This window comes from Amaranthus tricolor, chromosome 4 (genome assembly GCF_026212465.1).
Source record: "Amaranthus tricolor cultivar Red isolate AtriRed21 chromosome 4, ASM2621246v1, whole genome shotgun sequence".
Taxonomy (NCBI): Eukaryota; Viridiplantae; Streptophyta; class Magnoliopsida; order Caryophyllales; family Amaranthaceae; genus Amaranthus; species Amaranthus tricolor.
Window position 1 is genome coordinate 8,384,356 of NC_080050.1, and position 66,143 is coordinate 8,450,498.

General features: G+C 34.8%; 4 protein-coding genes across 6 annotated transcripts in view; 1 reads left to right on the forward strand and 3 right to left on the reverse strand.

The window, feature by feature from the left end:
- The window catches only part of LOC130810646 (signal recognition particle 9 kDa protein), an 8,903-nt gene extending 4,069 nt beyond the window's left edge, over positions 1-4,834 (reverse strand). The window contains exons 1-3 of one of the 2 annotated variants that reach the window (XM_057676786.1): positions 4,629-4,834; positions 4,439-4,507; positions 1-63 (exon numbers count right to left, since the gene is read on the reverse strand). The exon at positions 1-63 is cut by the window's left edge and continues 936 nt beyond it. In XM_057676786.1, coding sequence (XP_057532769.1) covers positions 1-63; positions 4,439-4,507; positions 4,629-4,700 — 204 coding nt within the window. In that variant the 5' untranslated portion in view covers positions 4,701-4,834. The remainder of the gene's footprint in view (positions 64-4,438; positions 4,508-4,628) is intronic. The other variant, XM_057676787.1, reaches the window with a different exon arrangement.
- A 3,003-nt stretch (positions 4,835-7,837) lies between these two features.
- LOC130810647 (phragmoplastin DRP1E-like) lies at positions 7,838-19,950 on the reverse strand. The gene is made up of 15 exons (XM_057676788.1): positions 19,542-19,950; positions 19,389-19,452; positions 19,179-19,286; positions 14,457-14,558; positions 14,295-14,345; positions 14,138-14,199; positions 13,096-13,186; positions 12,948-13,012; positions 11,865-12,059; positions 11,645-11,764; positions 11,496-11,566; positions 10,525-10,750; positions 9,687-9,737; positions 9,210-9,608; positions 7,838-8,319 (listed from the first exon to the last, which is right to left on the reverse strand). Exons 1-15 carry the CDS (start codon positions 19,680-19,682, stop codon positions 8,188-8,190), a joined length of 1,878 nt encoding a protein of 625 aa, XP_057532771.1. The 5' UTR covers positions 19,683-19,950; the 3' UTR covers positions 7,838-8,187.
- A 9,764-nt stretch (positions 19,951-29,714) lies between these two features.
- LOC130810412 (NAD-dependent malic enzyme 65 kDa isoform, mitochondrial-like) lies at positions 29,715-60,275 on the reverse strand. Of its 2 annotated transcripts, XR_009041047.1 has the most exons (20): positions 59,895-60,275; positions 58,468-58,564; positions 56,860-56,978; positions 55,219-55,386; positions 54,513-54,641; positions 42,525-42,585; positions 40,897-41,000; positions 40,716-40,799; positions 38,492-38,598; positions 36,676-36,787; positions 35,578-35,691; positions 34,966-35,031; positions 32,710-32,782; positions 32,486-32,572; positions 31,322-31,376; positions 31,176-31,247; positions 30,564-30,626; positions 30,370-30,484; positions 29,990-30,145; positions 29,715-29,867 (listed from the first exon to the last, which is right to left on the reverse strand). XR_009041047.1 is itself a non-coding variant. In XM_057676463.1 (19 exons), exons 1-19 carry the CDS (start codon positions 60,063-60,065, stop codon positions 30,071-30,073), a joined length of 1,872 nt encoding a protein of 623 aa, XP_057532446.1. In that variant the 5' UTR covers positions 60,066-60,275; the 3' UTR covers positions 29,715-30,070. The 2 variants fall into 2 exon arrangements, 1 of the variants encoding a protein (XP_057532446.1); XM_057676463.1 differs by having other exon boundaries at positions 29,715-30,145.
- Positions 60,276-63,703: 3,428 nt separating this feature from the next.
- Positions 63,704-65,414, forward strand: LOC130810690 (uncharacterized). Its single transcript, XM_057676827.1, has 6 exons — positions 63,704-63,737; positions 63,949-64,072; positions 64,138-64,492; positions 64,693-64,863; positions 64,921-65,054; positions 65,117-65,414. The coding sequence occupies exons 1-6, from the start codon at positions 63,704-63,706 to the stop codon at positions 65,412-65,414; spliced, it is 1,116 nt and encodes a 371-aa protein (XP_057532810.1).
- Positions 65,415-66,143: the final 729 nt, after the last annotated feature.

The window sequence follows — 66,143 nt, forward strand, 5'->3', positions numbered from 1 at the left end:
CTTGAGGCTAGAGACACACACTCCATCATGATGTTGGTGAAATGAGAAGGGAAATTTAAGGCAACAAAGAGATCATGTATGGATTCCAAGGAGACAGAATCAGAAGCCTTTTGTATGTCCACATTCATTAGGCAGCTAGCTGAGGCATTACTTCTACCATAATGTTTACCATAATGTTTTACTAACTCCTGGCATAGAAAAATATTATGCAAGATGTTTCTCCCCTATACAAAGGATCCTTGAGTGGGGGAGATAAGATCATTCAAGTTAAGAGAAATTGTAGTGCACCTCAGCTTGGAAATGCATTTATAAAGCACATTGTAGCATGAAATAGGTCAATACTTAGTAGGGCCTTTGGGAGCTTTAACTTATGGAATTAAGGTAATGGTTGTTGCATTCCATTTCTTAAGGAGTTTCCTAGTTTTGTAGAGCTCCTTAATAGCAAAATAAACCTCAGTGCCAATAATATCTAAAGAGAATTTGAAGAACTTACTAGTGAACCCATCAATAATAAATCAGGAAGTGACCACATAACTGTTTTGATATCATCATCAGTACATTGTTGCAGGTTCAGAATGTTATGGTATTGAGTTGTGAGAATGATGCCTTATTGACAAAAAAATCACTTATAGATACCTTTCTGTCAAGCTTGAAGCATATCAAATCAGTAAAGAGTGTGAGAAAAGAGTCCCGCGCTCACAACTCTAATACTCCCTCCGTTCCACTTTACTTGCACAGTTGCACCAAACCAACTTATGCCCTATTCATCATTCTATTGTAATTTACATATTTCGGCTATTATACAAGAAAAAAACCTAGTCATGCGGGATCTTTTTTTATTCGTCTCGTCGTATATTTTCATAATACAAATTTTTGTAATTTTTAATTATGTACAACTCTAGATATAAACGATCCGATAAACAAATTGGATTGCACAAAAATGTGTTTGGTGCAAGTATTTTGGAACGGAGGAAGTATTATTTCTGTTGTCCCTGTTAGAGCTTTCATCATCATATTGGATCAAACCAAGTTTGACTTCAGACAAATAAAAGATTTGAAATCTTGCCCTAAAATGCATTTCCTAAGTGGCCAAGTCAGAATTATGAGGATATCATCAAGACAAGCTTGAGCACATAAAAGATTATTCTCTGTTCTAAGCATGAGATGTTCCAAATCAGGGCGGGAGGAATGCATAGTTTCGATATCCCTTTTAACAACCTTAAGCTTCTGGGTAAGAGTATAAGCATGGAAACCAACATAATTCAAATCCCAAGCTTTTTGAACAGTCTCTAAGAACCCTAATTTATGGCACCAAAGATTAAAGAAATGAAAGGGTTTGGCAATTTTCTGTAAGGGAAAAACTGAATTAAGGCTGGTTCGGTGTTATCAAAGAGACCTTTAGGGAAAAAGCTAGCAGTAGCTTAAGAGAGGGAATTCCTCCGCTTTGGTTACCAAGGACCCTATATATTTTAAATAGTGCACATTTTTTCCCTAATGCTTATTGGTCTAGGACTCCAGGTAAAGAAAAGGCCGATAATGGGTATATCCTCAAGAGAGGAGTTCATCATACAATCCCTAAAGGAAAGGAGATAAGATCACTATCTTCCACAATACTACCATGTCTTTCATCAATGTTAGGCATAAAATTAGAATTTTCAAGGACAATCCAAGCATCATAACAAAATTTAGAAAAACCATTCAAGTCATTCCAAAGAGAAACTCAAACTTTTTACTATCATTAAAAGCAAAAATGAAAGAACAAAAGAAGGGAATACTAGAGGAATTCTTGATCCAAGAGGGAATGACTTGGCTTCTACAAAAACAAATTTCAACTTGGTAATTTTATGACTTTTGGCTTATAATAATTCTTCCGCCTTTATGGTGTGCCAAACTGGAAGTAAAATACTAACCCTTACAAAGTTTTAGATACAAATTACCAAGGTTTTGGTTTTTCACCCTGGTTTCGAGAAGCCGAAAACATACTAACATCATGGGTAGCTAGGAATCTCCTAATTTTTGATTGTTTACTTAGATTGTTAAAGCCTCCCACATTCCATGCAAGGATGTTACTCATGGACACAGAGACAGATCACCCCTGCTATTCAAGAACACCCCTCATCTACATTTCTAGGTTCACTTTTGACTTCAGGGTCATCATGTTCTCGAGTATCCTTCGTCAAATTGCTACAACCTCAAAAGATTATCAGTAGTACTATTTGGTGTGGCTAGGAAACTTTCCTCATCACCAATTGGAATCTATCTTTATCAATTGGGTTTTTCGTAATTGGGTTTTTATCAACAAATATTTTGTCTTTTGGATGGCTTTGGTGGTATTGGAGGTTGGAATGGTTTTAGAAGGATTTCCGAGTTCACTGCCATGACATGTTTCCTTCATGTGGCCAAAGAGATTACAAGAATCCATGTAATGATGTATCAACCTTGAAATTTTCGCAAGGCACTTGTCACCCCAAAACTTCACATCTAGAAAAGGGGAAAAAAAAAAAACCCATATCAAGATGGTCTTAGTCCCTTCCTTCTTGACATCTAAATCAGCTTTCTATTGTTTAACAATAAGAGGTTTTTTGTCAAAGAACATACCATTCATGTTGGGGGAAAAGGAACAACATTCTTGAGTGAGAAATCTAACAGTATAGATACTTAGCCTATGAGACCCACTTTGTCAATCTGTAAATCACTCCACATTCGACAAACATAACCCTCCACCACAAAAAAAGGGATTGACTTCTAGAATATAGCAAACTATGTAGTTTTTCCAATAGTATACTTTGTTTGAAATATTACACATGCAACAAAGATCCCACATCAATAAAATAATGCGTTATGGACATGTATAAAGCTCGGTGGGTAATCCTCCTACTACCATATGGTTTTGGAAAAAAGCGAACCTTATCAAAGTGTATGCAAGTCAACACTCATTACCCGTGGTTTTATGGGCCAGATGACCCATTGGTGTGTCCACACGAGTAGGGCCATGGGTGATTATGTGACGAATTGTCACGGCCTAACTTGATATCCGAGCCAAAGGTGATTCTTGGATATGATGTAGCTCACATATGAGGGGGGTGGTTGGAAATATTACACATGTGAGAAAGATCCCACAACACTAAAATAATGGGTTATGGACTAGCATATAATGCTTCGTGGGTAATCTTCTTAACATCAATGGTTTTGGTAAAGAGTGGACCTCATCAAGTCTGTACGCAAGATTGCAAGTCAACGCTCATTACTCGTGGGTTTGTGGGCCTGGGTGCCTCGTGGGTTTGTCCACACGAGTGGGCCCATGGGGTGATTATATGACGAACTGTCACGACCTACCATTTCTTCCTAAATATCCTCCAATTCAATTTTCAAGAGTGCTATGGAACTGTAGACGTAGAACATTTTTTCTCATCCATTATGGAATAACACTTAATCATGGTTGTCCAATCCTTATAACAATGTTTCTCGTATTGGACTCTAGGTATTCAATAATATACGATTTATCTGACTATTCTTGATCAAGACTCAATGGTGAGTTACTTCCAGTCGTTGATCTTGTGCAAATGGATCTAGAAACCATTAGAAGTTTTCCTGATTGATCGAATTTTGTTGGGTTTATGCCTTTCTGTCATGGAGAGAACGGAAAAAAAAAACGAGAGGACAACCACACAAATTAAGAAAATATCTATCCCTTTTCACATTTATTTCCAAACATCCTATATTACCTTGGTGAAATCTCTAACCTTCATAATTGCTATGACACCATAAACCAACAAATTCCATCAACAAGATAATGTCCTTACACAAACAACCAAGTGATATTTTAACAAAAACCCATATTAAATTTCTATTCTTCTCCATATCTTTGATGCATCATTTGCACCATATATTACATCTACACTTGGATTAGAAGACCAAAATTATTTATCTACCCTAAACAACTTCACATCCAACATCCTCTTGATGCATCATTTCCACCATATTTTACATCCAAATTTGGATCAGAAAACCAAAATTATTTGTTTACATTCTAGTTTAATCAACTTCAGATCCAACATTCTCTGGATGCATCATTTTCACCATGATTTACATCAAAATTTGGATTAGAAAACCAAAATTATTGATCGACCCTGATCAGCTTTACATCCAACATTCTCTAGATACATTGCTCCACTTCCCACCATATTTTACATCCAAATTTAGATAAGAAATCAATTTTTTTTATCTACCCAAATAAACTTCACATCCAACACATTCAACAATTCAAATCCCCAAAGGGTATTTGACAATGATCATTCAAAAAAACCAATAGAAAACATACACACATTTCCATTACAAGAACTTTAGCATTCAATAAAGTCAACTAATTTGGAATCTAACACAACCAAAGCTAAAATTTTCAGCAACAAAAAGTATGCAGAAAGAACATGGATAATACCTCTTTGTTATCGGTAACTTTAAGAACCAATTTTCCATCACAGTGTCTGTATTTCATCGAATAACGAGTCTGTATTAAGCAGATAGTTAAATTCAAAAAGCCTAATTCAAAAATTCAATCAACAACTAAAAAATGTGAAAACAATGCGAGTAAGAAAATAAAAAATTGAAGTGAGAAAACAAAGACTTACAGATTCAGGATCGGCGCGAAATAATTGGACAGATCGCTCCACGAATTCATCCCACGAAGTTAGGTAAACCATGGGGAAGTTGAGAGAGAATTTGATGAGCTTATGTTTTCTTCGGAGTTTTTGAGCGTACAACTATTACTCCAATGACCAAGGAGTGTTTGTTCGATGCTTGGGTTTTTTTTGAGGTCTTTCAAAAGGAGTGTCAAAATGACCAAGGGGTAGCATTGTGGCTGATGCACCTAAAATACTTAACGTTTATTTTTTCACGCAGTCCAATGTACTAATTTAATCTTTACTATTTTTATTATGTAGATTAAAAAATTATAAAATTTGATATTAATGATCTTTGCAATTAGACAAATCAAATAAGATCTCACTTGACTATATTTTAACTTATAAGTTATATACTAATTACAAATTAAAGGTGATAAATGAATAATATTATTTTTCTAACGTTGCAACTAATTTAAAACAGAGGAAATATACTTCATATGGTTAATTTATTTAGAGGAGGAAGTACAATATGATTATGACATTTTTGATTTTATCTTATGTAAAATTAAACTTAACAAAATAATTTGTTTGATAGTAATTAGTGGTTTTAAGCAAGTTTTATTGGTTGGCGTTCGGTATTTTATATGTTGTAATAATACACGAAAATATAAGTTTAATAAAGGAAAATTTATCGAAAATAATTTAATCTTTGATTCATTTATTGCGAATAATTTCATTTTTGAATTATTATCGAATAATTTACCATTTGCTATATATTTGCTCCCATCATACCCGTTAAATATATGAACAGCCACAACCCTTACCTTTCCCTCCAAACCGAGTATGATGTGAGCAAATATATATTAAAGATGAGATTATTAGTAAATAATCAATATGTGAGATTATTTATAGTGGTTAAGCAAAAAAATTTAATTATTTTCAAAATCTTTTCCTTTAATAAATAATTTTAAGCCACATTGTAGGTTACCTTAATGGGTTTTATGTTGATGACCAATGAATAGCGAGTCTAATAACTTTATTTGTTAACTAAGTACTCAATACCTAATTTAATAAACAATACAAACAAACAATTCTATCATTATTTAAACGAACCAAGTATATTAGTAAAAACAGTTTATTTGTATTTTATTTCTTTTTGAAATAAAATTTATTTAGTAAAAATAATTTATTAGTAAAAATTTGTATTTTATTTCATTCTATCTTAAACAATAACTTAATCCCTCATTTTGATCACAAGCTCATTTTTTTATAATATTCATCAATCACTCTTATATTTAGTCTTAATTTAAGTTAGAACATAGTCAAATATAATAACGGTATTAAATGATGAGAATAGTAATAGAAAATTAGTATAATTGGTACTAAATGATTTAAACAAAGTGTGCTCAATCATGTAATTATTTTTTTATCAAGCATACAAATTTAACATTAGACTAAAACCCTAAAGACCTATTTGATAATTGGTACTAAATGATGAAAATATTAATAGAAAATTAATGTAATTTTGATAGAAATATCTGTTAACAAGTTTAATAGTCATGCTTATTATCCTTCATCAATATCATTTCCTTAACAAAATTCATTTCAATACATTTTCATTTGAAAACGTGGTATTATATGATAAATAGTGAACAATTTTTTTTTATGATTAAACTTTCATTATCATAAGAATGACATAACATATGAAAATTTACACTATAAATCATTCTCATTTTTACATTTTAGCATCGATTATCAAACAGTCTAAAAAGTAATGATCAAGTATACAAGCCAAGTCGAACTCAACTAATCTAAAATGACCGAAACAGATTGAATTAAATCTGAAAATTTGAAACAAATAAAAAAAAAATATACTAAAAAGTCGTATAATTAGCAACTTTTAAAAATATTTCCCAAATTAAGCACTTTTTTCCCATAGCACAGATTAGGGGTTGCTTGTTATTACTAACAGCGAACAAAGAAGCTTGGTCAAAAAGTCAAAGTCTTTGTTCGCTGTTAGTAACAGCGAACAAACATTTTAACCAAGCTTATTTGTTCGCTATTATTAACAGTGAACAAATACAACCCTAAAATTTTAATTGCTATTTTTTTGGGGTTCAAGCCTTTTGTAGGCTTTTAATTATGAACTTTCCTATTTTATTTCCTAAAAATTTAGGGTGATTTAAAGTTCCTAGTTATTTTAATTAAAACCTAAAATTAATTTTCCTATTTATTTCCTAAAAAACTGGAAAAGTTGGTAATAATAATGGATTAAGGGTGATTTTATTCAATTATAGAAAGTTAACGACCGTAGCTTTTTAATAATTAAAAGCCTAAAAAATTTTAAATTTTTAATTGCTAGTATTTTTTAATTAAAACCTAAAATTAATTTCCCTATTTTATTTCCTAAAAAATTGGAAAATTTGATAATAATGGGATTAAAGGTGATTTTATTCAATTATAGAAAGTTGATAACCATAAAAATAGGAAAGTTAATAATTAAAAGCCTATAAACTAGCCTTGTAAAATTGACGACCCAAAAAAATAGCAAGTGAAATTAAAGTTGTAATTGTTCGCTGTTAATAATAGCGAACAAAGAAGCTTGGTCAAAATATATGTTCGCTGTTACTAACAGCGAACAAAGACTTTGACTTTTTTGACCAACCTTCTTTGTTCGGTTAATAACAGCGAATAATTACAACTCTAATTTCACTTGCTATAGGAAAAAGTGCTTAATTTGAAAAACATTTTCAAAAGTTGCCTATTATGCGACTTTTTAATATTTTTTTGCTTATTTGTTTCAAATTTTCACTAAATCTAACAAAAAGCTGAATAAAAAATGTCGAAGTTATAAGAAGTAACATAATTCAATCATATTTAATCTCGAACCAATTGAATGAGTCGCGAGTAAGGGTGTTCAATGGGCCAGACCCCAATTTTGAGCCTTTATCCGGCCCGTTTTAGAAGGGCTTTGTATTGGCCAGGTCGAAAATGGGCCGGGTTGAAAACATGTTCTACTTTAATTAAAATGAAATGGGCTATAAAAGGGTTCAACAAGAATCGAAAACAGACCTTTGAAAATAATATAATGTATAATTTAATTATAAATGACAATGTCAATAGAGATTATTAATATTTTTTCAATTTAATTATTATATAGATAATTTAATTATTATATATTGATAAATGAGGATTAAAATAATTTTAGTAATAAAAATGGACCGGGTTAGGTTGGGCCAGACTTTTACAACCCGGACCATATTTACTTATGCCCGACACGGCCTTTATCCGGCCCATTAAAAACCCTAGTCTCGAGCATCACAGGGTGACCATAAAAACAGGGTAAGTTAAAAACTCACCTGGCAATATGATAATGACATTTACAAAGCATGTTCAGATCATGCTGTTGGTACAGTACACAAATCCAACAACCTGCTTCTGTGATGCAGGAAAAATGAATGCTCAAAATACAACATATATAAAACGAGATATATTTGACCTTAAATAAGCTAAATTGTATGACTATATAATACATCACAAACCAACACATCCAGTTAACTGCACACTATGATCGGCCCCATGAGACAGCCTCAATCTCAGCCCTTGCGGACTTGTATAATTCAAGCCGTTTGGCACATTGTAGTCTCCTGTCCATTAATTGTGGGTCTTCGTCAAGCATCTGCCCAAGCTGTTTTCCCTGAAAGCATAGAGAATCACATGCTCATCAGTTAGACATTGCTTGTAATATGAATCATACTAAAAGCGGAGGTGGGTGTTCAACTGTTCATGTCTATAGAAGCGTGAAACGCACAACTACAACACATGCCATGTATCAAATTGCTCAAACTGAAACAATATGAAAACGTGATTCGAAATACTGAATCTACATTTCTCGTTTCTTGTTTGCTTCAACTTGTCTTTTTTTTTTTTTTGATGTTTTGTTTTTAGTCATGTTCTACTTTCATGATACAAAACTTTGGATATATGATTAGTGTTATGGTAATATTTCCTCCTTATGATCGACATATTTGGACAACCATGGCCTATCTTAGCTTATTGGATATAATTTCATATCCTTATTTTCCAAATTTATCTCATTTCTTGTTTGTTTCCGTATCAAATCGAATTTTGTTTTGTGTAACAATGTTTAGTGTCAAATATGATATTTCAGTTTGGTCGGTATGGTTTTCGCGTGTGCCTTGAGGTGCCAATTTTACTTCGAGAGGTGTCAAAATCAAGTTCAGGTCGAATTACTGACCCACTTCTAGGCTCTAATGCCACTCAGCCAGCCAATGACTCGGTATCAGATGCCAAGACCACAAATGAATTTGCAGTTAACACCTCAAATAAATTTTTACAACAAACATTTCTGTTTGGTCCGTATGGTTTTCGTGTGTGCCTTGAGGTGCCACTGCCAGTTTTACTTAGAGAAGTGTCAAAATCATGTTCGGGTCAAATTACTGACCCACTTCTAGGCTCTACAGCCAGCCAATGACTCAGTAATCAGTATCAAATGCCGAGTCAACAAATGAATTTGCAGTGAACACTTCAAATTAATTTTTACAACAGGAGAGCGTGATTGATTACCTCTCTCTTGCCAACTTGCGTGTAAAAGAGATTGAGCAATGAATGTTTGGCTTCTCTTACTTGACAATGAACAGTTGCCTTTGGGATGGTGTTCTTAAGTGTGTCCGATGTCATACGTATATAAGATGAGACATTTGATGCTATTCTTCGGAAATGTCCATCATTGTATCGATCCAAATTTGCATTTGTATTTGCATTGGCATTTGCATTTGGACCACCTGGATTTGCAGATTTCTCCGCTTCCTGAGGAAGTCTTCTGAAGAATTCCACAGTCAAGTATGCAGCTTCCATTTCCACTAACCTGATAACCGTCTTCCTGCTTTCATCACGGAACCTCTCCAAGGACGCATAACAAGCTGCAGCTAGTTCAGCTTGCAAAGATGGGAAGCGCTTTAGTTCCTGTTTATTAAATGAAAAGAAGTTCACTAACTCAATAAGAGAAACTAGTAAGTTGACCATATTCTATCCAAATCTTACCTGAGTTTCCGCAATTGATTTCCTCACAAGTTCCTTTAATACAAAGTGAACCTATAAAATGAAAAAAAAATATTAAATGAAAGCAGAAGATAGCAAGCACCTAATTCTAATGTCACTGATGAGTGAATGTTGAAAAACAGCGAGTGTTCTTGCCAACAAATAATATGCTAATGATAGCATCAAAAATTTTGTAGACAGATATAAATCAAGCGGGAATGGATGCAATTTCATAAAAACCATCATCTGTAGTAAATTAAAACTTATTTTATGAAACCCCATTTTCATAAATTAAGCAGTTTAATTCTCAACTATTTGAAACGAGTAATCGAAATTCCCGCTTGCCCATCTATTTATATTGCTTATTTTAGTTTAATTTTGTGATAACATTCCAGACCTTATTTTTTATATTTGGTTACTTAGATAGACTCTAAATAAAATAAGAAATTATTCTAAAGCTTCATTGGATTAGACTCCTACTGTCTATAGTCATTATACTGCTCAAGTTAAGAATGTTTTAGCTAATTTGGTTACTTTTGATTATTAGATTTCTCTTTTTGTTATAGGGCCTTTAACGAAGTCGCTCATCACCTTGCCAAAGGGGCGTCTAGTAGTTCGTGTGACAAGGTTTGGGGCAATGGTGGTCCACCTAGGATCATCAATGTTGTTTTTGCTGATATTCGTGATTAAATATATAACAAGCCCACCTTTCATTTCGAAAAAAGTTAGACTATCTCTGTTAAAGTCCATCAACCAGCATCAACACTTAACCAGTTCTCATTTACCAAGCCTCTTAAACCAATGAAACAAAATGATAAAATTAACAGCAGATGGTGCTTACAGCATCAACAGAAGCTTCGGCAGGGCCTCTGAAATAATGTAAAGCACCTTCAATCAGACGGCGGTAACCTTGTTCAGGAGCTATGAGATGTGGTTGATAGCCATCAGCCTCGGAGACCACTTTCTTAACATTTTGTAAAGAAAGATATCGATCAAACGGGAGCTTTTTTAGTGCAGCAGGGAGCTGATTGTCAAAAACTCCATATATACGATCACCACCAGGACGCCTGAAAATGACAAATATCAAAAGCCTCAAATAATTGAATAACATATCTAAAGGCTAAAACTTCAAGAAAGACATGAACAAAGATCATATAAAATCCATGTTGTTCAGCAACTGAGCCTTGCGGAATTGAACCGGGGGGCGGGAGGGCTTAGCTCTCCACGGTCAACGCATTACCACATTAACATCAAGTGGCTTCCACCTATGAATGATTTCGGGGGATTGGATGAACGCAAAACTTTGTAGAAGTGATGAGGTTGTTTTTGATTGATCATTGACCCTTGATAGCAAAGAACATATAAAACTTTACAAAAATAAGAAGTGTACATGATTTCACAAGCCATTTACTATAGTTCATTACAGTGTACAAAGCCCAGAGAACAAAACTCAGAGGTCAATTCAAAGGAACATCACCAAACAATTAAATTAACCACCGGATCAATCTAACGACTAACATAGCTAAGATGACAATTTTGATTTCCAAAGTAATGAAGTCAAAATTCCATGAAGAGCCAAGAGGAGACCAGTATCATAAGCTACTAAAAAAACATTAAAGCATGAAAAAAGTCTGGTTGTGGAAATTATTAAGTTCATCACATAAAGTTGAAGAAAGCAGTGTTCACAGTGAAATAAAATAAGAATTACAAGCAGCAATAATAACTTATAAAAACTACCAAAATATAACTAACTGCTCATGCTTTGCAAAAGCAAACTGGCAATACACAATTGTTAATTAGTAAAGGAATTACCCTCCATCCAAATGCTCCTTGAAAATTTTGTCAAAAGCACGGCAAAGTTCCAAGATTGTGTATAGCTGAGCCTGAAATTCAGCATGAGTTACAAGTTAGAATGCCATGTGTTAGCATTGTGGAGTCGTAATGCTGAAAAACATGCTCACCCCTGCATCAACACCAATGGGCCTGCCAAGCCGATCCAATTCTGCTTCTAGTTCATCAATATTCTTATTTATCAATGAAATAATACTAGGGATTCGGGCCCTAATTACTGCCTCCAAATGCTGAAACAAGACAGAAAAATTAATACTATTAAAGGCAAAAAAACCAAGAAAACAATTCATTGTTACTTTATCAAGATAAAAATGGCCTAGAGAATTGCACCTTTGAAAGCATTTTTGCTAGATATTCTGATCCCATTCTGCTAGCTAAGTGTGAATAGTCGGGGCTAGTTGCAAAGTACTCACGCTCCTTGTGCCTTGCAGCAATCATATCCACATTTCTGTTGATTTCTGCTTGTGAACGATTCACTATTCCCACCCAGGGCTGTTGAAGTCGATAGGATCTTCCTTCAAGAACCTATAAAGAGAACTAGCTCCAGTTATGCATCACACAATAAACATGTATAAAATTAGAAATATATAAAGGCAAATGGAAAAGCTACAACTGAACACGACTAAAGAAACTAACACCTTGAATGTTGCAGTTTAACCCCTAAAAAGAAACTTAACACCACTAGGGATAAAGCTAGTTGCGGACATCGTATTTGTGTCATAGACCTTGAATAGTCATGTACGTCTATACCTATGCCACTTATACCTAGTTTATTGTCCAGCCCTTTATGGTTGCTTTTATATTTCTTTGGTCATGTTAATAACGTTGATATTATCTTGCATTGTCTTGTCATTTTATGGGTATGGTTTGCTGCCTTTCATCCCGCCCCAAACCCTAATAACAGCTTCTATGATCGGGATACATTGGGTACGATGATAAGGATGATGACTCCCTAAAAAGATAAGAAGTTTCAAACCACTAACTAATAGTTAACTCGGTCAAAAAAATGTGAATTAGTATGTTACAACTTTTTGATTGTGGATCCTAATACTTACAATATTCAAGATGTTGAACCTTTTAAAAACTATCCAAAATGGATAAACAAAGCTTCCACCTCTTTCATATTAATTTTCAACAACCATATACACGTACCTACTTAAAACGAAGAACAAAGGAACAAATTCAAACTCCACATAGGGGCCACGGCTAACCATTACTACAATGTTTCGAATAAGATTTTTCAAATTTAACACAAAAATGCAACAAAACTAGAATGGTTTACTAAAGAAGGTATATATCAACATAGCCAGATAGCACATTTAAAAAAATGTTGAAAGTTACCAGGAGTTGAAAATATTGAGATCCGAAGAAAGAAGGGAAATAAGAACAAAGAAAACGCTAAAAGTAAAATACCTCTAGTGCATTTGTCCCTTTGTCCATAAGATCTAATTTAGTAAGAACACCAAAGGTACGGTCACCTGAAAGAGTAACATCGAAATTTCTAGAAAAATTGTTTTTCGTTAATATTATGAAAGTAAGCACAAGAGCCTGATTCACGTACCATTGGGGTCTACTTCTTTGGCAAGTTTAATGGCATCTGATGTTGCAATATCTTGATTAGCTGGGGATATTGCTAGTATAATGCAATTGGGCTAGCAAAGCAAAGTGTTTAGCATTAGAATGACCAAAACTACTGGATTAAACATTTCCAAATGAAAGATCAAACCACTTTGACAGCAAATATAAATATACATTCAAACTTTGTCATTTATTGAAAGTAGATAGATAGCACGTAAAAGAAGAGTGTCACTATACAGTCATAGAAAATGCATCATCAACCAACAATAACTAAACAAATTCACACAGAAAAAAAAAATCAAGTTGGACTGTTGAAGGAAGGTACACTACTATTCCTCTCTACTTCTAAAAGTCATACCTAAAACATTATATTTGGCATATACTTCTAAAAGTCAAACCTCACACTTTTCCTCTCTCACTCCCTAGAGTTTCTTTTTCTCCCTTATCACCTTTCAACCTCCCATTAGTTTCCTCCCTCCCACCTCTCCCCTCCTAGCCAACCCACTTTTCCTCACTTCCCGTTCTAACACAAATCCTTGGAGATAAATATAATTTAAGAGACCTAAGGTAAAATCTATTTGTAGGGGTAGGTTGTAGACATGATCAATTAAAGTGAATCATTTTGTTTGACTTTGAGATTTTTGGTATATTGTGGAAGCGGTTGACAGCTGCGGAGAACATGAACGGGTGATGGCTAACAACAAACAAAGAGAAAGGACAAAGAGAAAAGATCGTGTCACTGAGGACATGAGTATGGGCCTAAGAAGTCGGTCAACTCGTGCTGGCGTGGTTGGTGATTAAATTCTGATTTAAGTTAGATCCTTTTTCAAGTAATTCACCCCTGCTAATATCAAGACCTTAGGGACTTTGCAGGTATAAAAATTTCCACCTTGCATGATAGCCAGCAGATTTCCAAACAAAGTAAAATAAAGATTGCAACTGTAGGGTGAGGCCAATAATTGATCATAATATTGAGATGAAATGAAGACCAATGAAAAATAGTTCATACTAGAATAGGTAATTACCTTCTCCACATACAAACGGACCATGTCTTCAATGTCCTTCACAATACTTTCAGGCTGTCCCTCTACGTTTATCAACAACAAAGACAAGACTTAGTTGAGCAACATGCTAGTAATGAAGTGGCTACTATACGCACTTATAAAAAGAAGGCAAGCTCACCTACAGCGACCTTAGTTAGACCCGGCAAATCAATAAGCGTCAAGTTGACAACTGACAAAGGAGAGAAATAATCAGAAGAAAGTCCAACAACACTAGGAAACATAAGCAAGAGACAGACTGTGCTCGGGACAAAAACTATCATGCAAGCAATCAAAAGTTTACCATGTGGTGAGTAAATGCTAAGGTGAATCGGAACAGGCGATATCATTTTGGACTTCCCAGTAACTCGATCAGTTTCATCTTGAATTTCCTTGCGGACCAAGGCTGACAATGAAAAAAGAAATAAATCATTCAACACAGCACCTTTGCTTGGACCAAAGTGTTAGCATTGGTTGGACTTAGAATGATAACAAAATATAATAGGAAACCCATTGATCCTAACAACTAAACAAAGTAACTATATTCATGAGTATGCTAAACTTCTAAAATTTCAAAAAGTTCAAACTAGACTTGGTGAGGCAAAATAACATGGGAGCTGCATAGTAGTAGATAAGATGGTCACCGGGCAGGTTCTCGGTGAAAAGCGGCCACCCTTGATTCAACTCAAAAAAAATAAGCCCCAACCAAGGAGTTCGGCTAAGAAACCAAGTAGAATTACGTTCAACTTTAAAAATATAAAAATTGATTGTTTAGATTCAACTTTTCAAAATTGACCAATCCCAACCTTAACATCGACACCAAATTATGTCAAGAAACCAAGTAGGTTTATGGGTCCAACTTTTCAAAATTGACCCATCATCAACCAACAATGACTCGCCAATGAAAAAAATTTTGACCCAAACTCCCTGATACTCTAAATCCAAAACCCTAAAGCTCATCCATATACCCTTAATCCTAATTCCTAACCCTAATAAAATTGTAGAAATATTATTTTGTACAAGCATATACTCCCTTCATCCTTTGAATTTTTTACACTTTCCTTTTTTAGGTTGTCCATTTGGTTTTACAAAATTTTTGCATAATCGAAAAGGCCACTTGAATTTTATTCAAAACATTTTTTCTCTCCATTAATACCATCCGCACAATTTAAACTTGTGTTTTGTTCTCCCAATAGTTACAGTAGTCTTAAATATAGCAATTACAAAGAGACGAAAATAGTAAGTTGTTAGTTTTTAACTCATGGAATAGAAAGCATGAAAGTTATTTGGTGAGTTCAAGAAATAAAGTGAATGCTACCAAAATTCATTACTTCTTGAATGTATAAATAATAGGATAACGACCTAGAATATAAGGTCATACTAGTCGAATATGTAGTCACTACAACCTAAAACTCCTAAATCACAATATCCTTATGCAATTAAGCTTGTTTAAGAACGAAATCAATGAACAATGATGAATTAGAGGGTGGAACCTTAAAGTACGGACCATTAAAATAATTTTGCTCATACGATTGTTGAAGAAGTTGACTGGACAATCAAGGCGAATGCCAAATGCAGAGACAAAGATAAACAATTGTATTATTCATACTAGATTAGGGTATTCTAAGAGAAGCAAAGCTGGTAGAATTGTTGTGAAACACATAACGTGCTGGAATAGGGAAGTAAAGGGTGTAAAAGAACTAGATATTTATTCAGCTTTAAGTACAGGTGATACTGAGTTGAGCATTGAAAAAAATAGATAAAACCAACAAACAAAACCAAAATTATACAAGCAATATGTAAGATAAATTTTAAGATATATTGTAGTCTTGAACAATTAATCCAAATCTGAAACAAATTGTAAAAGTTTCTATAACAAAGCAAACTGATTAGATAAAGCAATATATATTGTAGTCTAACTGATTAGAACAAAAAATATTTTAGTATTGACCTTGCATTTTGTATATCGATGGTCGTTTTTTAAGTTATGTTTTAATCCATGGAGGTTGGAAGTTTAACATGTTATGGTTGGTAACTTGGTATTATAATTCCTTATATTTGGTAACCCATTAAAGTTTGTATTTTGTTATGTATCTTCACCTACACAACTTTAGTCAGGACGTATGTGCCTAGTATCTTTTTATGTTCAAAACATGTATACTTTTGTACAAACAACTTCATGAAATTTATTTTACCATTTGGCATAAACACGTTTTTCTTAAAAATTCATCATAACAATCATAATTTGAATTATTCTCCCACACGGGACAAACAAGCTTTGCTAGAAAATAAGGGTAACATTTTCACATAGGATTAAACGTACTTGCTTGCAATACATAATATACATCATGTATAACAGTGTGCTATATTGGAGCATCACTTAAAAGAATTAATGCCATGTTTGGGAACAATGATTTCATTTGGAAATTTGGAATTGGCTCAAATATATTGTTTGGCAAATAAAAAATTTTCGAATTTGGATTTGGATCAAATTCCACCATTATTTTTAAAGTAGTTAAAGTTGAGAATTTGAGAATAACAACCCAAACCTTGTCATTTTCAAATTCTTCTTTTAGATTTCATAATTGAAATCCATAATTTAAAATGAAATACTAGTTCCCAAACACTAGATAAAAGCATTTTTCAATTCTTAAAATCCGACACCATATTTCCAAGGAAATTATCAAAATATTATTAATGATTTAATTAAACTTATTTTATGTAATATAAACATAAATTCAAATAGTTATGAAATTTATACAAAAAAACCATAATGTATTTCATATATTTATTAAGGTTAAAAAGAGTTTTCATCGAAATATTAATTTCTCAAACAAGTTGCAACTTATGAGTAATTGAAATAATTTAAATCAATAAGTAAAATAATCATCCAAAAAGGCCAATATTTCTAAATCATTATAAGTTAGGAAAAATTATCTAGAATAATCTAACCTTTTATTGAATTTCCTACAAAAATTCCAACTTTTAATTAACCATAAATAATCCAAATTTTAGGCTCACCTATCCAAGAACAATTTTACCCAAATGGTGATCAGTTTTTACAGGTTAATTGCGAAAAAAAAGAAAAAAATAGAAAATCAAAAATATTACTCCCTCCGTTTCTTTTTGTTCTTCCCATTTACTTTTTGCACAGTTTTCAATGCAAATTTTAAAACTCAATATCTCTAACTATGCATAATAAAAAATTATAAAAAATACATAACAAAAAAGTATACATTAAGAAAAATCTAACGAAATCTCACATGGATATATTTTATCGTCTAAATGTGTCAAAAACATTAATTAAATTTCTCTCTCCTTAAGGTGGAATATTCCAAATGGGAAGAACATTAGAGAACGGAGGGAGTACAATTTAAATGTTACAGTCAAAAAATAAACTCACTTCATTCCGCATTTTAATTTATAAAATTTAAATTTCTTTATAATTTAGTTTTGTATTTACTTTTTAATTTTTTTATGCAAAACAACTTGTTATATAAGAGGTTACCTTGATGCATTATAGCAAGCACCTCTTAGTTGGATTATTAATGGTTAATCAAAAGTTACAATTATTGTAGGGAAATCAGTAAAAGGTTAGATTATTTTAGGTAATTTTTCCAATAAGTTATTATACATATTGATCTTAAAGGTCATTTCATAAGATTCTAAGATTTATTAAATAAATGAATCAATCAACAACGTTTAACTGATATAATAAGTTAATAATAATCTTAATGAAATTTGAACTTAAAAATTTATAAATTATTAAAATTAAGTTATTTTACGCTATTAGCTTAATGATAATAATATAATTGCAAACGAACCATTGTTCGAGCCAGTCGGTTTTGGATAATTGCATTGACTCCTTAATCAGCAATTTGGCATTAAGCTTAATCAAACCCTTGGCTGGTATGGCCAACTCTAGTCCAGGAAGGACATTACTCATCAAAGGATAACTTATTTCAAATACTGCCTTTTCCCTTCAAGTATTCCTCTTACGGCCCATTTGCTGATCGATACTAAATGGTGGAATGATAATGGGAAAATTAGTGTAATTTTGGTAGGAATATCTCTGTATAAACTTAATGATCATGCTTATTCTTCAAAAATTTCATTCCATTACATAACCATTTGAACATGTGGTATTATGTGTTAAATGAAAAATTATGAACAAAAAATTTTTTTATGATCAAAATTTTATTACCATGGGAATGAAATGATACATATCATGAAAGTTTACACTACAAAACCTTCTCATTACCACCAATCAAAACCGTTAACCAAACGAGTCGTTAATGTCAAGACACTTGGCACATCCATCAATCAATAGCAATATGTTATCCATAATTCATCATTTTTCACTACAAATTAAATCCGTCATATCGTTATTAATAGGAAAAATTATCTAGAATAATTCAATTTTTTCATGATTTTCCTATAATAATCACATCTATTTGTTAATCATAAATAATCCCAGTAATTGCCTAGAGTAAACTTGGGTAATCCAATGAACTGCAATAGAAGGTAATTCACCCAAAAAGTAAATTGAAAATTAATATACAATGAGAGAAAAATTTTGAAAATTTACATAAAAAATTTCTGAATAATAAAAAAATCAGAAATTTTTTAATATTTTTTGTCGATATTTTATTTTAAGTTTATCTTTATTTTTAAAAAAATAAAACTTGTTACGCAAATCATCCGTTGACCGGGTCTACTCTAGGGATTATTCATGGTTAATCGATAGGTGGATATTCCAGGAAAATCATGAAAAGCTTGGATCATTCTATGTAAATTTTTCTTATTAATATATTAATATACCAATTTATACGCTAATAACACATATCTCTTTCTATGCAACACAACTACAGCTAACAACCACATAACACTCAAGATTCATCAAACTTGATAAAACCTCCCAAACTCCAAGCTTAATCAACAAAGAAGATAAAATGAGAAATTTACCCAAAATCAATCATGCTCCAATACAAAACTAAATTACAGTTAAATGATGAGAATGGCATACAGAAATCAGTAAATCGGCGCTTAGGCATGTGCAAAAATTCAGCATACTCTTGCGAACCATCCTCTGTTTTATGCAATTGCAACACCAACGGTCGCCTCGTCACAATTCCTACAAATAAAAATCAAAAACACTTGCATGAAATTCTCTCTTAATTTAATCAACACAAAAGTATAACCGAAATTATTTTTCATCAAGAAATCAAAACCAAACCAGATCCTCGAGGAAGAAAGTCACGGCCAACAATACTCTCAAGAACAGAAGATTTTCCAGAACTCTGAAAAAAAAAACAAATTCCACAAAATACAACAATCAATTAAAAATTTCAGCAAAAAAAATGAAAATATTATTCAAAAAAAATAATACCTGACCACCGACAACCGCAACAGAGGGAAGAGCTTCCCAAAGAGAAGAGAAAGAAGAATCACTACCGCCGTGGTCACCAAGAACAGTACAAGCTCTTTGAATTTTGTTGACAAGTCCAATTAAACTTTCCATGGTTGCCATATTGAATTTCACTTTTTGAAACAGTTCTAAACCCTATAAATTAAGTAGAGAGTTCCAGAAGCCGATGTTGCGTTCGCAGCAGAGAAAAATGGAGGTAACAGAAAATTAAGGAGAGAGAAAATTTAGGAGAAGATGATGAGAGAATATAGAGGGTTTGTATGATAAAAATTGTTGAAAATGGAAATAAAAATCGTAAAGAACGGTTCAATTTGGACTATGGTCAGTTGATGTCAGCTGGTATGTTTTTTTTGGTGGAAAAAAAAAGAGAAAAAGAAATAAATGTTTGAAGTTTCAAATTTCAAAACTGGACTTTGGTCAGTCGTTGTCCACCTTTTTTATAAATCTGATTTGTAGATGATATTGGGGTGGTTGATTAATGGCTTTTGACTTAGTTTTTTGATTGGTTTTTTATTTTTGCCTTATTGATTGGTTAAATAATCAGAAAAAATATTTGATAAATGACTATTAAAGTAGTTGAAAAGGTGGCTCTTAAACCAACATGAAAAGTTGCTCCAGTTAGCTTTTTTTGTTGGCTTTTAGCTTGTTGGCCGTCTTTTTTTATACAGTCAAAAGCCAAAACTCAAATTTAACAAACATTCCCACAAACAATTGGCTTCTTCAGCTAGCTTTAAAAGCCAACAAAAATAGCCAGCATTTTCAACTGGTCAAACAAACTAACTTAAAAAGACAACCACCAACAGCCAACAGTCAATTGTCAAATACCCTATTAAGAATTCTCAAACAAATTGAGCTTCAAAATTAATGTATACGAGTTTCTCTAGTAAGATGTTTTGCATCATTTGAGTTACTAACTAAGATTATACCCTAGTCTTGCATGGTCTGCACTTTTATTTTTTTATAGATTGTTCGTATTCATAACATGTAGGACGATCTTTGACAAAAATTTAGCAAAGTCATCATAAAAATCTTTTACCACTTCTCGGATGTGCTTGACAATTATCAATTAAACATACCAATTTTTATTTTTCGCCACCTTTTTCATTTTATCACCACCCTCCAAATGAAATTACGAATTTGCCCCTAGACTTAAAAAAATACAACTTTGCTACTGGACTTAAAATTTCTTATTTATTATAAAATAAATTAAATATAATAATTAAAACAAAAATAAAAATTAAATAGTAATAATAATAACAATCACAACAACAATAATAATAATAATAATAATAATAATAATAATAATAATAATAACAACAATAACAACAACAACAACAACAACAACAACAACAACAACAACAATAATAATAATAATAATAATAATAATAATATAAATAAAATTAAAAAAAATTAAAAAAAAAAATACCAGTCACACAAAAAGTGTGACTGTACCTATGTCGAGTCGCACTTTTTGTGCAACTGGTATTATAATTTTTTTTTTTAGTTTTTTTTTTGAATTTCGAATTATAAAATTTCTTTTGCTTAATTAATTTATTTTTTAAGTAATAATAATAATAATAATAATAATAATAATAATAATAATAATAATAATAATAAATAAATAAATAAAATATTCAAAAAAATAAATTAAATATAATAATTAAAACAAAAATAAAAATTTAATAATAATAATAATAACAATCACAATAACAATAATAATAACAATAATAATAACAACAACAACAACAACAATAATAATAATAATAATAATAATAATAATATAATAGCAATAATAATATAAATAAAATTAATAAAAATTTATAAAAAAAAATACCAGTCGCACAAAAAGTGCGAAAGTGCGACTCGACCTAGGTACAGTCGCACTTTTTGTGCGACTGGTATTTTTTTTTTTTTTGAATTTCGAATTATGAAATTTTTTTGTTTAATTAATTTATTTTTTAAGTTATTGTTATTTAAATAAATGTTGTAATAAATTATTTTATTTTAATATATTATTATATTATGATAATGTTATTATAATAATTAGTTTTGAATTTAAATAATTTATTTGAATGTTTAATTATTTTTTAATATGATAATAATATATTAATTAAAATTTAGTTGTTAATTAATTTTAATTTTTTATTAATAATTTTTTTATTAATTTAGTTGATAATAGTGTTATTAAGTCCAGTGGCAAATTCGTAATTTCATTAGGAGGGGGTGACGATAAAATAAAAAGGGTGGCGAATTATAACAATACCCTTAAACATTAGCAAATCTATACTAAATGTAATCATAATACATAAGAACTCAAAGTGCTAATGATGTCATCATACATTTGAATAGATATTATAATTAAATATTTCCGCAAATGCTAAAATTCAATTTTAAAAAGAAATACTAAAATTGGTAAAATATTCTTAATGACCGTTGAAAGTAGTAGTATTTGAAAAATCATCAATCATACCGTATGATGTTGTTACATACTTAAGGGTTTTTTTGTATAATGCATAGTAAAATTATTTAAGTAATGCTGCGTAGTGAAATAACGAGCTTTATAGTTTGGTTTTGAATGAAATGAAGAAAAAAAGTTAGAAAATGAGTTAAAAGCCAGCAAGGGCAAATAAGTTAAAAAAGGTGGAAATACAATAAAAAGAGTAACGACAAATAGTATAACCCTTGTGAAATCAATGACAACTTCAAAAATTTGGGCAAGACTTGTGCAGACGGATTGAACTAATGTTTTGGAGAATTCACCAAGAGTACATTAGCTTGAAAACCGCTCATCAGTAGAAAAATTATCAATAAAAATATCCAACTCAAAACTAAAACAATCTAAGGCCAAATAATCAAAATCATCGAGATACAACTTTTCCATTTTGAGTATCTTCTCTTTGTTGTAGTTGGAAAATGAATTAGTAGGATTCAAACAAGCAACTCCAATAAGTAACTCTGTACTAATTTCAGGAAAAATTTAGTTGAAATAAATAGCTAAATTAGTTAGCTTATTCATTATAGGAGTATGATGATGATCTATTATCTAAGTTAAAATATTAATTTACATGTATATTATTTTTTTTGGTTTATATAAGGAAATATATAGTATTTCAATAGATCATCACATAGAGTTATAGATAGAGCTGTTAAAAAATGACCCGATCCAAACCGAAAGTAAACGGACCCAAAAATGTGTTCCTTTTGTAGGTTTATCGAACCGACATTACCTGAACCGGTTGACAACCGAAAATGGGAAAACTGAACCCGAGTTGTAACCGACACATAACCGTTAACCGAAATTACCCGAACCTAATAATGACCGACCCGAGTCATATCCGACCCGAATCATGCTCGAAACTGAACTCGATCCGGCTAAAACTGACTTAACCCGAACGAAGTTTAGATCGAACTGCTGTAAACCTAAACCAAATTTTTACATAGAAATATGATCGACTCATATTCAATCATCTTATTAGCTATTCTAATAAAGTGATAAATATTTTATTAAAATAAATTTTATAAATACATGGTTTCATATATTTAGAGTTAATAATCAACGATCAATGTTTATTTAACTACTTTTAATCGAATTAGATGAAAATTGATAGAACTTTATAATTTTAATTTTCGGTCAAACAAGTAAAAGTAACAATCTAACTATTTTGCTTTAAGTAAAGGGAACCTTATCATCAATTAAAAAATGACTAACAACTTAATCTGTAACTGACTCGATCGATAGTAATTAGTAATTCGTAATTCGTAGCCGAATTCTACTTGAAAAATACCCAAACCCGATCTGTACCCGGTAAAATCGAACCAATTATTAACCGATGACAACCCCAGACCGATTGAAATTTGATACGAACTTCAACCGACACCAAACTGATGTTAACCCGATAGCTCGAATAATCGATCTTCAACCGAACCGTGACTAATCAACCCGACCCGACCCCAGTGTGACCTGTCGTAACACGCATCCGAAATACAACCGAACCGAATAAAACCAGTCTGAAACTGCCCCGATCACCCGAATGAACACCTCTAGTTATAGTCAATCAACAAATATTACATATTTTAATGAGTTAATTGTTTTCCTAAATATCAAGTTAAATATCAAAAGTTTCCTTGTCAAAAACAAGAAAAAAGCGGAAAATTTTTTAATTATGGTGTGATACGTGTGTCAAATCATTTCCTCGTTAGTATATTTTATTGATTGACTATTGATGACTATATTTGTCCGTAATAATGTTTTTATTTAATGACTACACTTTCCATATAAAGCAAGTTCTTTTTGCAAGAAGTTACTCAAATATCCGTATTTAACAAAGCTATCACAACATTCAACTCTCAAGTGCAACCATATAAATAACTAAATAAGGATAACATTGGAAATTTAGCTATTCCTTAAATTTGTTAAAAAAAATAATCAAAATATAGAAATTAATTAGAAACAGAAAAACTGTATGATATCATAAACTATCAGTAAGATTTAAGAAAGTCATCACTTATTTTGTTACGGTGTCTTGCCTTCACTAACAATTAACAATAATGGTGCTTAATTACATATTTTCTCTTACTATGAAGTACTATTAAGTGGTATTGTGCTAGGCTTAGACAGTAATAAATACTTTCATTCTCAACCGTTCCACTTCCATTTCCACTTCCCCACACCCTCAATTCTGTCCAACCTTAACCTCAATTCTTGCTTTCTTTTCCTGACATTCAACCTCCCCCTTATTCTTGTGCAGTTTTCGTTGTTGATGTTGCCCTGTTAATAATGTGGACTCTGGCTTCTATAGCACTTGTTGTTGATGCTGTTGTTGGTGTAATGTTGTTCCGTTGCTATGGCTCATGTCTCGTTATTTCCATATATAATTCTCAGATCATTGATCACCAATGAGATAAACGGTAAAATATTTTGTAGGTAAACGCTTATTAGGTAAACAATTCTATATTTTTTCACTGAAATTTTGCGATTTTTTTGAAATTAAATAAACGATCACATATGTTGAAATTAGAGTATGGTTGCTGGTTTTTTTGGGTATGTTGGACTATTGAAATGTTTGAGGTATGAATATTTGCAAAACTATGGGATTCAAGTGTCCTAAAAGGAAAAGTGTTGCAATTTCAGATTTAACGGGTCATTCAACTATAAATCTCACCAATAACTAAATAATTTATAAATATTCGGCTCTATCAAAAAATAAAATCTTGCCACTTGCAAGACCACTTAGACATATCACCCACGTCATCAATCCAGAAAATTGCCTCTCGTTTTGCAGTCGCAATTGCCATTAAACCATTCATTACCTTAACTTGTTGTCTTTGCTCAGCTGTTTTACCAAACAACTTCTTCAACTGAACATTACCCATAGCACGATTGAAGTTGCTAAGCAAATGGCGTAAGCAAAACCTATGATAAGCATTAGGTGGTTGCCACTCCAGCTCTTCCATGGTTGCTAAAATACCAGCGTGTCTATCAGAAATAACGCATAAATCCATCCTCTATGTGGCGTGCTTACAAATACAAGCCATAAACCACGACCATGCACTTATATTCTCCTTTTTTACCAAGGCAAAGGTCAATGGAAAGATGCCCTTATCACCATCTTGAGCAATGACAGTCAATAAGGTATGACGATATTTACCATACAAGTGTGTGCCGTCAATGGCGATAAGAGGTTTACAATAATTGAAGCCTTTAATGCAAGGTTTAAAGGCCCAAAAGGCACGTTGGAAGGTCCTAATATTAGGTCTCACATATATACCCGTGTCATTGTCCTCCTTAAAATACCACTCAAGTACTAACACCGGGTTGGAATGTTGCAAAGCTTCTAAAAAGCGTGGAAGGAGTGAGTAAGAACCTTCCCAAGTCCTGTAAATGGACAACAAGGCTTGTTGCTTTGCATACCACGCTCGCTTATAATTCACATCCACACCAAAACGATCTTTAATCATCTGCCGTACGACAGATACCTTAATGGATGGGTCTTTAGCAACACAATTTTTAGTGACATTGTTAATGACAGAAGATGTCAGGTGAATGTGTCCAGCCGAAACAGTGTCACTACCCAATACACAAGAACCATACTTACCCTTATAGGTAACAATATGCCATGAAGATAAATAAGAATCAAACGTAGCCCTAAGTCTCCACGAACAACCCCGCTTGCGCTTCAAGGTAAGGACAGTTTGGTTCGAGGTTTCCGTCCTGTACTCCACATTTCTGTGAATATGATACACTCTGATAGCTTCCAACAAAAAGTCCTTGCTATCAAACATTATACCTTTCTCAAACTCTTTGTCTTCGGTGTATGTGGTATCACAAGCCAAAGTCCTCCATGAGTTGTCCTCCTCATACTCGTCTAAAGGTGGACAGAGGGCATAAGGTGTAGGAGGAATGATTATAGGAATGTTGCCGAGGGTCATGTCATTTGCTAGTGCATCCTAATCGACATCCACATCGTCCTCAGAAGGATCGTCAATGAGCTAATTACTCTCATTTCCATCATCCCAAGGTCCCATCTCCACAGTTTCTCTTAAGTTAACCATTGAATTAATTGGAACTTGATTCGTAGGGGGTTGAGAAAAAGTACAAGATGCAGAAGAAACGACGGAATTTACAGTTTCCTGAGTTAATATAGGCATAGGGCTAGGAGTAGGATTAGAAGCAACAACATTCCCTAATGGTACTTCTTCTATGTATAACTCCAAAGAGGGAATTTGGATGGACTTTGAATGCTCCCACATAGCATCTATAGCCTCATCATCCTCAACAGGAAAGGTAAGCAATTCTCCACTCATGTCATATTTAAAGCTTATATTTACGGTACTTCTAGTAGAGTCCAATCCAATCTTAGAACATATAAAACGTTTAAAGTGGTTCAAATCCATGTTCGAATTGCAAGCAAACAACTTACGTCTTCCCCCAACATAATGAACTTTGCCACTACTTTCTCGAATACAACCATTCCAAAAAACATACTATAGTCACGCGAAATGATGCCATTTTCTACATTAATACAAAGAAAATCAACATCATCATCAACTTCATGCCCATACAAGTACATTATATTCTTTTGATTATAATCTTTTTTGGTCTAAAAATTATTAAAATCTATATTGTAACTAAGTTCATACATATAAAATCGAAATAATAAATCAATTCATAAGTTCATAAATAATATTTCTAATACCAACATCAACATCAGCATTTCTAATAATATTATCAACATTGAATTCAACTAATTCTACAATATTACTTCAAAAAACAACATAAAGCTATAAAACCAATTAAAAATTACCTTCAATACTTATGGATGATTAAGAATAGTCTTAATTTAACAACTAATAACCTACATTTGAAAAATTAAGCAAATATGATTATAACCCTAAAAAACTACATATATACACCAAAAAAACACAAACAAGTTTACCTTTGAATAAGCTAGAGTATCCCACACTAATTTTGAAGTGCCAAATTGAAAGAAGAATGCAAGAATTGATGGATTGAATCAATGATTTTAGAGGAAGAATGTCGAGTGTGAAGGTAAGGTTTTGAGAAATGGGAAAAAAAGAAACTGATGCGTGTTTTTGTGCAGCAGGTCTGTTCGCAGTTACTAACTGTGAACAGCCAAACAGGACAAAGTAGTTGTTCGTAGTTAGTAACTGTTTGCACTTAGCAACTGCGAACAGCTCCAAACCACAGGTTTGGAATTTTCACGCTTTCTTTTGAAATATTTTTGAAACTTAGATTATTTTGTTCATTTTTTTTATTTTTTCACTTATTGATTTCAAATTTTCGCTCTTGGGCGGTGGTTACAATGGGCTGGATCCACGGGCTAACAACCGGAAGTCGGAAAACTTTATTGAAAAAAAATGTATCACGATTTTGTTGGACGTTATTAGCGAACAAAAAAACGTCATAACGTTTAAAAGGCGAGAAAAAAAATATAAATGTTAGTTCGTTATTAGTTTAATTTTTTTGCCTTTCAATTGTTATGACATTCTTTATTTTGTTTGTTGTTAGTGTTTTAATAGCTTGTTCGCTGTTAGTTTTAATAAAAGACTAACAAAAAAACTTTGACCTTAAACTCGGACACGATGACACTTATTTTAAGAATTAAAATTTGCTAAAGCTTATTTTGGAATTCTTTTTAAAAAAGTTTATTTGTCGATTTTTGAGTTTTTTCTTGCTAGTTTTTTTTGTCGGTTTTGTGTTTTTTTTCTTGCTAGTTGCTCAAATAGAATAATTTAATATTTCATTGATTTTCTGTAATAATACTAAATTTTGATTAACCATGAATAACTCCAAATTTAGTGTCAATTAGCCAGGAACATTGTTGCCTAAATATTTGAACTTGGACGTACATGCAACAACTTAAGCCAACCCCGGTTGTATACGATTAGTAACATCTCCATCAATCTCCCCATTACTCTGAATCACCGATTCCAAATATTTGAACTTGGACGTACATGTAACAACTTCTCCCCCTATGGTCACCTCTGGCTCCCCTATCGATTTTGTCCCACTGAAATTGCATCGCAAATATTCTGTCTTCGTACGGCTTATGCGCAGACCCTTACCCACCAAGGCTTCCCTTCACTCTTCCAGTTTACTAATAACCTCCTCCTTGGAATCTGCGATCAAAACTATATCGTTAGCGAAAAGCATGCATCATCGTACGATTTCCCAAATGGATTTAGAGATTTCCTCCATAACGACCGTAAAAATGAAAGGACTTAGTGTTGATCCCTAATGTAGTCCCACTTTAATGGGGAAACACTCTGTCATACCTACCAGTGTATGTATGTTAGTCGCCACTCTGTCGTACATGTCCTGTATTACCTCAATGCATCTTCATGAAATACCTCTATTCTTGAGGCTATCCCAAATGATGCTTCGTGGTATGATATCGTACGCTTTCTCCAGGTCAATGAACATCATATGCAAATCCTACTTTTGCTCCATATACTTTTCCATCAGTCTCCTCAAAAGATGGATTGCCTCGGTAGTTGATCTTATCGGTATGAATCCAAATTGGTTCTCTCTAATTACCGTCTCTCGTCTCATTCTTTTCTTGATCACTCTTTCTCACAGTTTCATAGTGTGGCTTAGAAGTTTGATCCCTCTATAGTTCCCGCATACTTGTGCATCACCCTTATTTTTAAACAGTGGGATAAGTGTGCTAACCCTCCATTCTTCTGGCATCTTACTAGACCTCAAGATGACATTAAAGAGGTTAGTAAGCCAATAAATTCCTTCCTCTCTTAAACCCCTCCACAGCTCAATCGAAATGTTATCAGGTCCAACTGCCTTTGATCCCTCCATTTTTTTGAAAACTTCTACTTCTGCCGTGGTAATATCAATAATCGACCCATGATCCTGTATTCTTTAGAAGTCTGAAGTTTTGTCGAATTTCCTCCTTTGGAGCCCTAGTCTTATTGAGCAGTTGGGAAAAATATTGATGTCATCTCATCTTGGTGTCCTCTCGTCTAAAGAGTACTCATCCACCTTCATCCTTAATGTCTTTTGCCTCCGCTACTGCTTTCTTTGCCGCCCGTTTTGCTTCTTTATACCTCTCCTTATGTGTCCTATCCTTCTTCGTGCAAGCCATGACTCCTTGAATCTCCTGTTTTTGTCCTTTATCTTTTTTTGCACTTCTTCCTTTCACCACCACGACTCTTTAAATTTTTCCATATATATATAAAAAAAGATTTTTAAAAGTTGATGAGCTAAATGAAAGATTTTTTGAAGTAAATTTTGTAACATTATTTAAAGAATTAAAGTAATTTTTATTCTTTAAAGATGTTCCACTTTTCCAATCTCCCCTTTTAAAACCTTTTTTCATAGCCCATGCACCTACAGTTTGGAAATATATTACATAATCGACAGTTCGTCTTGTATGAGACCGTCTCACAGTGAAACGACCTCATAAGCTTGATATATAAAAACTTTTTTGTCATCAAACCTCTTCAACAACGTTTGATTAACCCTAACTACAAATATCATCTACAATTTCATATAATTGTTAAATGCACATAATCTAAAGTGTAGTTTTTCTGATAGTCCACATAATGATTCGAAACCAAATAGCTATAAGTTTTTAGCTCCATCAAGATAGACAAGGGATATTATCTTCAATAACAATTTATGGACATCATCAAATATCAATAAACAGTCGATACATAACTCCATACAAATTGTATAGGTGCTGGTTCTGAAAAATAACCATCATTTAACATTCAATGTGCATCATACGCGTTATCTTCACTTCAAAGCCAGACCTTTATCGAAAATAATACCGATAATCATGAGAAACCGACAAACAATTCATAATGCAAGAGATAGATAAGCAACAAAAACTAGTACTCGACTCTTTCAGGTGAAAAAAGAAGTTATCAACTACCAGAGAAGACGATGCATTGCTTCTCAAGTTTCCAATTCGGTTCACTAAGGCAACCATATTCAAATCCTCGTTCTTTAGCCTTCAGTGTTTCTTGTACACTAGTGTAGGGTATTCCGGATACCACATGCTGTTCTCTATATATTCAAGAATTTCCTCCTGTAAAGGTAAACAACAAAGAACAGTTACATAAGCCCTGAATGTCCGTTTAGCAACATCAAAAAATTTCACGATTTTAAATGATCGAGCTCCAAGTTACTTTTACCAACTAAAATAAATAAATATCTTGTGATAATGTAAGAGCATACATTGGTCATATAATTGCAAAAATGCCTATTAGTAGAAGTGTAGATGGAAAAAAAAAATTTAGAAAGTATTTCAACCTTATTTAGTTTTTTAAGCTCCCTAGCATCCATGTCACGATAGCCTTCTGCAAGGTCCTCTTCTACAGCTTCCTTAACTACGGCTGCTGCTACCTCTTTGGTGATGTCACGTATTCTGCACTAGGACGATTAAAGCTGTAAACGAATATGCCGTGATATAGAATTATGAAAATAATGAATGCTTTAAAAGTAACCTTGATGTTGAAGGGTAGATGATGCCATTGATGACTTCCTCATCGGTCATATATCCAGCTAAACTGCAGATCAAGAGAAAAAAGCAGTATACTTTACTATCAGAGGTCGTCAATCTATACCAAAAGCCTACAGAAACTAGAACTCTTCAGTAAATTTATTAATTAAATTTTATTCATACAGCAAGCCGAAGTTTCATTGTAATCAACGATGAAATGAATTCACTTTGCAATCAAATTGGGTTGGATTGAGATTGCAAGCGCAAGCCATGTTAGGATATTTTCCTATCTAAATAGCATCTGCGGTTCTTACATTAAGAAATTTCAAAAACAAAATTTTAGCAGTGTAGCAAGAAAGAGCTAGTCTACGCAATCAGGTAGCTTCAACTAACAAAACATGCTCCATTAATTGCAATATGCGTAAAATGCAATCAAATTCTAGCTATATGTTTTTATCAACATATATTTGATCTTCTAGGATCATATAGGCTTGGATCAAGATTCAAGACTAATATAAGCTTTGATGAGCAGGCCACAGAAAAGCAAGGTCTGAGATTGAGCAGGACATCCACTATCAAAAATCGTTCATGATTATACTCTAGCGGTAATTCTTACCGCTCTGCAGCAGCCTGTAACATGCCATCTGAGATGATCCTCGAGCCTGAAAGGAGGGTACCTAGACCAATCCTGGAGAATAAAAAAAACGTTTGATGAGAATCGATAGGAGTAATTTGTAACAAAAAGCAAAGCAAGAAACTTACCCAGGAAAAAGGTACATGTTGTTTCCCTGATTAACGTGCCCAACCTTGCCATTTCCTATCATATAAAAAATGTTACATCAGGAACACCATACTTGTTCATCCTCCAAAATTACTGCATCGGCATTTGTTGAGGTTTTAAAGAGTGGGCTGAGGGGGTTTCCATTAGACATGCAAACATCACTACAACCAAAGGCAAAGAAAAAAAAAATAGAAAACTTTTGACTCATAATACTAACAAAAAATTCCTTGTCCTGCTATCATCAATCTCCCTCGTAGCTCAGACAAAGCAAAGCGAGGACAGGGACATTTAGATGTACAAATACTCTCTTTAAAGCGTGTGCATATTTCATCAGAAGGTTTTTCTATATAAACAATAAAAAGGAAGCATAATGCCTGACCGCCCAAACAGAATAGAAACCATTTTGATTTGGAGATCAAATGTAACTAGCGATTGGACATGGGTTTACTTTTCCACGGGAGAGGATCAATTCCTCTTATTTATTCTACCAAGTGCTACCACAACCTTGAAGAAAATTAAAGTCAAGCTAGATGACAACAGTGATCATCTTTCAATGGCTTGATAGGTGGGAGAGGGTTTATTTTGCTACGGGAGAGGATCAATTCCCCTTATGTATTCTAATTGTCAAGCTCTAGCATCCCATAGCATCATTAGTCTCTTTTAAGCTACCAAATCTAACATGAAAATTACAGTTTTCTCAAGCGGACACCATGTGGAATAAAATTCACTTTATCTTAAAGGACATTGAAGTCCAAAAAAGTAAAGTTTACCACTGGTCCTTTGATTCATGCTTATCACCATTCTATAACCGATTTTCTACTGCATTACAGGAATCACTACCTTGATATCGTTGCTTGCACATTATCAAACACATTGCCTGAAAATAAGCCTTAGATTATTCCAAACACGTAATTATGCAGACAAATAAAGTTAAAAGCTACCAAGACTTTAAACATTTCCAAAAAAAGCCAATCAGATAATAAGCCAGGAGAGATTAAGGTAGTTCAGACTTCAGCATAAAGAAGCACCAGAGACAGTTATGTGATATTGTAATGACTTACAAACTCAACATACTATAACATTAAACAAACAAAAAGACAGTAATGAATAATGTTAGATATTAGCTGACTAGAATGAATGCATACCAAGATCCACATTTTTGAATGGACTTCCACTAGCGTACACAATATGGTCACCTACTATTGAGAATGCTTCCTCGGGGGTGCACTCAGCTGTTCATTATAAAGAAAGGACATAAGGACAAAAAGTGACCAATATCTGTAAAAAGGTATTAGATATGTGAAACGTTGTCATTGAGAAGAACAAAAGACTAAATCCATAAGGTAGAAAATTTAGGAAAAAAACATACCATTTTTTGTGGGATTAGACATCGCAAAGATTGCAGGCCTTGTTGATGTTGAATCTTTAAGAGCTTCCAAAACCTAATCACATTTAAGAAACAAGAGTCCCGGTCAAAGTGTCAGAATCTTGAAAAATAAAGATATTCATGTTTTTTGTAAAAGGAATGGTTTTATTAACCCATAAAAGGATACAGACGGAATGATCAGTAAATAAGTCATTTGGCAAAACCAGTGAATATAGAGTGAGCTAAAAACAGAATTAAACGAAAATTTGAGAAAGCATTAGAGTCCAGAACCATGACAGCAATTTTATGAAACTAATCTAACAACCCTGAATTATAACCACTCAATATGTATAAAAGGGAACGACATACTAAGGTGATAGGGGGTTCTAATTTTAGGCACAGGCACATGAGGCACACGACTCATCAAAGTGAGGCACAAAAATTAACATGAATAAGTTTGTTTGAAAACAGACTATAAACATGAAATCCGCAGCCAATGAACCTTTTTTGGGCCTTTGTGCAACTTAGGCAAACCTAATCCATAATGCAATGCCTAGGGATGCCCCAGCCGCACTGTTTTATACACTGATCATGTTAACTCTTGGATTTACCCTTTCATTTGATGATCCTGAAAGGTTACCCTTGTAAATATTGAAGGCAGAATAGAGCCTTAGTGTAACATGTCCAAACCATCTAAGTCCTATTTCTCGTATTTTTCCAACAATAGGGGTTAAGAACACCTTGCTTACGTATTTCTAAAAATAAGAAACCATATTCATCAAGAAATGAAATTGATAATGCAACTAAAGGACAACATGTTCTCAAAAAAGCCAAAAAAATATTAAACACCTAAATTTTACACAAGTTAGAAAAACTTTTCTTTTTATAAGCACCACCAAAACACAAAGCAGTGATAGCCGACATGAAATTCACGTCTTTACCACACAAATCAAGGTAATGAAGAGCTCGACATGAAATAAACTTCAATACTTCTATATTCAGTATTTTTTACTTTTTGCAATTAATCAAACGACACAATTCAAGCAATTTGGAAACCAATGGACGTCATGCTAGGTCAAACAAGCTCTCAAAATATCCTTGACTTAAATTCTCTAACATATGATGGGCTTCTTGAAGGTGCCTTGCTAAAACAGGGGTGCAAGGATAGATCCACCAACATAGATTAAGTGGAAACACAAGAAGTGATTATAATAATAAAACTAATAATAAAATCAAGTGATACACAACAAGAATTACATACAAAATCACAAGCAATGCACAATGGAGTACATAAACATTAGATGTTGAATGATAAATAACAAGCTATTTGAATTTATTTGTATCATGTTGATCTTTTTCAGAACTGTCTGGTGAACTATAGCTGAAACCTTAGCTTAAGTGGAGAAATGGAAATAGAAATGAATGACATAACTCCTCAAAGTCATAAGAGACCCTATGAGACAACAATAAATTCAAATAGGTGTGTTTCCTAGGGCAAGATAGCTTGATCCACAAGGGTTTGAAGAAAATCTAAGTTTGGTTGCAAAAATAGAGCTTTCCTTGCACACTTGGTTAGGTATGCTCGAGCAAAGCAAATCACTTGGCAAATTTCTGAAGTTGTTTGAAGTTCGAAATTGGGCATTCGTTGAGTGCTCCCTAGGGAGAAGATCTTTCACCCCTTGTAGAACCTGGTGGTCGTTGTTTTCTCATTTAAGTCCCATATTTCAGGTAGTCTGTCTCTAAGAACTCAAGAATAAGTTAAGCAATAGATTTACATTCAGGTATTACCAAATTTAAAATTCAGTTTTTCAATTTAAGTTTTTAAAAATTCAGCAAGTTTGGTATTCTTTTCCACACTTCTCTGTTGTTCTCAAATATTGGATCCCTATTTTCACCATTGCTTTTAAGTGTTAATTTCAACCATTGTGCATTATTGAAAGGACAAGTGTTTTATTTAAGCCATGAATGAGTAGTTGTTTAACTAGCTTATGGGAAACCAAGCACACATGGGGGATTAAATGATTAATTAGATATTTATTTGTCTGGTCGATTAACTATCTCTATCTAAAAAAGAAGAGTTTTCATCAAATGTAAAGTTACAACATTGTCACCCGACCAGAACAAGGTTAAAAAGGGACAAAGACTAACTCTTAACTATCATTTGCAGCATGCACCAGAAATTTGGGAAGGGGATAGAAGAATCCAGAAGGAAGCAATAAATAATGCTAAAGATCACTTGATCTATTCATCCAATCATACCTCCTTTGAGAACAAACCTCCACATGCGGACAATCCCAAAAGTACATCAGGTTTTACCTGCCGGACCTGTGTTAAAATGTGATGAGCAATGCAAACAAGAGTAACATGAAATTCAACAACAAAAATAAGAATGGCTTGCACTAACAAAAAGGAAGGGTACTCAGATGCAGTCGAGTGCATTTTTATAAAGGTCGTTAAAGGACCCAAATAGAGCCTTGATTCATAATTTTTACAACAAAAAAACATGCCATTAACCAAGTTAGACTAGGTTTAGAGGGTCAAAAGTATGCAATCGTACCTTTGCAATAACAAAGAGGTTGTTTCTCATTGAATCTCTGATTGCAAATATCATATGAATTAACATAAGAAGCACAAATGATTAATACGATATTACTATAGTTCATCATAATCCAAAACCAAAAAACTATTTTACCCCCATCAGATTAAACATTAGATTCATAATTTGCAATACTATTGAAATCAGTGAACACCAAAAAGAAGTTGGAATACGACACTAGACGAATCAAACAAGTATAACTTCTCAGGAGTTACATATTCTTGTACAAATATTAGACATATAAGTGGAAAACAGCGGATGAGAAGATCACTCACCACTTCCACCAGCTTTGCCCCTTCGTTTAATCCTTGGCGACTGATTTCATTTTCTTTCCATGCAAACGGTCGGACCTCAGGGTCTAAATTAGCGCGCTTCTCTGTAATCAATCCCTGAAAAGTAAATCATGGTCATAATCTAACATTGACAGCTGTTAGTATTGTAGATGAATTACTTTAAAAAATAATTTACTCCGACTTTACTACTACACAATTTACTAGGAGTAGTTTTTGGTATAGTAGAGGAAAGTTGGGAATGGTACTATTAGTATTAATTAATAATAATAATAAATTTTTTTTATTATCACTTATTATGGTATGGAGTACTTTTTGTTTCATTTTTCTAACTCTTATTATTAACTATAAATTTTAATTATCGCACCATGTCGTTTCGGAGTCACTTTAGGTGACGTTTTTCGTTTCCATTCTCGTACCACATCCTGAATCGTATTGCGATCCAGGTAAGTTATACCTTCCTTGCCCACTCCCAAACCAATATCTCATATCATAGAGGTCCTAGACATCCATAAAACAATATAGCAAAACAAGGTCCTCACTAACAATAAACCAATGTGATGGGATCATGGGAAACGGAAAATAAAATTCTCATCAATCTCTATCTCCTCTTCCAATTAATTCTCAGTATATTCTCAGTATCCCAATGCCCATCTCCTATCGCCCATTGCCCATTGTCAAGAGGCAGGCAAGCACTAGAAATAAAAGTTTTCAACTCCATTTAAACTTAATTTGATATCCTAGCCATTAAAGTGCATATGGTAAAACATTGCCCCCGTACCGCATTTGAAACCATTTGTAACGAATACAATAGGTTCTACTTTAAGAAATTTAATTTATGATTAGTGTTATGGTTATATTTCTACTTGTGATCAATGTATTTGGACAAAATCATTGCCCTATATTTGCTAATATTGGTTTGGTTTCTTAAGTTTCCAAACACAAAATCAACATTTCCCGCATGGAATCGAATTATGTTTCGAGTAACATTGATCCTAGCTATTACAAGAATTTTTTCCTCAAAAGATTCTTCCACAATCATTTAGCTATGTAAGTCATCAGAAATCAATTTTGGTCACATACCTTGTCATCAACCACCCAGAATTGGCTCCTTGCACTGTCAAAAGCAGACTCATTATTCCCCAACATCCTTGCCATTGTTTTCCTGGCAGCATTAAGAACGCCCACACCTGCACTGTCAGAATAAACAAGACCAACAGGTTAGTTGCTTGATTAACGACAATGGCTAACAGGAATTACAATCTTATTCTTCTTAATATGCCTGCAAAAGTATCTAAACAGGAAAATTAAAATAAACCACTCTTGGCATGCTCAAAAGTTTGAGGTTTTAGTCACACAAGCTTAATTATAGATAAAAACAACAAAAAGAAGCTGAAGCAAAAAAAGAGAGAAACGCCAAGAATTTAAAGAATAGAGGAACCTCCCAACCATTTCCTTTACTTTCATCAAACCACTTCTCTCCAGACTAAAACAACTTTGTCCTGTCGCACACCCCTCTAATTTTTTCCTGCCCCCGGGGGATATTTATCTTTGTCATAGTTCGTAAATGTCAACATAAGTGCAAAGTCAGGGTGGAACCTTTGACCTTAGCCTAAATATAAGGCCACATCGTGTCGTATCCGGCGTATTGTAAAGGTTTTCACATTTACTGAACCATTATTACCTGCATCGTAAAGGTGTAAAAAACGGAATTTTAGGCATTTCTAAGAGATACTTCATTATTTGCGCCAACATTTGGCGGTACAATAGCCGCATCATCCCCGTTACTGCGTCACGGAGTCCATAACTGCAACCGTGACCATTACTGCGGTTTTGCACCAACTCTCTTACCTCTGGTATCAAGATTGTGAAAACCAAAATTTTAACATTACTAGAAGGAATTCCTACATAAAATCTTCCAATAATTATTTCACCACGTTTTGACATCCTAAGCACAATACTAACAACAAATCAGTAGGGCTTGCTGCATTCTGTTTGTTTTTTCTAACTAAATCTTGTGTAGCTTCTTCACAAAGAAAAGCTCTCCAGCCAATAAGAAACATCTTGGTTAATTCAGCATCATGATCATTCCTTTTCCAGCAAGATAGGGGAAAACAGAAATTCTCGATCTTCCTGATACTTAAACTAACATAATTAGAAAATAATTATAGTAAAAAGGGTTAGCCTTGTAACAATCGATGAAATGACATTTTTTTTAACAAAATGATGGGCTTGTCAACTCTGAAATCAATCACTCCCATTAAATATTTGTAAAATATACAAACAAATAAATTGATTGAAAAGCTACAAAATATATTAAGATGGCAAAGAGATGCCATCATAGTGTAAAAATGTGGTAATGGTCGCGATCGTGGTAACGGAACGCTGATGAGGTAATGGGAGTGATACGGTTATCATAACGCCTAAATCTCGGTCGAAACCATAAGATATCCCTTGATATGGTTTTTTTTTTACACCTTTACAGCGCGGGAAAGACCGGTTCGTTTATTTTGAAAATCTTTACAACGCGGACTATGCGATGCGATGCGGCCTTGTTTCTACTCTATGGATGCCATCCAATACCACAATGCAAAAAAGTGGTTTTGGTTAAGAGGATGGTTTGGTCATGGTAAGCTGAAAAACCTTTACAATATGGCCACATTAGGGGGAGGTGGGCAACGTTTGCACTATGTCCAACAGTGTAATTTAATAACATGTTAAAGCATTGTGAGTATGTAACGTCTGCTCATCCTATAGGCACATTTCCTGAAGACTTCAAATTGACCTACAACATGCTTTGTGTTTCAGTATATGATGAGATGAATATAAAGCTTATAAATATTAAACCTCAAATCATTTTTGAAACAAATAACTACATCCACAAATAAAACAGGCGAACCTTCCAGCTCCTGCAACAACAATCTTTTGTTTAGGGAAGTCAATCATTGGCCTTCCTTGAGCCCTTACAGCTCCCAGTAGCCCAGCAATTGCAACACCGGCAGTCCCCTGTTTCCAAAAGAAAGACAATCAACTATGTTGGTATCCCCTGTTTCCAGAAAAACAATCATACACGTACATCTGACCAAAGAGACACTCGATTGTAACTCAAAAAATAGAGTTGAAAAACACTCAAAATTATTAAAAGGTCTCCAATTATTTCACTAGGTATTTCACCAGGAGCCGTTTACAGTATTCTCAGAAGCACAGGCAATAGCCATCCTTTTATAGATCCAAAATTACTCATTCATTCAATTTCAAGGCCTAGCATTTTGAACAGAGGATAAACATCCATGACCAAGATAGAAAAATTACACGTATTCAGTAAACTTGTACTCGGAACTTTAAATTAAAATATTAGCAATGATCCATATTGCAGTAAATGGGCCAAGTTCGTAATTAATCTCCCTTAAATGCTCCAAAGTCCCACCTTACAATAATTAAACTGCACACAACTAATCTACCTTAAATAAACTTATACATTCTAATCTCACACCAGTAACCCCAAACCTCAAACAATCATATCCCACTCTCTTCTCCCTCCTCCCATTTGTGCCACCAAAATGAATTTTGCAACACCACTGATGAATTATGAAGTGAGAAGGAAGCTATCACTACAGAATTGTCTACCAGGATACCACCACGTCTAAACGACATCCTTCTCTAAAATCTCCCACTAGCATTTACATTCTATGACCACCTTTTACCAGGGATCCTATTTTCTTTCTCCGGCAGCTACCACCTTGGCTTTCCTCCTTTTTTAACTATCGAGCTGCAATAAGAATGGTGATAAATAGGATTCCCAATGCATTTTGTTTCTCAAATTTGACTATCATGGACAAATACTGACTTGAGATACTTTGGTGAAGTTGTGGTTGGCTAAAGATGAAAATGCTATAGTTTTTAAAATTGTATTAATTTGAATGATTTCTTTGTGTAAATTTTATTTGCTTCCTTTAATACTCTCAATAAAGGAAAACAAAAGTCATATGAATGAGGTTATCTAACTTTGCAATTTCTGATTTTCAGTTGTGTTTGAAGTGGAGCTCATATAAGAGACGCAGGTTATTGCTTTACATTAAAATTTGATTTTAAGTTGTTGAAAGGGGTAGTTTTGTTGTTTATGGAGGTAATGATGTTGGTGGTGCCAACAGTTTTTTTGGGGTTCTATTGTGTTGATGGAGGTAATCCAGGGTTGCGGTGGTTACAACTGAGATGGTGGCAGTGGAGGGAAGCTTCTGGGTGGAAATGATGGTCGTTGCTTGGCTGAAGTTATTATTGGTTGGTCAAATGAGAGATAAGTTACTACTTGTCTTAATGAAGACATGACATCACTTCACTTCGAATTTAGGGATACAGTGATGGGGGCAAATAACAATAACAACAATAATGTCAAAGCCTTACTACCAACTATATGGGGTTAGCTATTGACGGTGATAAACACAAAAAAAAGAAGGGAGTATAAATAGAGTGATAGACTAAGTATACCAAGTGGGTGATCGAGAATATACAGAGAAAGACGAAATGTTTGATAGAATTCAATAAACGAATCCCAGCTTTATGTAATAGTAATTCCACATTCCACAGCCATGGGCACATGAGAAACCCACAGCAGGGCCACCTTCTAATTGATTTCCCAATCAAAGAACCACCCTCTTTAGAGAATCAATAAAAGAACATCAAGGTTACATGATTTTTTGCAAACAAAAGGTGCTGAGCAAAAGTTTCAGAATTCATACTATGGCATATGTGCTGTTTAAATGAAAATAGAGGCCAAAACTAAAGTTTTTAGAAACTGGGCATATCACAACAAAAGGAAGGAACATCCATTGCCTGATGTAATTTGACAGAGAATTATGCAGGTCCATCCTTTCATCATACCTTTTGTTTTCTTATAAACAACCAGACCTAAGTAAATCTTTGGCCAACAGAAAAATGCATCCAGGGGAGCATGTTTTAGTTAACAAGAACTTGAATGTATTATGCTAATCAGGATAGTCTGGATATAATGTAACAGTTATCAGTAAGCAGGCTGCCATATGAGCGGCCTTTGAATGTTCCAAACGATATACAGTAATTAATTATGACACTACATCCACCAACAACAGCACATTGATAAGTGATACCTGTACATCATCATTGAACATTCTGTATTTATGCCTGTATCTCTGCAATAATGTGAAAGCCCACCTGCTCTGAAAATCTTCGAACTGTAAGAGAAAACATCTGTTGATATGAATCCCACAAGAAAAGAAAATAGTCTCAATGCATTTCAGCAGCCAACGACAAAAACATAGAGAAAAAGACCTGCACAATTACATGCGGCCAGCGAGTAAAAACAGCCTCCATAAATTCATCAATAACTGCTAGATACTCTTCTCCATCGAGACGCTTTTCTTGCAATCCCAAATCTTTAGAAGAAAGAACAAGATTATTTCATTCTGTATACTCACATTTCTCATATGACTAAAATAAAGAAAACAACCAAGCACAAACTCTATCCCAGGCAAAAGGTACAAGGAGGTCTAAGCAGCAAGAGATAATTAAGAGACTTTTAAAGAATACTACAAATACCTTTATTAAGATAAACACAATTAATTGTCCCTGGTAAGCATCGAGTTTGAAACCCCGTTAAGTTTTCACTGTTTTAGTGCCCCACCCCCCCACCCAATCACACACACGCACCCTCTCTCTTAAAAAAGAAGTGTGAGTTACACATGTATCAGATTATCTTACTACCAAGGTAAATGCAGTTTTCTAATACTCTCCAATCAGCATTCCACTAAAAAAGGAAGTGAATTCAAAGATTACCAAATGAGAGCCACGAGCATAGAGATCATCTTTTAGAAGTGTTAGAAACACCACAAAATTTACAAAAGCATGAAATTGGTGGACCAACAAAACTGCAGTTCCTAATGGAATGCATAAGAAAAGCGGTCTGACACCATTGCTACTTAGTCACCAATGCTCCAAGTCAAACTGGTGCTCCACTATTGGTCTAGTAATTAAACCATGTGTAATCAGAATCCATTGTAGTCATAATACTTGTAGTTGAAAACTAAAAGAGTTGCAGTATAAAGTAAAAAAAGCTGCCAAAAAGAAGAGTACACAAGAGACAAGAAGTGAGGACAAGCTGTCCTCTTGCAGAAAATAAATTTATATATTTAGCCCAATTCCTCTAAAGCTCTGCAATCAGAAAACCCATAAAAGTACAAACAGCCTTAGCCATAACAAAGCCTGAAAAGTAACTTATAACACAAAACATCGGAAGAAATAAAACCTCCTTGAGAACATCCACAAATTCTACTTCAACCATACTCACAACAACACAAGTCATAATGGTACAAGTGCTAGTATCAGTACTGTAGTAGTACTTAAATTAACAGTAACATGCTTTGACAAGTATAAATGTGTCCTTTACTTCCATTTTTCAACTGACGTAGTCTTTTATATGTGGGTGACTTTAGAATCTTCATGACTTTTACAAAAGCAACAAACACGAGATCCCCATAAACCCTGTGCAGAGTCAAGTGAAATGCACAATAGCTATACATGACTAAATTCTTTGTTAAATGAAAAGCAATCTAGCACCCTCAAACAAATAAACTACCACAGAAATACTTAGCATGTTCACGTGGCAGAAACTGCAGGCAATTACCTCCAAAACATTGACAAAGAAGCAATGGACAATTTTCAGAATTTCAATGTGAAAGCATTCACATAAACAAAAAAGACTCCCAAATCATCGCTATAGGAAATTAGATGTGCTGCATGTGGAAAAAGGGTATATGATAAGCAAAATACATAGGTGATGTAAGGATGGTGTACTATAATAACCAATAGTTGACCCTATATGTTGGAATTATGACTTTGACATTGTTGTTGTACAATAATAAGAACCAAATTCATATAAATTACATGATTTATATTCTTACATAGAGGGTCCTCAAAAAGCTTCTCATTATTGGTTCCAACATCAATCATCACCGGTAACACCTGCTCAACAAAAAAATAAGGCAAAGAGCCTATCTTAAAGTGATAGAACAAAAAGGAAAGCAACATATGCTTTACAAATAATAACAACCAAAAGCTTCCAATGAACCTCTTGTCTGGACAATGGGTAATATTTATGGAATCTTAGATTCTTAACCCACTAGAAACATAAAGGTTGCTCCCAACTAACCCTTAATTCACTAGATGTGATTGTTTGCAACTTTAGAATGAAAAAGTACAAGTACCATAATGAGCCCATTTTTTGTCCATTATGATCAAAAGTCAATGAACGAGAAACCCTCGACTCCATTGGAAGTAGATACAACTCGAGAAGATCATATTCTAACAAATTGACAGCGTGTAGACCCAAAATTGGCAGAGAAATAAACAAATAATCATTTTTATGATTTTTTTGACCCCCACTATGGTTGCTCTAATAGGTAAATAAACAAATAAGTTTCAACTTTAGTATCAAATGTCAAACATATTCATCCTCCACAAAATGAATAAATTTTTTTAAAAACACTTAATTATTTGAACAAATGATATTCAGCCAGCTCCTAACAAAACTGAAAATTAAAATCATATGTTGCATTTGTAACTAGAAACAACTAGTGGAAATAAATAGATGAAATAATAAGATTCCTTCTTTTGGAGGTAATTAAAAAAAAGTCATTCTAATGGGGATAAGAATCTTTGATTACATTAGATTTTCAATTAAGTAGTTGCTTCGGAAGTAGGAACAAATCAAAAGCAACCATACTAAGGTTCAAGATCACTTATAGAAATAGGTTTTACCAATCACCGCAAATATTTATCAAGTGGAGGTGTATACTTTTAACCCTTCTTCCCTCTCAAAAGTTTAATCCTCCTAGTTGAATACAATCTAAACACTCCTTGGCCAAATGGCTCAAATATTGTAACCAGATAAACCCTGAAATACAATCAATTAACAAATTATCTTACAACTTAAGAAGTAGAAGTTATTTTCAATTAATTTCTAAAATATACAAAGGATAGTTGTGGGTAGGCAGCATAAAACACAAGAAAAATGGAAACCTAAAGGAGAAAAGATAGAGAAGGGAACAAAAAGAAATTAGAAAGTTCCCATTACAAACTTTCAAGAGTCAAAAAGGAGGAAGGGTTTGAATCTTTGTATGGTGTCACGTTCAAGTACAGGTTGAAGACCAAAACCTATCTTCTCCTTAATGTCAGTCACACAAACAAGTCCAAATTTTGAATCAATTTGTAAGGTTAAGGCTGTTAGGGAAGGGATTTAAGGAAGAAGGAGGTTGAATTTAAGGGAAGAAGAAGAAACAGTAAAGAAGAATTAGGGAAAAGGAAAGAGAAAACACCGCTGCTCATTCATTTCTGGATGCCTTACATTGATAATTATTTAGCTATATATAGACTAGGTTACAGCTTAGCTAGGTCCTTTTAGAAGGGTTCTAGATGTTGAATACAATGCAAGGTACAGTGCATATTTCTAACAGCAAGAATAACAGAAAATATTCCTTTTGCTGACGTGGCGTTTGTTATAACCATATTCTCTTTCTTCATTACTGCTCAGCATCTTTTGTGCCCTTACTCTTGTTACGCCTTTTGTAGATTAGCAGATGCCTTCCTCCAGAATGCATTACATTACCCCGGGGCAGCAAAGTCACCTTGCCCTCAAGGTGATGAGAAGGAAAAGCTGCTTGCAACCTGTGAAAGTTCTCCCAAGTGGCCTCAGAAGAGGACCGCCCTTGCCACAACACCAAAACTTCACAAGAGTCATCTGATGGAGAAGTGGTGTAACGTATGTCCAAAATGTCTACAAGCTCCACACAAAGTTCCAGGTCAGCATTCAACTGAGGTGGCAAAGCAAAGGCAGGAGCAGAACCAATAGCAACCTTCAGATGAGACAAATGGAATGTGGGATGAATAAGACTGGAGGGTGGCAGTTCCAGACAATAAGCACGGCCCTATTTTTTGTAAAATTTTTCTTGGACCATAGAAGCGAGGAGCTAATTTCTGATTCCTGCGAGTAGCCAAATATTTTTGTCTGTAGGGTTGTAACTTGATGTAAATAAGATCACCAATATTGAATGAAATTTGGCGTTTATGTTTATCTGCATACCACTTCATGATTTGTTGAGCCCGAGCCAAATTAAATTGCAATTCATCTAACACAGCATCACGTTCAACCAATAACTCTTCCAAACTATCAACAGGAGTAGTAATTTGAAAACGGACTAGGTGAGGTGGAACACGGCCATAGAGAGCTTGAAAAGGGATCATGAGGATCGAAGAGTGAGGGGAGGTATTGTAAGAATATTCGGCCCAAGGTAGCCATGTTGCCCATTTTTTTGGGTTACCATTGATAAAGCACCAAAGATAAGTTTCCAAAGTCTTCTTAACAATGTCAGTCTGACCATCGGTTTGGGGGTGGAAGACCGTACTGCGGAGTAGTTTAGTCTGTTGAAGGCGAAAGAGTTCTTTCCAAAATTGACTAACGAAAACCCGATCAAGATCAGAAACTGTAACACCCCGAAAATTTAATGACGTAATTATTTAATATTTTAATAGTTTTTAAAGATTTTACAATTATATTTAATTATTTCTGAATTAGTTTTAATAAACTTCTTGCATACATGAATTAAATGTTAACTTATATATATATATATATATATATATATATATATATATATATATATATTAAAAATATAGTTACGATTTCTTAAATAAAGAGGTTCGAATCAAAATGATTATTTTATTAAAATGTGTGAGCCCACGAAGGTGAGTCTCTTAGTTGGGTCTCGCAAGAAAATGAATCGCGATAAAAATAAATAAATAAATAAACTTAATAATAAATAAACATAAAAATAATAATAATAATAATAATAATAATAATAATAATAATAATAATAATAATAATAATAGTAATAACAAGTATAAAAACCCGTGAAAACCCTAAATGCTCAAGAAGTCGTCACTCCCATCCCCTTTCTTCTCTTCTCTCTTTCTCTCACTCCTTCCTCCCTCCCTGTGAGCAGCCGACAACCTCCACGAGCAGCAACAGCAGGCGCGCCTCCCTCCACGAGCAGCAGCCGGCAGCACCAACCCGTTTCCCCTCCCACGAGCAGCAGCCTTGACCTTCTCCTACCCGCACACGCCAGTAGCACCACCACAAGGGCTGTGCCGCCTCTGTGTACACCCCAGCCGTGCAAACCACCATTACAAGTCCCTTGCTTTCGCTCCCTTTCTCTAACTCTATAATTGTGAGCCATTTGTTCTTTGATTTCTAAGTATTTCTTTGATAAATTGATGTTTACTTGATTATTGAGTTACTACTTTGAATAGTTGAAATGAGTATTGGTTAAAAATGTCATCTTTATCATGTCTAGGGCTCGATTTGGAGATGAAATTACTTATAGTGTGTGTGTATGCTACATTTGGTAGTGAGATGGTTGATTGGAAAACTTTACAAATTGTTTTAAGGCTTAGTTTGGTTATCTATTGTTGTGATAAGTGATAGTTGGTAATGGTATGCTTGTAGTTGACTATGGAAGTGGTCTTGGTTCTTAATTGGGAGTAATAGTTGTTAATTAGTATTGTTTGATTGTTGTTAATCACAAGTACTTTTGTTAGGTTGTTATTATAGCTACATCATGAATATAGTGTCAACTTATCATTGATGGTTGCTAAAGTTACTTTTTACGATGTTTGATTATAGTTCTTTCTAACCTTGGAGAATGTAATAAATGATATTGCGATGTGATAACTTTAAGATTTGTCATTATCATCATATTAACACTATATTAACATCGTAAGATTCAAGTGTGATTTGTTATTTTTTTTGGTAACGTGAATCAATATAAGTCAAATATGGTTGATGTAAAGGAACGATTTACATAATCCTTTTATTCTTAAATTGATGGAAAGACTTATATTGTTGTTGAGTCAATGATTATGATGGGTGTTAAATGAGATGTGTGTGTTAGAGCAATTGGAAACTTAGCTCAAGCGGATGATAGTGTTTACTTGGGCATTTAGTTGGTATGACAAAGTAGTTAAGAGAACTTATAAGTTCAATTCCTAACTTGTATAGGTTCCCAGTTTATAAGAGGAAAGTTGACCCTTAGTTGGGTGATTTTTGTAACTTGTGGTCGTGCAGTGACGTTTCCAGGTACGTACACGCAGTAATTAATTATTATATTCATCGTTTCAAAGTATTATCAATATTACATGATTATATGCATGGCATTAGAATTATAGAACGCCAAAAAGTAAACCATGCTAGTGAATAGTCATAATAGTGATATAGGCAAGTAGAATAAAAGCCTTAAGAGACTATGAGAACAGATTTCTAAATAGTAGAGAACGCACCAAGGTTGTGCGTGGTATCGAAGTGATTTCCTACTTATTGAGCCTTAATTTATGATTAGTTGGCGTGACTCAACTGGATTATGTCCGGCTGATTTAGTAGTCCCCTAGGTGAGGTCTGACGGGACCACCGTAAGGGGGGTATGAGCATGCTTGGGTCACTAGGCGCCGGATGGCCGATACCGCCCCTTGACCGAGATGTTACCATGCGGGCCTTGCAAACCCCAATATGGTGGCCTCTTCACTGGTTTAGTACCCCAGTGTGTTAGTTTTTCCCGAAGGTAGGACCCGAGAGGGTTAGCTGGAGAGGGCATGAGCTCATACTTTGCCATGGGCGCCGAATGGCCGATAACGCCCTTGGCCGTGTCACTATGCCATGAATAGAGAAAGGATCCACTACCTTTGAATATACTCGAGAGATTAGTAGTTGGAAAGAGAAATTATGAGTAAATAGAGGTGTTTAGACAGATGAGTAGACTCGTTATTGCCATACTATATCGTTGTCTATAGTTTTGTTCAATGACTTCAATTGTTATAAGTTCATTAATTACTGACGTGTATGTGTTTGTTGTTGTTTGCTCATGACTCTCTATGATCCTGCTATGACACATCTGACTATGGTCATTATGTTGAGCAGCAGGAGGATCATAGCTTGACATGACAGGTATAGGAGCTTCTTTTGCTTTGCATTGGAGGAAAGAGCGGAGTACGGTCATAACAATTGTGTACAAATTGTCTAATGCTTGTAGCTTCTATATTACTTGTAAAGTTTTCTTTTAGGATTGTATAATTTCTTATGTATGGAGCCATGTGACTCCTTGTATGATCCATAGTTCCGCTGCGTAGTTTTTGGATGTACAGTAGTGAGAATACTCCTTTAGTATCCGTCAGATCGATGCGTTAACACTGGAACCACGATCCTTGTTAGAGTTGATGATTTGAGAAGCTGACGATGATTCTTTCCATCGCGACGTATTCTTGAAGGCATTAAAGACCTTAGATTTATTTAGTTATGTTATCCATTTATATATCCTTGTTACATCCTCAGTTTTCACCAAAGATGCTGCCGAAATTTCCACTTACTCACCTTTTTAATTAATCTTTAGCGTTATTCTAATTATTCTCCCTTTTCTTTTATGTAACAACCGAATTTCCTCCCTTCCTTCACGATTTCTGGTTCCGTTTAAGGGGTTGGAAATTTAGGGGTGTTACAAAAACAATGGTAGATGGGAATCCATGGAGGCGAAAAATCTCTTTAACGAAAAGAGTAGCCACAGTGAAAGCAGTGAAGGGATTGCAAAGGAGTAAAAAAATGGCCATACTTAGTAAGACAATCAACAACGACCAACACTGAATCAAAGCCCTGAGATTTTGGTAAACCATCAATAAAGTCCAATGAAATATCGGCCCACACTTGGCTCGGAATGGGGAGAGGTTGCAAAAGGCTGGCAGGTGATTGATGAGAATGTTTCTGCTGCTGCAAAAGAAGTCTTTTTTAAATTGATCTATGAGGGGCTTTGCAATATGAGCATAGCGGGCGACAAACTTGCGATAATACCCAGTGAGACCAAGAAAACCACGCAACTACTTCAGATTTTGTGGAATAGGCCATGAAAGCATGGCTACTACGTTGGAGTCATCATAGCTACACCTTTTGCAAAAATGATATGACCCAAATAGGGCACTTGTTCCAAGCCAATATCACACTTTTTTGCATTAACAAACAATTGGTTCTCAATGAGAATTTGTAACACAGTAGCCAAATGTTGTGCGTGCAAGGTTTTAGTGGGACTATAAATAAGAATGTTATCAAAAAAGACCAAAACAAATTTGTGAAGAAATGGGCGAAAAATATTGTTCATTGAAGCTTGAAAAGTGGTCGGGGCATTAGTCAAGCCGAAAGGCATGACTAAAAATTCGTAGTGGCCTTCGTGAGTTCGGAAGGTAGTTTTGCACACATCCTCTGGACGCATACGAATTTGATGATACCTCGAATTTAAGTCCAATTTGGTGAAAATGGTAGCTCCGTGAAGTTCATCGAGGAGCTCACCGATAATTGGAATAGGGTACTTATCCGGAACAGTGGCTTTGTTTAGAGCTCTATAATCAACGCAAAATCGCCAAGAACCATCCTTCTTCTTTACCAAAAGGACAGGTCTATAGAATGGCCTTTGAGAAGGTTGGATAATGGCGGCTTTGAGCATATCGAACACTAGGTTCTCAATTTCTGTTTTTGGGATTTGAGGGTAACGGTAAGGCCGAACATTGATGAGGTTGGTGCCCTCCTTAAGGACGATAGCATGGTCATTTGGTCTGGAAGGGGATAAGTGAGTGATAGGATAAAAAGCTTGTTGATGGGCTAGCAACACAGGTTGTAAGAAGCTGGGTATCTCAGTTGGCAAAGGCTCCTGTACCAACCCATTATACTCAATAAGGACTCCACTACCTTCACACTGGATAGTTTTGAGCATGGCTTTGAAAGAAATTTGTGATGGTAACTTGCTTGTCATCAACCACAAATTGCATTGTTTATTGCTTCCAGTCAACTACCACAGGACCCAAAGTCTCCAACCATTGAACTCCTAACACTACATCGGTGTGACCCAATTCCAAGACCAACAAATCAATGGAGGTAGATATCCCTTGGAAGGACAGTAAGATATTTTGGCATTCACCATTTCCAACAACTTCGTGACCAGTACCCAACACTACACCAAAGTTAAGGCAAACAGTAATCGGCAGATTCAAGCGTTGGACTAAGGATGTGGATATAAAATTATTGGTGGCGCCAGAATCGATTAATATCACCACAGGTTCGCCATTGATATCTCCCATTAGTTTCATAGTTTTAGGTCTTGTGATGCCCACTACCGAGCTTAACGAAATCCCAGCCATGGTAATCTCCTTAGTGACCTCTTCGGGCTCAGTGAATGGAACATCCTCGTCCTCCGGATCCTCCTCAATGGTGACCAATAAACTGAGTTCCTGGTTTTTACACACATGATTGATGGACCAACGCCCATCACATCGAAAGCATAATCCCTTAGCACGCTTCTCTCGAAGTTCTTTTTCAGATAATTTGAGGGTAGGTTTGGAAGGTTGGGGAGGTTGGGTATGGAAGTTTGGGCGACGGTGAGTGTAATCGGTAGTATTACTGGGTTTAGAATAGAAAGTCAGTGAATGTTGCTTGGGACAGGATGTTTTCACAGGTGGGGAAACAAGAGGTGGACCGGTGGGTTCATTGGAGAAAAGACACATGTGGTCCAAGTACTGGGCCCACTCCATTGCCTTTTTAAGAGAGGTGGGTTCAAAAAGCCTTAGTTCTCTTTTAATCCACTCATTTAACCCATTCACAAATGACCCCAACATAATATCCTCAGGTACTCTTCCCATGGCTATCACCTTCTCCACAAATTCCTTATGGTAATCGGCCACCGAGCCACTCTGCTTAACCGATAACCATTGCTCACATAAGGATCCTTGGTCAAGGGGGCGAAAATACCTCAAAATCAAGCTCTTAAGCTCCTCCCAGTTGCGAATTGGATTAAGCTGATTTTCCCAATGAAACCAAAGAATGGCCTCCTTATCCATACTAACAGCCGCTTCCATGCGCTCCGCCTCGGTCAAGTGGTAAAAATTAAAAAATTGCTCCGCACAAAGTATCCAGCTATCCAGGCTATCTCCTGTAAAAGTAGGTATGTCAATTCTTTTTGTTCTCCAATTCTCACGATGATTGGGGAATATGTGGGTAAGGTGGGTTGAGATAGGCAGTATCATAATGGATGGCATTATAGGGATGAGTATGTGGCGGAGGCATGTTGGGTAGAAATGTAGGAGTAGAAAATGGAATACTCGGTTGCGGAGGTATGTTGGGTAAGAATGGTAGCGTAAGAGATGGAAGACTCATTGCAGATGTAGTGGTACTGTAAAGAGGATTGGGTAAGAATGGTAGCGTAGGAGATGGAAGACTCATTGCAGATGTAGTGGTACTGTAAAGAGGATTAATGGGGAAAGGAATAGGGGCAAGGGGAGGATGGGACACTGGCTGGTTTACAGGAGGAATGGAATGAGGTGGGGGAGATTGTTGGTGTGGGGTAGAGTTGAGGGATAGAGAATCTTGAATTTTGTGTTGACTGTCAAGTATCATGGCTACTAAAGAATCCTTTAAGGATTCCTATTGTTGATTCATACGGTCTTCCAAAGCGGCAACTTCACCCTGAATCTGGGTAGGAATGAGTTCTTTGCGTAAATCGAATTCTTGCTCTAAAGACTCGATTCGTTGTTGATAAGTGGGATTGCCCATGGATCGTGGCTCTGATACCAATTTGTAAGGTTAAGGCTGTTAGGGAAGAGATTTAAGGAAGAAGGAGGTTGAATTTAAGGGAAGAAGAAGAAGAAGAAACAGTAAAGAAGAATTAGGGAACATGAAATCAAGCAATTGAAAATATAGCTCTAAACAAGTAAGAGAAAATATCACTGTTCATTCATTTCTGGATGCCTTACACTGATAATTATTTAGCTATATATAGACTAGCTTACAGCTTAGCTAGGTCATTCTAGAAGGGTTCTAGATATTGAATACAATGCAAGGTACAGTGCATATTTCTAACAGCAAGAATAACAGAAAATATTCCTTTTGCTGACATGGCATTTGTTATAACCATATTCTCTTTCTTCATTAGTGCTCAGTATCTTTTGTGCCCTTACTCTTGTTACACCTTTTATAGGTTAGCAGATGCCTTCCTTCTGAATGCATTACATAATCACATAACAAGTTCAACAGCCACCATTTGCACTCATCTTGGAAAAAATACGTGATTGCTTTTACCATTTTCATCATCTTTGTTATATGTTATAATAACTAAATCAACCTTCAAAGATCTTATCAAAAAGTATACATGGAGTACACCACAGTGTCATATATTTCTTTTCTTGTTCTAAGAACATCATTTAATACATGTTTTCCCCTTATTTAGGAGCTTAAATGAAGTGTTTCTATGCTATTTTTCTACTTTTCATTGCATTTTACGCTTGGGTTAATGTTTTTGGGCCTCAACTTGTCTTGCGGTAAAATGAGCGTTTTTTATAGAAGAGTATGAGCTTTTGGAAGACGGAAACAATAAGCAAGGATTTGGACAAAGCTGGAAAGAATATGAATAAAAGGATGTATTCAGAAAAGAGTATATAAATACTCGATCTGGTCGCGAGTGCTCCAATAGACATAAACTACTACGACTAGAAAACTCGATCGGGTTTCGTAAATCGATGAAGCATTTCAGGAGAAACCTAGTCGGGTATGGTAATATGTTTTTGCTTTGTTAGTTCTGTGGTATTTTGTAACTAGTCGGTCAGGTCTTCCGGATACTAGTCGAATATCGCGGACCATCAAGAGATTATTCTATTTTTTTGTTTAGTTTAACCTAAAGGTGTTCATTCGGGTGATCGGGTCGGTTTCGGATGGGTGTCATTCGGTTCGGTTGAATTTCGAATCGGTTATTTTTCATATGCGTGTTACGACGGCTCACACTTGGGTCGGGTCGGTTAGTCACGGTTCGGTTGAAGATCAATTATTCGAGCCATCGGGTTTGCATCGGTTCGGTGTCGGTTGAAGTTCGAGTCGAGTGTCAATCGGTCTCGGGTTGTCATCGGTTAATAATTTGTTTGATTTTATCAGGTACAAAACGAGTCCGAGTATTTTTTTCAAGCAGAATTCGGCTACGAGTTACTAATTACTATCGATCGAGTCAATGTCACATTAAGTTGCTAGTCATTTTTTAATTGATGACAAGATTCTCTTTACTTAAGGGAAATAGTTAAACTTTCTTTGTTACTTTTACTTGTTTGACTGTAAATTAAAATTAAAGTTTTATCATTTTTCATCTAATTTGATTAAAAATAGTTTAATAAGCATTGACCATTGATTATTAACTCTAAATATATAAAACCATGTATTTTAAATTTTAATTTATGAAAATATCTCACTTTATTAGATTAACTAAGAAGTTGATTGAATATGAGTAGATCATACTTCCATGTTAAAAATTGGTTCACGTTTACAGCAGTTCGATCAAAAATTGGTTCGGGTTAAGTTGGTTTTAGCCGGGTCGAGTTCAGTTTCGAGCATAATACGGGTCGGATAAGACTCGATTCAATCACAATTAGGTTCCGGTAATCTCGGGTAATAGTTATATGTCGGTTATAAAAATCGGTCGCAGTTCGGGTTCAGTTTTCCCATTTTCGGTTATCAATTAGTTGGGGTGCAATTTCGGTTTGGGTAATGTCGGTTCGGTAAGCCTAAAAAAGAAAGGCATTTTCAGGTCGGATAACTTTCGGTTTCAGGTTTGATTTTCAGGTCGGGTCACATTGAACAACTCTACTTTAACCTATCTTGTAAAAACTATAAATAGCACAGGTGACAACCTATTTTCATAAGCCTTTTTTTAGGGTCTGACCTCGATATGGTTTTGGTTGTTGATAGTTATTCATGGTGTAAAATATTTTTTAATTTGTATGTTTATTAGGTTTTTACCGTGCACAAAGGTAGACCTCTTGTTTGATCTTTCTATCCTTTCTAATTGGGGTTCTGTAATACACCATTGAATTTCAGGGATAATTCATATTCCTATGTGTTCTAAGATTATGTTAATCTTATTCCTGATCCTTGACAGCCCTAGATTATCTCTTATTAGTATCTAATCGAGTCACTCACTGGCTACCACTAAGTTTCACTATATTATACATCTCTTCATACTGCATATCCCCTATCAAATATGTTGTGTTCGGCTCGCACTTAACCTAAGACTAAAACTCAAGGTAACTGGCTATATTGTTTATCTTTGATTGTGTGGTCAAAGGGCACATTGAGATCATGGTCACTTTTAGGTGTGTAAAGTTTTTAGAATGATAAAGTGGCAAAGAAGAAAGCACCTTTAAGGCGATTGCGGAAAGAATGTTCAAGAGGAGAACAAGCAGCTTCGATTGATAAAGTGTGGAGAGTACTTGAGGAACATATTTAAGGTTGAGGTAGAGATAGGGACTAAGGTCATTAGGGTGTGAGATGTGATAATTTTAGAAAACCTTGAGAAAAAGAGGAGGAAGGCAATGTCATTCCCTTTCTAGAAGTCAAAATAGGGATAAATAATGTCTACTGAGATCAACATGAATGATTAACGCATCCAAAATTATTCTATCCAAAACAACTTCCCATTCTTGATCAAAATGATCTTTTCTTTTCAGTACATGGCTACTTCACTAAAAAAATTAACAAATATTTAATGTTTACTTATTACTTATCAGTTAGAAATTAAATACCAATTCAGTATTATTAGTCATATTTAAATGCAAAAGCATAATATACGTTGATATAAACACTTTATGTAAAAAGTCAATTACTTACGCAAGAAAGGAGAATTTTTATAAAAGTGGTTTTATGGCTAAGTAGTTACAAAAGCAAAGGCAAAAAGAAAGAGACGTAAAAAAGAGAGTAATCCAATTGGCAATAAAATGAGAAGCACAAAATAAGACAATTTGCAGTCACAAACATTACTGAGAACTCAAGAAATTACTCTTTGTGGGTTGATCCCTGCAGCAGCAACATATAAATCTAATTTTCCAATTGCAATACCAATACCCTGAACTCCTAGATCTCCAAGTCCCAAAATTCTACTACCATCAGTCACCACTATCATATCAACCTGCAAAGTCAGAAGACTCAATCAACACTGCACCATTAGAAAACAATGTGAAAAAAAATTGTAAGTCAAAAGCAATATCAACAGAAGTAGGCATAGAAGAACCAGTCCACTGATTCTAGCTGCTAATATATGTGCAAATATTTAAGAAAATATTGTTCATCCACAAGCAACTGTCAAATTTCCAAACACTAAACTAGAAATTTGAAAAGTTCTAGTCCATTTGACTGCTTACTCATTCTAGCCGTAATAGCCATGTAAGACAACTCTGTAAGTGATAGTCGGTCATATAGTCAGTTATCTATTTTCTTTTGGATGTAAGAGCTCATATTATACAGGTGAGACAAGAAGCTGACACAATACATAAAAGGGGTAGAATCACATAACTTAGAGTTAACCCAAGAAGACAATAAAAGGCAGAAATAGTAACCAAGGACTAGATCAATGATTTGCATAGCAGTAACTATATTGAAGGATTCTCACTGTTAGTGTTGTAAACATCATTGCAAGTCTATACAATGAGTGATAAAGCTTAAAAAAATTACTCCTGAATCAAAGATCAGTATGTTATTAGTCATACCTGTTCTGCAGGCCAATTGTATACCATTGACATCATTTCTCCACGATCATCGGAGCTAAAATACATTCCTCGTGGCCTTCTATATAACCCACTGAATTTCTGGCAAACAAGACCAACTGTAGGAGTATACACAATTGGAGCGTATTCTTCGATATTCGCAATTAAAACCTGACAATATAATTTAAATATTGTGAGAGCTTCTAACATTTTACAAACATCACCAACCACATGCAGATGCAACAGATAAAACAAAGGTTAGTTCATGATTACCAAGTCCTAATTGTCAAGGCATCAAATTAAGTTAAATGCACTTCTACCCCATATACAAGAATTAATAGAAGTATATTATATCCTCGATGACATTAACTTCATGGATAGCATTTCAGGTGCTTTGCTAATAGAATAAAAAATGCTGATGCCTAGAGAGCCATTTGTGAGCCCAAGATGTCATACACAACACTCAACCTAAGCAACAAAAAAAAAAAAAAAAAAAGAAAGAGGGAGTTTTTATGTGGTGACCATGAGTTTTTGGCTTTTCCACTTGGTGGACAAACGTTTTTATTTTATCCCATGGTGACCCTAAGCTTATAACTTTTCCACTTGCTAGACAAAAGGTAAAGCTATTTGTTAAATTTATGTTATTATTACCCATCATAATGATTTTTTATAAAAAAACGCCGCAATATGAGGCACATTAATCAAATTTTGTTTGAAATGAGTATTTAATTTAACAAAGAGAAAAAACTTTTGTCAACCACATGGAAAGGTTGAAATTTCAGGGCACCATGAGAATTAAAAAAATGTTTGTTTACCACATGGAAATGTCAAAAACTCGTGGTTACCACGTGGAATTTTCCAAAAAATATTAACACTTAATTAGAATTTCAATGAAAGCTCATCAAGAAAAGGTTATCTAGAATTAATAAGCTATAAATCTTTGCCCTAAAGACCAGTGTATAAACTGTCAAACTCAACAAGATTACGAGGTTCCTCTATTCTACAAATGGAATTCTAAACATCGACACACAAATGATTGACAAGTTCGTGGTAAATTAGTTCAGATAGAAAGGGCTCATGTAAAAATTTTGATCATTCAGCAATAGTGTTGAATGCTTTAATCCAATTATTATTTAAAATCAAACAGACATAAATAGAGATGATTTCAGACACATGTTTCCAAAATATTTTCAGTTCACAGATTTCTAATAGATTGGATGCATCATACACTGGATGCATCATCATTCCAGAATATTAGTTGGAGGCAAACATAGCAAGTAGTAAAGAACTTGAGTGAAATATAAAAGGATGTATATTGTTGTAATTCAAGATTACAATAGTAAGATAGTATACAAGAGGCTTGAACTTTCCCACGAAGTATAGAACCCACTAAATTTGTATACGATATATCAGATATCTTTTCCATTTCCCCCTCATCCTTATTTATACAAATATACTCTATAGCTAACTAATGCTGAAATACCCATAATACCCTCATATCCAAAGTATCACACTCTCACGACAAAGTTTACAAGCGCATCAAAAAGTAAAATACAACCATTGCAATAAGCTGACGATGGGTCAGACATAACTGCAAATGTCAAGTGAATAAACACACTAAAGTAAGATAACAAGTAGACTCACTTTGTAGTACATCGTTTCATTTCTGTCATGCAATCGGTTAAGAATCCTCCATTTTGCTAAAGCATAAGTATCAGATGGTCCATCCTTCGTCGTCAGTTCAAGTTTCCTCAAGTCAGCCACTGTGTTGTTGATAACAGTTAGCAACAAGCATTTGTTAAGCACTAAAATTCAGTAGTAGCAAGATGTAACAAGAAACAAATTTATACAAGATATGCAATATAGAATACAAGACATAGTCCACCAGTAGCATCAAGAAGAACTAATATAGATACAAGGAAAATAACTAATTTCCAATTTGGGTGAGAAGCAAACATTGCATCGCCTATATAGTTACAAGAACGATCATAACACTCCATTGTAACAAATAATGTTGCCTGCTTAGAATGGACGATCGACAACCTCCAAAATGTTTTGACGTATCACGCGTAAGCAATAAATCTAATTTATTATCAATATATCCCAATACATATCAGACTTGATCAGATATCTGAACAAACTTTTCTTCGGATGTAAAATAATGACCTTCTATGACTAATTATCTCATCCAAAAAAAACTTTCAAATGTGATCACAAAATGATTTACATGATACTCCAAAGTTCCTATCACAAGTACAGACATTATACGGGCAAAGGATAGTGCTCTAGGTTAATAGACATCAATACAGATTGTGATATGAAATACTAAGATGTATACCAAATCTACAATTTATTCTAATCAATGGTGTTGATATTCACAATAGAGTTGCTTCATATCACAATCTCATTGCTAACTCATGCTCACATAAGTTCCTCCCATAGCTAGAAAAGAAAGTAATTGGTAACCAAGTAGACTCAAAATCCAACTGAGCTCATGAACACCACCATAAGGTGGACAGCCTAAGTAAAGCCTTAATAATAAGATAAGATTTCAAGTATAGAAACTACCCAACAACATTCTTGATGGGACTTGGAGCTTATAAAAATAATACTACTTTCATAAAAATGGAAACTGCTTCCAAAGTGCCTATGGGTACTACTTTTTCAACAGAACTTCTTTTATATCATCCAGAGACGCCTAAACATTGAAGGTAGAGCTCACATGCTTTAGATATTTCATTTCAGGCACGGACCTTCGAACTGGCTGCTTTTTGGCAGTTGCTTGAATTTATTAACACAAGAGTAAAGGTTTGTCCGAACACTCAATGGTTGCCAAAGTCTAATGAACTTTGAGTTAGCTATTTTACGTTAATAGCTACTATGGTCAACTGTAGTGCTTTTTCCCAAAAACATATCACTAGAATAGAGGAGTATTCTCATGAAATAACAAGTGTTGTAGCATACTATTACAAGTGTGCCTTGTACATTAACATGGAATAATGATGATTAAATCAGGCATTTTTATTTCAATTCTCGACCTTGATAAGAATCAATGTAATTGCACCTTAACCAAAAGAACATCCTTATTAGATATGACAAGGACAAGAATGAAAGGATAATATTAAAACACAAGAATTAGCAAAGGATCCGGAAACAATGATAAATACAACAGAATGAGAGTATAAACATCAAGCTATTAAAGAAAAGGCATGGATATTGCAATGACAAATAAATAGAGTAGTGGAAACTGACTAAATCGTTCAATTTGTTGCTCAGTAGTCATGACATTTGGTGGAAGAAGTCCACGAAGATCAAGCCTCTCACGCTCTGTCATGGAAAATGCGGTGCCCTACTATTCAAACAATCATATGTCATAAAATCTTATTTAGAAGATCCCAAAAATCACAAGTGAAACAAATTTAAATATGAAAATGATAGCAAAAAAACTCAACACAGTTCAACATCAAATTGAGTAGTTGCATTTTACAAAGAGCTTTGTATCTTTATTTTAAACTTCTCATTAAATTTTGTACTTTCTAAAGATTAAATTATTCATGATAACTAAAAACTGACTAAGAGGTACTTTTTCCATTTTAAATAAGGCATATAACTTCACTTATCAATTAATACTACCTTCATGGTTATCGATTTTCTTTTAGTTGCAACAAATTGTGTTCTGCACTATTGATGAACCCAACTTTTAAGTTTTGACTATCAATATTGTAGAAGTATAAACAAAAACGTCACAATGTAAAATGTCGTCCAATTTGTCTCAATGTATATTTTCAAAATATAAAACATTTTGTAACATGCACAAAAAAAACCCTAAATAAAATTACTAATAATCAAAGTCCATTTATTCAAAGATGAAAATCAAATTTTTGCATTTAAATGATGAAGGATTTACAAGTCAATATACATACATAAACTACCCTTCTTATTCTCTTCCTATCACCATATGATGAATGTACCTAACAGAAGTACTGGAATACTATAGCAACTAATTTACCCTCATTCTCTCCCTCGCTCCTAATTTGATGTTTGGAAAAATAATTTATTAAGCAATCTTAGATTATCTTGGCACGGTAAGATGGAGTGTTTGGTAAATTTGCGGTTGAAATAGCATGTTCTAAATTAGCAATTTTTGAACAAGTTGCTCCTAGGGACCATTCACTATGCACTTCAACCTTCAATGCTTATACTACTAAATCAAGTGAGAATTTGTCATCATCAATGACCTAATAAGTAATAACATTCTCCTACTTCTTCCATACTAAATGAACTGCAATAAAATCAATGGCCAATCACATTTCACTAAAACTCACTGTATCTCCAGCAAGTAAAGTAGTCATCTTTCTGGTGCTATTCATTCATAACAGAATCCAAGTCAACATCAATCTTTCCTCAATTTTTCGCTAAAGTATTTTTAGCTGCCGAGCTATCTTCCTCACTAAACAACTCCAATATTCTGTTAACTTTCAACACAATCAAACAATCACATCAATTGACGACAAAAATTAATCAGAATCTCAAACAGCAGAAACTCAACTAAAAACCTGACCGCCATAATCAAACAAATATGAACAACTACACAAAATTAATTAGTCAAAAATACACAAAACTAAATTCCTAAAAATTTTAAGTACTAAAAAAATTCAACGAAATCACGAAAAAAATACCTTGTTAAACCAAGGATCATGAAGAATGTCTAGACTACGCTTATTAACAATAGCAGGACGATGACCTTCTGAAGTAGTAAACGATCTATGATTTAAAACGATCGCAATTTGATGCTTCAACCGTCTGATCAACGACGATGTCAATCTACTTCGATTACAAATCACCGACATTGTTTCTGCAAAAATAATTTCTTCAATTCTGCATAAATTTGTTCGTCCGGGAATTGTTGAAGATTCGCTGCTGCTAATTGTGCTGGAGAAAGTAAGAATCAGAAATTAAAGGGATTTAGATTGGTGTGAATTCGAATCTTTCTTATGGGAGGGTGGCGCCTGATAGAATTTTTTGGCACAGGTAGAATTTATAATTGCACCAAATAAATATTGTCAATATTATTTGCTGAATATAAATTTTTAATTATATCATAAGTTGTACCATAATATTTTCTGTGGGACATTTGTTCTGCACTTCTACGCTGTTTACTTATATTTATGAGCTCATGTCTCACTTATTCTTTTATTTTATGTACTCACGTCCTTATTTTTGTGAACACTTTCTAATTAGCTTGAATACACCAATATATATAGCCTAATAATGTAGGTGACTTTCTTATGTAAGGGTCTGTTCTCTTTGTCTGATCTCATCGGATTTGATTTGAATTTACTAAGGACTAATTTGATATGGTCTGTTTCATTCTAATCTAATCTGAATCTTTCTGATCTGATCTTATTTAGTTTCACAAAGTTATTATTATTATTATTATTATTATTATTATTATTATTAAGAAATTAATTTATAATGTCATTAACATTATTATTATATTAAATAATCATTTATATGTTATTATTATTATTTTTTTTTTGTCAAACAATTTTCTATTAACACTAAACAAATAATTACAGCAAGGGTAAAACCCAGATAACCAGGGCTCTCCTTGTCAGGTGCATCAATGTGAAAGAGAGGGCCACCTTCTAGGAAGAGTTTCCCCTCCTCACTCTTCATGTGCAAAGGAGAGACCTAGTTATCTCAAAAAAGCCACGGTGAAACAAAAAACTTGGCCTAAATAACTAAGCAAAAGAAACCAAAATAAACAGAGGTTGCTAGGCCACCAGACAAGAAAAGTTATAAGCATAGACAATGTTAGCCAAAATTACAAGTTCCTTAGCCAACAGTAAGTAGATTCGTTGAGAGTTAGGGAGCTAAATTTGATTTTGGAGTCTGTTTTGATAGTTTCAACTACCCTCTGGATTCTGGCAACCTTCTTCTGCCAAACAACTTCATTTCTCACGTTCCAAATCGCATAGATTAGGTTGCAGAAGATAGCTATTGTAAGTCACCATTGTGTTTTAGGCATGTGACGTTTGCGATGTAAGTCATTCATGTTCTTGATACTCCAGGTGACACCCAGCCAGTGCTTAAGCGCTTCCACACATTAACAGCTGAAGTCGCAGTTGAAGAAGAGGTGCTTTATCGTTTCGGTTTGGGAGTCGCATATGGGGCATCGATTATCCTCCACCACCCCACTCTCTTAAGCCTTTGCTTTGTTTTGAGTCTTTCATGGTAGGCGGGCCAAACCACGAAGCGACTTCTAGGAATGACAGCTCTGTTCCACACTGTGTCTGCCCAGCGCACTTTATTCGCGGTCCATAGGAGATCTTTGTAGACGACTTCCATGAAATATTTAGGGGATTTCATCCAGTTGTTCGGCTTTTCCTTTACCCTGCAAAGTTTTTTGATCACCCAGTCTGCAGTGATAGGGGCGTTGAAGAGCTCCCATCGCCCTCTTTTCATATGCACTTCATGTACCCATTTAACCTAGAAAGAGTCTTGCTTTGAGCTTATGTGCCAAGCAATTTTACCTACAGCAACTAGGTTCCAAAGCTGCAAATTGCAGATGCCTAACCCTCCTTCTTGTTTGGGCCTGCATACCTTCTCCCAATTCACATTCACTAGAGATTTACTATCTGTTTCACCATGCCAAAGATAGGACCTGCATACCGCATTGATCTGGTTCAGGACACGCTTGGGGAGGATAACAGTTTGGCTCCAGTAGTTAGCGATGCTCATGAGGACCGAGTTGACGAGTTGGAGTCTAGCTGTGTAAGAGAGGCTCTTTGCGAACCAGGAGTGTATCCAATTTGTCAATTTCTCCACTAGGTAATCACAATTGGCTGCAGTGTACCGCTTGGATGTGAGCGGCATGCCTAAGTATTTAACGGGAAGAGTCTCGAAGGAAAAGTCAAAAGTACTAGCAGCATACGATCTGAAACTATCATTAACTCTAGTAAGGTATATACCTGATTTGTTGTTATTGGCTCTGAGTCCAGAGCTTGAGGAGAAGGTTTCCACACCTTTGGTGAGAATCTTGATGGATTGCATATCCCCTTTGAAGAACAACATCAAGTCATCCGCAAAGATAAGATGATTAAGTTTCAACTTGGAGCATCTAGGGTGGAAATTGAAATCCTTCGCTTCACCTGCTACTTTGAGGATACTTGGTAAGTATTCCATGCCAATGACAAAAAGTAGAGGGGACATAGGATCGCTTTGTCGAACTCCGCGTTTAGCCTTAAAGGATTCAAGTGGATTTCCGTTTAAGATCAGGGAGTATTGGGTGGAAGTAACACAAGTCATGATTCTCTTGACAAATTGGGCTGGGAAGCTAAGAGCGATCATCGTATCCTTTAGGAAGTCCCAATTTAGGGTGTCATATGCCTTCCGGAGATCTATTTTGAGGAGGCAGCTGGACATGCAGTTTTTCCTTCCATAATATTTTACCACGTCCTGGCAGAGAACGATATTATGTAGGATGCTGCGCCCTGCGACGAATGCTCCTTGATTGGTGTTGATGATAGACCCCAATACAAGTTTGAGTCTGCTATAGATAAGTTTGGAGATGCATTTGTAAATGACATTGTAGCAAGAGATGGGCCTATAGTCTTCTGGACCTTTTGGGCACTAGGTCTTCGGGATCAAGGTGATGGTTGTCATATTCCAAGCCTTAGGGAAAGACCCAGAGTCGAAGAAGTCCTGAATAGCACTAACCACGTCCGGACCTACCACTGGCCATTGTAGAATCCATTGTTGAACCCATCAAGACCGGGAGCTTTGTTTTCAGGGATACTCCAGAGTGTCTTCTTAATCTCCTCCTCAAAGAAGGATAGTGAGAGTAGGTTTTGGTGCGCCGCTGAGAGAACTGGGCCCTTTTAAACAACCTTCATATTGATAAGACATCTATCATCTGTATCATTGCACAGGAGATCCATGTAGTACTTTTGGAAGATCTCTTTGATCCTTGTCTGATCAATAATGATGTCGTTACCCATGTGGAGCATATTGATAGTATTGGAACGCAAACCGAAACGATTGAACACCTCTTCTTCAAGTGTAAATTCAGCGTTCAATGCACGAAAGCACTTACAAATTGGATGGGCGTAAACTGGAACATTGGGAACATGAAAGACATACTTCGAAAACGTCGCTTACCCAAGGGAAAATCGCAACTGATAGCTGCAATCTTCTGCAACCTTGTATATGCTATATGGAAAGTAAGAAACGATGCGGTTTGGCAGAAGAAGATAATGACAGTAGGAAGGGTAGTAGACACTATCAAAGCTGATTCCAAAATCAAATTCGCCTCTCTATCTCCAAATGGGGCCACTGCACTCTGGTTGAGGAACCTGTAGTTGAGCCCTTTTGCTTATTGGCTTAACTTGTTGTTTTGTTTGTTCCTTTTATCGTACCTATTTAAGCCAAATTCTTGTAATGTCGTGTGTGGCTTTTTTGAGATATCTCGGCTTCTCCTGTGCACATGAAGAGTGAGGTGGGGAAACTCTTCGTAGAAGGTGGGCCCCACTTTCACACTGATGCAATTGATAGGGGGAACCCGGATACCTAGGTTTATACCCTATTTGTAAAGTTTTTTGTTTTATGTTAATAGAAAATCGTTTGACAAATAATAATAATAATAATAATAATAATAATAATAATAATAATAATAATAATAATAATAATAATAATGAGTATGAAACCCATATTTTTGTTGCTCACTTGTAGTCGTCACTCCCACTCCCTCATACTCTCTTCCATCTTCTTCCTCACAAACAAAAGAAAAAGCACATTACAGTGCAGCTTTAAGGTTAACTGTGTTTGTGGGAAAGAGAAGAAGTGCAGCTTTAAGGTTCATGCAATTAAGCTGAAGGAGGAAGAGACTTTTTAGATCAGAACATATATTCCTGATCACAGTTGTGGTCACCAACATCACAATAATAAGGTTACTGCATTGTACTTAACTGAGAAGTACTTAGAGGATTGGAGGGAGAATCCTTGTTGGGATGTGAGGGCCTTTCAAAAAAAGGTCAATAGGAAATTAGGTTATGAGGTTAAATATTCTAACTGTTATATGGCAAAGAGGATTGAAAAGAAGTTAATATTTGGAGATGCAAATGAGGAGTATGGTAGAGTATGGGATTATGCAGAGGCTATTAGGAACTACAGCTCAGGTAGTACAGCCATAGTTAAGTGCATAGGTATTGAGAACCCACCTCCACTCTTCCAAAGAATGTATGTGTGTCTACAAGCATGCAAAGAGGGTTTTATGGCAGGTTGCAGACCAATTCTAGGCGTTGAGATCAAATTTTGTTGTAGACATATTTGGGAAAATTTCAAAATAAAGTTTGCGGGAGAATTATTTAGGCAACACTTTTAGAGTGCAGCCAAAGCTTTCAATAAGGTATCAATGTTCTTTAATTCCTTAATCTTTTATTAACTATTTGATTAACTATTACTTTTCATTGACAGTCATCTTTTGATCAAGAAATGAATGCAATTAAGAAGATTTCTGTAGATGCATTTGACTACCTAAATGCCATTCCCCCAAAGCATTGGTCTAGACATGCCTTCCCAAATAGGAGCAAATCTGGTATGCTTTTGAATAATTGTTGTGAGTCATTCAACAATGTGCTTAGGGAGGTAAGGGGAAAACTAATAATTTCATTGATGAAATGGATTAGGAGGTATGTAATGCAGAGGAGTGCAGTTAAGAGGGAAGGATCGAGTAAGTTTCAGGGAGTTGTTATGCCATCTGTGGTGAAATTAATTGAAAACAATGAGAAGTCATGTCATGGTGTTAGGTTATCCCTGTTGATGTTTTCGAGTTTGAGGTTGATGATTGAGTGGATTCTTATGTTGTGAACTTGACAAATAAGACTTGTCATTGTGGTAGGTGGACACTAATTGGAATACTTTGCAAGCATGCCATTGCTTGCATTGTGTATAGAAAATTAGACTACATAGATTTTGTCTATGAGGCTTACCATGTCAAGACATATGCCAAGACATACGGACCTAGGTTCCATGGAACGCCAGGGCATAAAATGTGGCCTACCTCCACAAACCCTAAGCCATTACCACCTCCCTTTAGAAAAATTTCTGGTAGGCCTAATAAGAGGAAGAGGAGGTTGGAGGTTGATGAAGCTAAGGGTGGGAAAAAACAAGGGTCTATGGTGAGGGAGTATAAGTAAAGGAGGTGTGGCAATTGTGGCGCACTAGGACATAACAAAACGAAGTGCAAAAACCCTCCCAAACCCCCTTCCAGCATGGATAAATCAAAGGGAGGAAGGCCTATGAACGTTTCAGTGTCCTCATCATCAATCACACCAATGGTGCCAACAGCTACAGCCCCTCCTGCAACAACAAGCACAGCTAGGGATGCAAACGGGGCGGGGCGGGGCGGGTATTGGAATTACCATCCCCATCCCCATCCCCATCCCCATCTGTTAATGCAATCCCCATCCCCATCCCCATCCCCGCGACGTGTATAATTTTTTTCCCCGTCCCCGCCCCGATGGGTTTGTATCTAAAATCATCCCCGCCCCACCACCAAATCCCCGCTTAATACCCTTCTGTGCCACATATTTATATTCAATCCTTGTCTCAAACAAACGCATAACCAAAGTTTCAAATAAATATACATGTCTAAAACAAAAGTATTTCAACATCAACTCAAAATCATCCAAAGTAAATCAATCCAGAATAATCTCATCCAAAATTTGTACATATTTTGAGGCGGGGCGGGGCGAGGCGAGGATGGGGCGGGTATCACCTAAAACCCATCCCCGCGGTGGGTATGGATTTTATACCCGTACCCGCCCCATGACCCATCAAACCGAGACCCATCCCCTCCCCGATGGGGCGGGGATGGGGCGGGTCTTCTATTAGACCCGCCCCGCCTGCATCCCTAAGCACAGCCC

Coding starts and splice junctions, on each gene's coding strand:
- LOC130810412 (XM_057676463.1), bottom strand. CDS start 60,065: ATGTCGGTGATTTGTAATCGAAGTAGATTGACATCGTCGTTGATCAGA. Junction 35,032..35,577: donor GGGCAAAGCTGGTGGAAGTG/GTGAGTGATCTT, acceptor ATTTTAACACAG/GTCCGGCAGGTAAAACCTGA. Junction 30,146..30,369: donor AGCTTAAAAAACTAAATAAG/GTTGAAATACTT, acceptor TTACCTTTACAG/GAGGAAATTCTTGAATATAT.
- LOC130810647 (XM_057676788.1), bottom strand. CDS start 19,682: ATGGCAACCATGGAAAGTTTAATTGGACTTGTCAACAAAATTCAAAGA. Junction 13,013..13,095: donor CAAAGAAGTAGACCCCAATG/GTACGTGAATCA, acceptor TTACTCTTTCAG/GTGACCGTACCTTTGGTGTT. Junction 11,567..11,644: donor CCATTGGTGTTGATGCAGGG/GTGAGCATGTTT, acceptor GCTGAATTTCAG/GCTCAGCTATACACAATCTT.
- LOC130810690 (XM_057676827.1), top strand. CDS start 63,704: ATGAAGAGTGAGGTGGGGAAACTCTTCGTAGAAG. Junction 63,738..63,948: donor GGGGAAACTCTTCGTAGAAG/GTGGGCCCCACT, acceptor GCTCACTTGTAG/TCGTCACTCCCACTCCCTCA. Junction 65,055..65,116: donor TTGATGTTTTCGAGTTTGAG/GTTGATGATTGA, acceptor TCATTGTGGTAG/GTGGACACTAATTGGAATAC.